Here is a 71,499-nt window from a genome sequence, read left to right on the forward strand (position 1 = left end):
GATATATTAATGCAATTATTTTAACAATTAACCAATAAATAAATAAACCTGTACCTTTGTTTTGCCCTCTTGAATGTCACTTTGAAATAAACACTAGAGATACGCAACTAGGCACGTGGAGTCACACAGTAGCCACAAACTAAAAAAAAATGACCTGAAACCATAAAAACCACATTGCAACATGCTAGCACCCACACGCAAAAACCAAAAACAGCTACATCAGTTTCATCCTAGTTATCAAGGAACAGCCTGACAACACACACACATCTACATAGGCAATGCACATGTTATATGGTTACTTGTTGCATATTTGTGTTCATCTTACCATTTATATATATTTTCTTAAAAATGTAGTGAAATCTTTACTCTTTCTCGTTTCTTTATACAAATTAATTTAATGAATTTATATGCGGCTTGTAATATACTGCTCTGAGTGCAACTTCTCTATTTCACACTGTTAATCCATTGCTTGTCGCTCTCAGGTCATCCAGGAGATGGCATTGTCTAATCTAAAAAGCTGGACCAGTTTTATCTTGCAATAGCCAGTGCGCAATTTTTGCATTCAGCAATAACTTCCATAAGCATACTTTTATCAAAAATTGACTTATTTTTGTCAAGGAAAGAATGGGTTCTCTTGCTGAATTCATTTAAATTCAAGTGTTTCATTGGCATGACACAGGCTACTTTATAGGCCCAAAGCATGGGTTATAGAGTTGAAGAGCTTAAAAAAGAAAACTTTTGAACATATAAGAAAAATGGACATAAGTATTTAAATGTGTATTCAAAATTTTCTAAATATTGCTCATTTTGGCTTTTGACTGCTGCTTTAGTCAAAAGCTTCTTTCACACATGCATGGTAACCCAGAAAGTTCCCTAAGTTTACCCAGAGGAGCTGTGTGAAAGCAAACACCCACAACATTTGTCCAAGAATTTACACTACCTTTATCCCAATAGTATCCTAGTAAAAGCTCTTGGTAAAGTCAGAGAAAGCACACGTGTGAACAAAGCTGCTAATATCCTGGTGAACCCACACCTAAAGCACGCTGAGGATTTCCCACTGCGGTTGTGGGTTCAAGTCCCGCTCCGAGTGACTGTCTGTGAGGAGTGTGGTGTGTTCTCCCTGTGTCTGCGTGGGTTTCCTCCGGGTGACTGTCTGTGAGGAGTGTGGTGTGTTCTCCCTGTGTCTGCGTGGGTTTCCTCCGGGTGACTGTCTGTGAGGAGTGTGGTGTGTTCTCCCTGTGTCTGCGTGGGTTTCCTCCGGGTGACTGTCTGTGAGGAGTGTGGTGTGTTCTCCCTGTGTCTGCGTGGGTTTCCTCCGGGTGACTGTCTGTGAGGAGTGTGGTGTGTTCTCCCTGTGTCTGTGTGGGTTTCCTCCGGGTGACTGTCTGTGAGGAGTGTGGTGTGTTCTCCCTGTGTCTGTGTGGGTTTCCTTCGGGTGACTGTCTGTGAGGAGTGTGGTGTGTTCTCCCTGTGTCTGTGTGGGTTTCCTCCGGGTGACTGTCTGTGAGGAGTGTGGTGTGTTCTCCCTGTGTCTGTGTGGGTTTCCTCCGGGTGACTGTCTGTGAGGAGTGTGGTGTGTTCTCCCTGTGTCTGTGTGGGTTTCCTCCGGGTGACTGTCTGTGAGGAGTGTGGTGTGTTCTCCCTGTGTCTGTGTGGGTTTGCTCCGGGTGACTGTCTGTGAGGAGTGTGGTGTGTTCTCCCTGTGTCTGTGTGGGTTTCCTCCGGGTGACTGTCTGTGAGGAGTGTGGTGTGTTCTCCCTGTGTCTGTGTGGGTTTGCTCCGGGTGACTGTCTGTGAGGAGTGTGGTGTGTTCTCCCTGTGTCTGTGTGGGTTTCCTCCGGGTGACTGTCTGTGAGGAGTGTGGTGTGTTCTCCCTGTGTCTGTGTGGGTTTCCTCCGGGTGACTGTCTGTGAGGAGTGTGGTGTGTTCTCCCTGTGTCTGTGTGGGTTTGCTCCGGGTGACTGTCTGTGAGGAGTGTGGTGTGTTCTCCCTGTGTCTGTGTGGGTTTCCTCCGGGTGACTGTCTGTGAGGGGTGTGGTGTGTTCTCCCTGTGTCTGTGTGGGTTTGCTCCGGGTGACTGTCTGTGAGGAGTGTGGTGTGTTCTCCCTGTGTCTGTGTGGGTTTGCTCCGGGTGACTGTCTGTGAGGAGTGTGGTGTGTTCTCCCTGTGTCTGTGTGGGTTTGCTCCGGGTGACTGTCTGTGAGGAGTGTGGTGTGTTCTCCCTGTGTCTGTGTGGGTTTCCTCCGGGTGCTCCTGTTTCCTCCCACGGTCCAAACACACGTTGGAAGGTGGATTGGCGACTCAAAAATGTCCATAAGCGTCAGTGCGTGAGTAAATGTGAGTGTGTGTCGCCCCCTCCAGGGTGTGTTCCCACATTGCGACCGCGACCATGAACTACCGGTTAGAGACAATGAATATATAAATATATCTTTATGTTCTTAACATTTACTCTTAAAGTTTACTAGTTAGAAAAAATATATATAAATATCTAATCCATCTTTGAACAGTAAGAGTAACTGTTTGTTTTCGTGTTTATTCCACTACAACTGTAACTGTGAGGGTCGGCTTCTAGATAAATAAAGGCGCCAGAATATAACGGCTGTGCCATTTAAGGTGGAAAGGAACATTCGAGTAAGAAGCCAACTTCAGTTTCACAGGTTTTTTCCTCACACAACAATCGCGGCTGAGAAAAGTTAGCTCTCGAATGTCGTCCTTTTTTTTTTGTGGGGGACAGAGGGTGTGTGAGATAATGAGACCTAGGTCTTCGCGTCAGCAGGGGGATGGTCGGCTTTTCTGAAAAACCCTCCAGTCACCCTAAGCACACTCAGACACGTCTCTCCACTTTGAAACCGCGCTTAGTCTGAAGAAGGTAAGACCCACCACGCTTTAAGACTTCATAATAAATCTCCACAGACTGGTACACGGTTTTATAATGTCTCAGAGAGCTCCTTTTCTTTACTCACAGATGTTGCTGACTTTCTCTCTTCTCCTCCTACTCTCTGTCTCCAGCTCTCTGGCTGAGGTAAGTTTCCTTCTGCTTCAGTTCTGTTTTAATCGTTTTCTTCTCAGGAACACACAAAAAAACAAAGAATATCATATGTATGTGAACCATGAGCTACACGCGAACAGACATGCCCGGACAATGCTCCTTAACGAAGCTTTTTAAAAACATTTCTGTAGCCCCATAAAGTACCAAACGTTTCTTTTTAGAACTAACAAAGGCAATAACGGTTAAATATACCGTTACAGTTTCACAGAATTCTTTATACGTTTTCTGCACAATTGAGATATAGTCATAGTCATTCAGATAGTTATGGTATTAAACGGCTAATTGTTTAGACAATTATATACACATTTTTCAGTGCAGTGTTGGTGATAGGAAACAGACGTCACAATGTATACAGTGCCAGTGTAGCCATTGTTTGTACTTTCAGACATATTTACATTCATTGTCTCTCTACCATGAATGGTTTTCAATAAATATGATTTAAGACAAACACTTTAACTTTGGTAAAATGCTGTCACAAGCAATAGGTAACATTTTTCTATTTTTGGATGCCTTTGTAGAGAAATCGTAGAGAAAGCCTAAGAGGAAGACCATAATAAATCCTCACCCAAACAAACCCAGTAAACACTAGGTTTACTGTGTTTCACGAATGTCAAATTTTGACATGTATTTTTACATGTATAAAAGTGTTTTCTTTTTTTAGCTGTTGGTGGTCGTTTACTCGTACTGTGATGTTCTGCAGTTTTCTGGTGGAGATTTACGGTGTTTATTTGCTTAATTAATCTGCTGTGTGGCCACAGGCTTGGTCGGTTTGGTGTGAAGGCACACATCAGAGAGCCGCTAAAGCAACATGGGAAGAGATCTTTAAGGAGACTCATCCACATGCAGCTGGTGTTTGTGTTAGCAGCTGCTGATGGACTTGCAGCTTCATGATATTCTGATGGAAACAAATGCTTAGACTGTGCCCCTTCGGGTTGTTTCAGACGTGTGAAAATACAGTGAGGCTTTTAGAACCGCAGAATAATCTCTCAGATGATTTTTTACACATACACACTCTTTCACTTACTTTACACTTTCTCATTGCCCCTCTATTTCTATCACCGTTTCTTTTTTTTCATTTGCCTTTCTTTGTTTTTTCCTCTCTTCCTCTTTCTCTTTTGCACAGCCCCCCCACTCTTTCTCCCCCTTTCTTGGTTTTTATCTCTCCCCTGCCTTTGAGTCTTCTCTCTATGCTGTCCTTTAATGATGTGTTCCAGGTGTTTCTCTCAGTGTGTGTGTGTGTGTTTAAGGCTGTTGAACAGCTGGTGTTGAGTGAGTCAGCTGGTCCTCTGCCATGTTCAGGTGTTGATAAACACAGGCAAAGGCTGATGTGTTCTTTTCATATGGGTGCCTTCAACTCCTCACACTGTGCACTCTAAAGGTCTTCAAGTAATAGCTCTCCAGTGCCTTGTATGCCGACATTGAGGAATTTTAGCATTCAGCTCACAAAATTAATTTCTCATGAAGCGATCAGTTAAACTCAGAGCCAGCTCCACAGGGTGTTCAAAGATCACTGTTTTTGTCTATAAAACCTAATGCAATACATTTTTATATCTATATGCATTGTTTCTCTATGTATTCATTACGTTCGGTCACAGTAATATTGGCATTGCATGGACAGAGCCTTCAATTACTCTATATTTAATGTATGTAATTACCTATACTGTTACATACGAAATTCCAGTTTAATTTAATTTGTGTGTGTGTCGCCCTGTGAAGGACTGGCGCCTCCTCCAGGGTGTTTTCCCACCTTGCACCCAGTAATTCCATGTGGGCTACGGTAGCCACCGTGACCCTGAATTGGATAAGCGTTTACAGACAATGAATGAATGAATGAATGAAATTACAGCATTGACAGCATGTTGGTACAAATGGTAAAGTCACTGTCCCCCAGCTTGAAGGTTCTGGCACTGTTAGAGAGGAGTTTGGTGTGTTCTCCCTGTGTAGGTGTGGGTTTCCTCCAGGCACTCTGATTTTTCTTCCGCAGTCAAAAAACACATGCTGATACGTGGATTGGCTATTCAAGTGTCCATAGGTGTCAGTGTGTGATGCCCTGTGATGGACTGGCGCCCCATCCAGGATTTGTTCCTTCCTTGTGTCCAGTAATTCCGTGTAGGCTCCTGACCCACCAGGACCCTGAAAATAATGAAACAACTACAGAAAATGAAAAGAGGGAGTGAATGAAATTCAGGCAATTCCTGTGACTTTTAAAAGGTAACTGGTTTATACTGTTATATTATATGCTGTAATAGTCCAACCGCGACCCTGAAATGGAAAAGTGGAAAAGAAGATGAATGAATGAATTAATGAATGTAATAGTCCGGTGCGGAATCTCATCATTTTTCCCTCATTTTACTTTTCCTTCATTTGAGCTGTTGTGCAGTAGTTTAGTCATTGTCATTCCTCATAGCACCCTGTCTTTCAGCACTACCATGTGACCTCTATCAGACTGAAGGCTTAAAGTTATGGGCCTTTAGATGATGGAATGTGTTGGAATGTCACCCACCTTTACCTTGATTGACAGCTCCCTGTCCAACCCCCAGGGCCCATCCATCTCAGGAGATGTCAACAAGTTCCTGAATTATTAAAAGGTGGACACGGGCTAGCTGGCACACTCTTATTAAAAACAAGAGCCAATGTAAAATTCATGAACTAAGAGATGTCGTGTTCGCAGGAAAGACTGACAGTGAGCGTAGAGTGATAGGAAGCTGTCAGCGGGTTTGCATCAACGCTAAAGAAAGAGCAGTTGTGTTTTAATAATGAGATAAAAATAGGCTTAGTATAAAGTGTCTTGGAATTATATTTATAGTTATTTAAATAAGGGTTCGAGTCCCGCTCCGGGTGACTGTGAGGAGTGTGGTGTGTTCTCTCTGTGTCTGCGTGGGTTTCCTCCGGGTGACTGTGAGGAGTGTGGTGTGTTCTCCCTGTGTCTGTGTGGGTTTCCTCCGGGTGACTGTCTATGAGGAGTGTAGTGTGTTCTCTCTGTGTCTGCGTGGGTTTCCTCCGGGTGACTGACTGTGAGGAGTGTGGTGTGTTCTCCCTGTGTCTGTGTGGGTTTCCTCCGGGTGACTGTCTGTGAGGAGTGTGGTGTGTTCTCTCTGTGTCTGCGTGGGTTTCCTCCGGGTGACTGTCTGTGAGGAGTGTGGTGTGTTCTCCCTGTGTATGCGTGGGTTTCCTCCGGATGCTCCGGTTTCCTCCCACGCTCTAAAAACACACGTTGGTAGCTGGATTGGCGACTCAAAAGTGTCCGTAGTGTGAGTGAATGTGTGAGTGTGTGTGTGTTGCCTGAAGGACTGGCGCCCCCTCCAGGGTGTATTCCCGCCTTGCGCCCAATGATTCCAGGTAGGCTCTGGACCCACCGCGACCCTGAACTGGATAAGGGTTATAGATAATAAATGAATGAATGAATTATTTAAATAAATTGTTTAAGATAAAAGAATCAAAAATACAACCAATAAATATGGCTTATATGCATACATACCCTCTGAATTCATTGGTAAAAAGGAAAGCACTGCCAGTAGAATGGGATGCTCTGAAGCATCTGCCCATGAGCCAGGGGTCACAATGCCCAATGTGGATTGGAGGGGTGTAAATCCACCCAGCATTGGGCTGTGAGGCAGTGAATGTATTTTATATTATGTCATTTTATTTTTTTAAAGCAAGTTTTGTTTGAGACTCCAAAAAAAATTGAATGAAATGTGGGGGAAAAAAGGTAAAAGGTTATAAAACTCCTTTAAGGAGAATAACCAACACAGAGTATGGGAGAAGAAATGGGTCCTTTTCAATCGACTGTGCCTTAAATTTGATGCAAGTGCAAATAAAAGGGCTTGTAAAAAAAAAAAGAGAGAGAGAGAGAGAAAGAAAGGAGTTAACTCAAGCAAGGAAAATGTAGGGTAAAATTTGTCAAAAGTAAGAAGCAAACTGTAAGAAATGCAAATGTGAAATATAAACTAGAACTGAACCTGACCTTAGATGTTTAGTTCAGATTTTTTTTTTACAGAACTCTCTCTTTAGGATTTGTTGTTTATTGTGAAATAACCTGAGACTTAGAGGAGGTTTAACCGCAGACTTTTCTGACAGAGATTATTTTGTGTAACTTTGACTGTGCCTTTTTGTATTTCTGACTTTCACAGACATATCCCTTAAGCAGATTACTTTGCACACAGATGCTTTAGGTACACCGTGTTTTGTTTGGTCTCAGTTTGTATCTACCTCCCAAGACTGGTATTGCTCCCAGATTCTGAATTAAGCATCCTCCACCCAAAATGTGCTGCTGCCAGAGTACGAAAATTAAAGAACTGACTGCCAGAACATGTCTGTTTTAGAAAGTAGGTTAATTGCTCGCAGGAGTGAAGGATAAAGTCAGACTCAGAGAACACTGGTACTATGCTGTTCTGTGTAGCCTTGTGTAGTCTGTATTTTTTTTTTTTTTTAGAAAAATGTAGTAAAGCCTGATTTAAAGGTGGGGGATTATGGCAAAAATATCACATATGTCACAATATTTAGGTTTGTGAAGAAGTCCACCAGCAAAACAGAAAGGCGATGTTGAAAACAAGTCAATGGAAAACATGCAGACTACAGCGACTTATGTTCTATGTTTGCAAAAACAAAAAAAAAATAATTGCCCGTCTTAAGTAACATCAAAATGGACCTATGTTAAATACTGTGTATAATTGGGCTACATCTTTGTTATGATGAATACAACTCAGTGTTTTAGAAACACCCATGTGATTTACTATAGATGATGTACATAGTTGTGTAATGATATCCATATATGTCTTTAAAAGTGAGACTGCTGAGTGTGATTGGTGGACCAAGCCCAGCTAATGGAGGTAGTGTTTTCTCTATCTCTTAACATCTGTCAGCTATTACTTCAACCACTCCAACCTTCACTGAGACCAGAGCAAACATAAGAGAGAGAGAGAGAGTGAGAAAGAGAGAGAGAGAGAAACAGAAAATGGTTATGGAGAGTCCGAAGGAGAAAACATTAAGGCAGAGAAGAATGTGAGGTTGGTGAAGCCATTAAAAGTATTAGAAGGTATAAAGGAAAGATGTCTCTCCCTAAATATGCTGGTATTACACTTTGAGGCAAGTTTGAAGTCTCCCAACCTCACATTTCCCTTTCTAGATTACACCACTGATTCATTTTGTATAGACACTGTTGTCTTTTGCCTGTTCTTCCTGCTGTCCTCCATTGTCTCATTCCGTTGGAAAGTTCTTTAGAGATTTCCTCCATTGAGACAGGCTTATAGCGGTCTGGAGTATTAATAATAACCATAATAAGATCTTACGGTAAAGGACATTCCGTTCACACAAACTAAAAAGAAACACTGGACAAGAAGATCGCTTGGGTACCGAACAAACCCTTTGCGCTATTGTGTTTCCAACAATGGATGAATGCGTCTGTTTCTATTGTGGTTGGAACAACGGTTTCGGTGATGATGTGAGACGGAGACTCGTTTTAGATACTTTTAAGACTGAACACTAAATTTTATCGAGTATTATTAAAAATATAATGCACAGTGTGGCATGGTTTTGTTTAAAATGAAAAGATGACAGGTAAAGGTTTAAATGTCAAAATATAACCCTGTTTACACAGTCCATCCCAGGAAACTAACCTGCAGAATATCATGACCTCATCATGGTTATGTCAAAAATATAGTAACATTTCCATACCTTGACTACCTTTTCCTCCTGTAAAACTTGGAAAACTTAACAGGAGTCATTACTCCAGAGAAAATCAGTGGATATTTATTTATTTATTTATTTATTTAACTTAACTGTTAATTTATTCAAACAAGTCATTAAGACCAAGTTTTTATTTACAGTGGCAGCCTAGCAAGCAGCAGATGCCATTTGAGGTCTAAATTGTCGAGAAGAGAACCCTGTGTGTGGTTCCTGGCTGTCTGGAAGCAGATTTATCTTTGCAGTCTTCCACTGTTTGCGGACATTCAAAATACGTGACAGGGGTTTCTTTTTTTAATGCAACCAATTATTTTAGTGCAAATTTAAACTGCATATTTAGTCTGGACTGCATTTTGAATGAGGCACGGTATAAAGTTGTTAAGCAGAACATATACAGGAGGTCCTCGGGTTACGTCAGTCCCGAGTTACGATGTTTTGTGGTTACGATACATCTCCCATTTACTGTATAAAGCCTTGTTTCGACTTAAGTGGTTTTGCGTCATAAACGTCGTAACGCGAACTTCGTGTGTGGTGTGCGCGGCGGAAGAATACACGGTTACGCGGCTCGGGACCGAGGAGGATAGGTGTTAGGATAGGATAAGTGCTTACAGTATGTTATTTACGTACAGTGTGTACGTATGTTCCGACTTACACCGAAAATCGGTTTACGACGTAGGAACGGATCAACGTCATAAGTCGAGGACCCCCTGTATATTTGTCATTTAAAGTCACAGTAACATGCTTAATTTAGATGTTTTTCGTTCTTTTTGTTTGTTTTATTTCGTTTGCTTTAATGTATATGGGGATAATCAAAAAGGTTTAAACATACACATGTCATGAGGGAACCTCAGGGAGAAATAAAATACTACAAAAATGTAGACCATGAGCTTTATATACCCAGTATCATCCCAGAGTGCCTTATTGTAGGATTTGGAGAGTGTTGCAGCAGTTTGTAACTGTGTCAGCGTATGTTTATATATGAGAATGCAGACTGGAGAAATGTTGGGTTCCCACCCTTGTGTTATAGCTAATTTGAAACACGTGTGTGTGCAGCCAAGCTTATCTCCATGAGCAACTAGAGACTTTATGACTGAGGTCTGTGCTGATCTGAAATCAGCCTCCTGAACCTATAACCTGACCTCGGCTGTTAGAGGAAAACAGCACAGCTGGAGTCAGATCTGCGGAATTTCTTTGGAGACATATTAATGAGGAACAACTCTTTTGAGTGTTCTGAGTCGTTTTTTTTTAAACCTTTAAAGGCCCATTTTGGTAATAAAACCCAGGGAGAAGCTGTTCCCGAAAAAAAAGCTCATGTAGTTCTACAGCACTATTCCACATTTGAAAAGTATATAAAATGTATTAGTAGCTCTCTAGACATGTTTGGTATCTGGATTTTCTTTGGTTTTGACTGAAACTAATGTATCACGCAAACTTTAATACTTATTAAAGTAGTCTAAAATAGATTTGCTTTGTGGGTTTTGTGTAATATTTAGTTCAGAAGCCAAGAGCTCGGTGCTCTGTGCTAATCAATGTTTATTAGATGCCATTACTTGTTAGCTACACTAGCTTCTTTGCGCTAGTGAAAAAATAAGCACATTTCAGGCACCAGATATTTTACCTACATTTAGCAACAGGAAGACACCTGTGTAAAATGTTTGTGTGAGTGTGTGTGTGTGTACATTTCCTTTATTTCAGTGTTCAGTTGACTGGGCATAGATTTGAAATAAACCTTAATGCTTTGTTTGGAAATTAAGTAGTTGCTAATGGCATGTATTTCATATTTGTATGTTTCTAAGTCCCAATGGCCCTGAGGCAATGTCTTGCTCACATTCCTCAGAAGTTGCTGGCCTGTGGTCTTCGCTTTTAACTCCTTCTTTAAGGCCAGTGCCAGCTGTCTTAATACAAACTCGTTACATCCCATGTCACTGGGTCTGTGGTCAGTGTGAAATCACCCTGCAAGTGTTGGAAGGGGTGAGGGGGCATTCTACCATCTGCAGCAGCTGATTCAATCAGATGAGTCATTCTGTCACTCACACACACACATACACACACACCTGGTCATTCAGATACAACGTCTTCAGATCAACACACAGATAAACTTGATTTCTTGTATTCACATTCCTCCCTGTCCATTCACCATGAAATGACATGACAGTGATGATATACATAAATCATCAGTGAATATAATAAGCTCAGTCTCATAAGCCAGACCTCACCTCAGTTGTTTTGTGTCCGCTTTGTGGCTACTTTCACTCTACTGAGCTGTTCGAATGATGCTACAGACAGATGTCAAATAGCCTGTAGGTGCATGCTATTTTCAAATCATTGAGACAAAATAAAAAAATGCTTTACTGGGTAGCCAGTTGTGGGTGGAACAATTTTCCAGTTGTAGTAAACTTAATAGGAGCTGCATCAAAGCCAAAGAGGCTAAGGGTTTTACACTAGAATCATTTTCTTACTTTTTTGAGACCTCACTGATTATTTCATGTGTGCTATTTCCTTCTCTCTTGTTCTAAGATGAGATTAAAATTAGGAAAGACAAAAGTTAAAAAAGGTTTTCTGCATCTGGATGTTGTGCTTGCATCACTGTGTCTTAATGTGTAGCTTGTGTGTGTGTGTGTGTGTGTGTGTGTGTGTGTCCCATTTTGACTTTTAATCCTCTCTTAGTCCTTCCACAGCTACTTACACTCAACTGACCTGGCTAGGAATGTGAAGAATGCACTGTCTGCCCTATAATTCTGGGTCAATGTGTGTGTGTGTGTGTAAGAGAGAGAGAGAGAGAGAGAGAGAGAGAGAGAGAGAGTGATACACCCCCCTCAGTTCGGGACACTACAGCCCCACTTTGGTTAGTTTATCATGACAGATGTCTTTTTTGTGTGTTCTGGAAACATTTGCCCATATTTCTCAACCCTCTTGGATTAAAAATACTAATCCTTGATCATATCATTTCTTTGTTGAAACTCTGTCTGTACATGAACTGCTACGACCTGTCCTAGCTGTCTCAGAGTTATTATATAATATATAATAATGTAAATAATTAATAATTGTCATTATTTGTTTGGTTATCCTTTAAAAGGTGTTACCCCTAATTAGGGCTGTGCCATATCATATTGTCCTAATTTAAAAATGACTCGTTTATGTAATGACGTGATGCAGTTACCTGCGATACGGCATACGTTCTTTACATGGGTCGTTTAGCCAACAGTGAAAGGGCGGTGGAATGTGGCTCTGAGGTGGAGGAACTTGCTCCAAAAAAAGAGGAGTGACTTCAGACGTGTGGAGTTGGTTTGTTATAAAATATTAGATGTACAATTGTACAATAAACCATGCTATTATGTTAGAAATGAATATTAATATAGCATTTATTTTGTTGCAATAGTCTGTCCATGAAATTAATACAAGTATTATTCAGTGTTTATTGTCATATCGTCATTGCCCAAATACCCTGAAATATCACACTATTATTTTAGGGCCTTTAATTATCATAGAATATCCAGTGTTACTGTCAAAAGTAATCCACTACAAGCTATAGATGCAATAAACAGAGATTCACTTAACTTTGAAAACATTTATATAAAGTAAAATCTTAAGACTTGGTTTAATCCAGGGATTGAATGTGCATCTTAACTCCTGATATCCGCCCCTGGTCATTAATGATCTTAGCATTGCACTTAGCACTGGTTTGTTTTGGCCTCCTTTTAAAGATATTTACAGTAGAGTTAACCTTATTTCCAGCTGAGGCGAATGAGCTATGGCAATGTGGTTGGGGTCTATGCTTTGTGCAGGTCCTGCATTCCTTCACCTTCTTTTTCTCTCTTCGTTTACCTCGATAGGTTCAGCTTTATGAGGCATTTAATGTAATACGTCATAATATGTCAAGCTCACAAGAGTAAGAGTGATTGGTTTAAGGTCACTGCGCCCCTTGGACATGCTGAGTGTATTTTATTAGGACATAAAGAACATAAAAGTAGGCCTAGAATAAGCACATGTACTCTGAGAAGGTCAGAGCACTGCAGGACATTTCAAATGCCTAGCATCAAAGTGGCATTCTGTTTTGTTTAGAATCTATACAATTCAGTACTTTACACAGTAGAGGCCAAGGTCGGGAAAACTGGGCAATATTAAATGGTAATTCCACCTTTTTTTTTTTTTTTTTTGGAATATAATTCAGTGGTTGAGATGTAAGTCATTTTGAACTGCTTTGAGGTTTGTGAACTGCTACTTTTTAGCAAAACTTTGATTTCTTATTCATGGGCAGAATAGGAACCTGCGGTCCCAATACAGTTTATTATTTAAATACATTTCTTGTGATGTGTATCCTTAAGTAAGCTTTTGCACAGATCAAATTGTCAGACGTCTGCTTTGTATATCAATTCGGACTGGGTGAGTTTCTCTGTCTGTATATTTTCAAATAATTATAAAAAAAAAATCACAGGTTAATTCATTCATTCATTGTCTGTAACCCTTATACAGTTCAGGGTCACGGTGGGTCTAGAGCCTATACCTGGAATCATTGGGCGCAAGGCGGGAATACACCCTGGAGGGGGCGCCAGTCCTTCACAGGGCAACACACACACTCAGACATTCACACCTATGGACACATTTGAGTCACCAATCCACCTACCAACGTATGTTTTTGGACTATGGGAGGAAACCGGAGCACCCGGAGGAAACCCACGCAGACACAGGGAGAACACACCACACTCCTCACAGACAGTCACCCGGAGGAAACCCACGCGGACACAGGGAGAACACACCACACTCCTCACAGACAGTCACCCGGAGGAAACCCACGCAGACGCAGGGAGAACACACCACACTCCTCACAGACAGTCACCCGGAGGAAACCCACGCAGACGCAGGGAGAACACACCACACTCCTCACAGACAGTCACCCGGAGGAAACCCACGCAGACACAGGGAGAACACACCACACTCCTCACAGACAGTCACCCGGAGGAAACCCACGCAGACACAGGGAGAACACACCACACTCCTCACAGACAGTCACCCGGAGGAAACCCACGCAGACGCAGGGAGAACACACCACACTCCTCACAGACAGTTTCCCAGAGGAAACCCACGCAGACGCAGGGAGAACACACCACACTCCTCACAGACAGTCACCCGGAGGAAACCCACGCAGACACAGGGAGAACACACCACACTCCTCACAGACAGTCACCCGGAGGAAACCCACACAGACACAGGGAGAACACACCACACTCCTCACAGACAGTCACCCGGAGGAAACCCACGCAGACGCAGGGAGAACACACCACACTCCTCACAGACAGTCACCTGGAGCAGGAATCGAACCCACAACCTCCAGGTCCCTGGAGCTGTGTGACTGAGACACCTACCTGTTGCGCTCCTGTGCCGCCCAATCACAGGTTAATTTCTTATTAAAATAATATTTAGCGGCAGCCCTGTTTAAAATATGAATCTGGATAAAATAACATTCGAGCCCTAAACCACTGAAAAACATTTGAGTTATTTCACATACTGGACCCAAACTTTAATCAAGGGGAAATTCACACCTTCACATGAAATGTTTGGCACATCTTGAATCTAGGTCATTCATGTTATTCCCCGAAAAGGCTCGCTTTCTTTGAAAACTTTAGCCCTGAGTCACCTGAGGTGGAGCAGACCGAATTAAAGAGGACTGACAGAACGTCTGCTGGAAAGAGCATCGGTGTAATTAGGGCAGTTGGAAGGGCCACAAGTAATGGCTTGTTAAAACTGGTGCTATCACCAATCACCAACAAAACTGGTGTTATCAGACATGTGGTTATTATTGTTATTTAATTTTTATAATAAGATGTACGTTTCAGACATTAAAATATCTTTCCTGAACAACTACAATTGGCATATGTTTGGGTAAATGTGATTTTTATTTCATTTTTAAGCATCTTTTAGGTCCGTGTTTGAACAGGAATGGTTCTAGACAATAGCTGAGCGTGAGAGTCACAGGTTTGGAGCTGCTCCCGCATTCCTCTCTCCCTCTGCTCTGGGGGGAAATGCTTGCTCTTTCATTTCCTCTCTTTGGCTTGCTTCACTTTCACGCTCATGCCATCAGTCTGCAGGTCCAGAGAACACCACGCTGAGTCTGTTCTTCTTTCTGAGACAGAGAGAGGGGAAGGAGAAAGAGAGAAGGGGAGCACCTGCCATTTCATATCAAGTGTCTTTTTGTTGTTTTCATTTTATCCTTTCTTTCTCAGTGCAAAAGGTCAGAGTTTAAAAGTCTTAGGGCACAAGCAGATGTCTCTCTCTCTCTCTCTTTCTCACCCATTTCTTTTTTTCTCTCTCTCTCTTCCTCTCACTCTCTGTTTATCCTTAGGCTTTAAACTCTATCCATGTTTATCCCAAGACTTCAAACCAGATTTCACCTTCATCCTCTGCCTCTTTGTGTGAGACACACTGGAGAGTAGGGGTGTTGGAGTTAATTGTAGTAAATGTAAAGGAAGGTATAAGGCAATGTGTTTGAACAGTTGTCTGTCTGGCCACTGCCATAGATGCCTTTTAAGAGCTTAATGTCTTTCACCTTGTGTGTTGAGTGCGTGTGTCTTAAAGAAACAAACACCTTTGTGTGCCGAAGTGCGGCAGCTGTTCACATACAGAGATCTGTGGTGTTCCTGTGTTTTCAAAGGGATTGTGGGCAGCAGGCAACTCAGCAGCACACTGAAAACTGTTTTTTGCTTAAAAAAAGAAAACAGTAACTAGTAGCCTGTAATGATAGCAATATTGCATTGCAGCCAAGCTATTTCTTATGCGTGTGCTACGAAGCTGTTTTCTTCAATACAGATGAAGTCCTGAGGAGCAAAGAATAAATAAAACTGATTGTTTAACTGGTCCCTTTCTCCTTTATCAGATGTGAGTCGTTCAATTAGAAATATCTTGAATTATTGTTATGTTACAGTGATGAAGAGGTCTCACTTTTATTATATTTATTTTACTTTTGGACTGAAAACGCATATCAATCACAGGCGCTTTTGGTGAAAGTGTGTGTCAGAATGAGAATCAAGTATGTACCAGTGGTCTGGATTAATCGGGCCCTAAATGTGTATTTTCCTGTAGGTTTCTCTTGGTGTGAAATCTTGAAAGGTGGTCAGAGCAGTCTAAGAAAACAAAACTAGGTGGACATTTTATGCGCCATCTGTTCTGCAGACATGTGTACTTTTTGTGTGTGTGCAAGGGCATGTGTTGAGGTATTATTATGGTAAGTTCTAGGCTCCAGACGTACAACCCCCACTCCCCCTTTTTTTCCTTAAAGGTCAGAGGGCTCCAAGGTTCATAGCAGAGTTAAAGATATAGTACAGCTCAGGGAGAACATACGTACAGAGTAGAGGAGCACATGTGTGTGTGTGTGTGTGTGTGTGTGTGTCCGCGTGGATGATGACACAATGTGAACAAGAGGCTCTTCCAAACAAAGTCCAGCAACCAAAAGCAGTTTCTTTGCTTTTTTTTTTGGTGTCACAATCTACTGATTACATGCATGGACTTTAAAGGCTCAGCACCACTTAATGGACCTCCATGAATATTTCACATTACATTAGTTACTGACAGATATAAGTATGAATTAAAATGAAAATAGCTGCTTAATTTGCTTTAAAACTGACAATGTTTTTAAATTGATGGAAAAACCCGAGCTCGCTACGGAAATTCTTGAACGCAACTGTGACGTCACTGGTGGACAACAGCTGAACAACGCCGCGGTAAAACACTGTTATGACTGACTGTTATGACAGTATCTAGCTAAATAACCAACATTATTCATGACAATAGCCTAGCAATAAGCTAAACTCAGATTTAGAGGTATCGTTATTCTTGTAAATGTGATCGAAGTCGAACTCGAATTCCTCCGACACTATAAACCTCCGTAATGCAGCTACGTAGAGAGGCAGTATTAACATGGAAAGGCATCGGCATCTTACGTTCGCGTGACGCTGACACATGCCAGTGACATCGGCACCTTACGTACGGGTGACAGTGGCATCTATTTTTTTTTTTTTTGGTGACAGTGGCATGTGCCAGTGGCAGCGATTTTTTTTCATGTGCCAGTGGCATATGCCTCTGTTTTGCGCAAATGCCGATGACATTGACATCCGTTTTATGACACTGGCATATACTCCACTTCATTGTTGAACATCTGCCAGTAGACTAAGTTTAGCTAGCATTTGGATGTTTAAACTAGCTATATATTTAACTACTCAGTAAACAAGGAACGTCCCTGGACGTTCAAAATAGGTTTAAAAGTAGTCTGTCCGTCAAACACATATTTTAAACTTCAATGGACTTCCAAAATCAAAAGTTAGTTAAGTGGTGACCAATCGATAACGTCAGTGGACGTCCAAAACGCGTTTTATACAAGTAATTTATTTCGGGACCAATTAATAACGTCAATGGACGTCCAAAATACGTCTAATAGTCGTCTTTTCAATGTCTGTGTTTGGTCGTCTTTTCAACTTTCATTTTCAACCTTAAGATAACGTTGATTAGACGGATGTCATTACGTTATTTCAACGTTGAATCAACGGCTAATTGTTTACTGGGTAGCACACGTATGCTACTAGCATGTAAACGGACCAAACAAGTGACATGCTACAAACATAGTCATGTCACTGTGTTCATGGACAAGTGAACTACAAGTTCTTCCCAGTTAGGGGTATACGACGCTCCTCAAACCCACCACTTTCAAGACGTCGACATACCACAATGCTGCCAAGCAACATTACTACTGGACTACTAGATAAATTAAAATGTCTTTATGGCACGTGAAGCTCTAATAGCCTTGTACAACACTGCATGTCAGATTCTTGAAAGCTGACGTTTCAACCAAGACAATGTATGACTTTCTGATGAAGGCTCATAATATGTGCTGACATCCAATTCTACTGACATATAATCCAGATTTCCCCTAAATATTTTTGTCAGTCTTATGCTCTATATATATATATATGGTGTTGTTTTTCATAGTTCTTTTAAATTATCAATACATGGAATTTGTCTGAGGCTATTTAAACATTTGTATAACATTGTACCATTAAGAACTGGAATCTATGAATCGGGAGTGGCATAAAACCCCATAGAAATGATCCTTACAATATGAAATGTGGTATTTTCTGTATAGAAATACTGTCTACTGGCAGATGTTCAACAATGAAGTGAAGTATATGCCGGTGTCATAAAACGGATGTCAATGTCATCGGCATTTGCGCAAAACAGAGGCATATGCCACTGTAAAAAAAAAAAAATAATTCGATGCCATTGGCACATGCCACTGTCACCAAAAAAAAAAACCAGATGCCATTGGCACATGACATTGTCACAAAAAAAAAAAAAATAGATGCCACTGTCACCCGTACGTAAGGTGCCGATGCCTTTCCATGTTAATACCGCTACTGGCTACGTAGCCGAGTATAATCTGAGCCACCGAGTTTAGCGAGTCAAGCTAACGTTAACTAACACCAACTAAAACAGGCGAAGTAAGTGTCCTTACCCTGTTTACCTCCATGTTACAGAGGCTCTTGAACACCTTTCGTTGGTGTCCTTACATGCCCATAGTGTTGGAAAAGCGCCAGTGAAATGAGCTACAGATAACGGAGTGAGCGGATGGTCCTTTCCAAAGTGCCCGTTTAAAGTTGACAAATTTAGTCAATTTTCTGGATATTTTGGGATCTTTGGGCCATTTGTTCACAGATGTCCCACTGTACATTGAATTATTGCAGCCAAAAACAACACACCTTTTCGTCAATTTGCATTAAATTAAGTGCAGCTTCTAGAGTTGTTGTCCACCATCTACGTCACAGGCAAGACGCCTATTAGAGTTTCCGAACACCGCTGGGGGGGGGACCAACGGTCTTTTAAACCTTATTCCTTCAATTAGTAAGAAATAACATGTTTTCTGACTCTCAATAAACACAAGTTAGGAACTCAAATTCCACTGTATTTTTTGTTTGACACTTTCATAGAGCTGGTGCTTAGCCTTTATGGATTCAAAAATAAACAATAAGAAAAGCACCAACAAAATGTGCCAAAAATTCATTTTAATATATACATCTTTTGCATTAACAGAGAGCAGTCCAACAGGCAAATAGCCAAGTTATAAAGGATAGGTGATTGTGGCTAAAACACAGTAGTAGTGTATTTTCTGAAGTTTGTAACAGGATTAAAATGCTTTTATGCAAATTTTCACCTTCTGCAACTAAACATTCTTATGCTGAAAATGCTCATTTATCACACACAGATATAAGGTTAGGTTTGAAAGGGGAAAAAAAAAACACCTCCAGGGCATCCATGTGGCAAAATGATTTTAAAAGCACTAGATGGCAGCAAACACATTCATGTTCACAGTAGGAATTTTGTCATATGCCTAAATATTTCTGTGTTTCTTTGTAGGAAGTGAAGAGTAAGAGTAAGGTGTGCGCAAATGTGTTTTGTGGAGCAGGGCGAGAGTGTGCAGTGACAGAGAAAGGAGATCCCACCTGCTTGTGTATTGAGGTGAGAAAGAAACATGCCAAACTGCACAAGGCCACTGCTGCGCTTCTCTTGTACTGACAAAACTGTGCATAGCAGAATTACCAACCCTAAATTTGGGTTGGTAAAAACCAAATACAAACAAATTAAAATGCAATGTTACAAAAATACAATAAATATGTTCAGTTAGTAATCGTCATATAGTAATATATATATATATATATATATATATATATATATATATATATATATATATATATATGAATGTACACACACTCCTCTTTCTAAAACATGTTGTCTACAACAAGCTTTATGTTCAGTGAGCTGAAGATGTATATATACGTGTGTGTGTGTGTGTGTTCGACCCATACAGCAATGCAAGCCCCATAAGCGTTCAGTATGTGGCAGTAATGGAAAGACTTACCGCAACCACTGTGAGCTTCATCGTGATGCCTGTCTGACTGGACTCAAGATACAGGTGGCCCATGATGGACACTGTAAAGGTGAATGTTTTGTGTGTGATCTAGGAATATTACGCAGTAGAAGTTAGACATTTGAAGTTAGACATTTTGGATCCAACTTTTGTTTTTTCAATGGGAAGAGGGTCATGTGACACATCAAACTTGTTGGGATTTTCACAAGAAAAACAATGGTGTGCTTGGTTTTAAAGTAACTTTATTCTTTCATGAGTTATTTACAAGTTTCTGACCACTTATAAAATGTGTTCAAAGTGCTGCCCATTGTGTTGGATTGTCAATGTAACCCTCTTCTGGTAACACTTTACAATACGGGTGCACAAATAAGCATATATTAATACGTCATGAATGATCTCCTCATAGTATATTAATACATACATTAATGCTTAATATATCAGGAACTAACAAAGGATATACATTAATGACCACATTACTCATACATAAATCGCCATTAGCAAGGGTAAACATTAAGTATCAACATCTTGTTAATTCAATCTCTTAATTAACACTATGACTGTACATTTCAAATAACACAATGTGATGTTTTTCCTATTATTTATTTTGTTCAGCGCAAACTGCAATGTGCATAATTTTGTGATTATACTAAATATAGATATTCAGCCAAGACTTGTTTTGGCATCTTATGTGTCCGTCTGTGCTCTGTTGCACCAAACATGCCTTGACTGATTGTCTACTTTTTGGGACAGAGGGAAATAGAAAAGCTTTTACAGTGAAGCATGTCTAGACTTAATGTTTTATTTAGCCATAACAAGCCATGAAATGCAAAATATTTACATTGTCCTGGTTGAAGTGCTTATTTTTGTTGCTTTGTTTGAAAGAATATTTGTGGCTCTGAGCCATTTAGGCAAAAGGCTGACTAAAAGCTTTATACAAATAAAGTCTACAGCCGTTTGAGACAGGTAAATACAGGATTGGCACTAGAACGCTAACTCTGAACTTACTGTCCTTTTTCAGAGAGAAAGACTGACAAGGTCGTGGCAAGCCCAAGTGAGTACACACACAACTGTTATAGTGCACACTTCTTCTCAGTATTGGAAAACTAGGGGCATGGAAAGTTAATATCCACCAGATTTTTCAATGCCCTTGATTTAGTTCTGGGTATTAGGGACTTTGAACAAGTCCATGAGGTCTTTATTCTTCATGTTTTCTCAGTAAAGGGCAATTTATTGAAAATATTATTGCTTTTAGAGTTAAGATATTTCTATATTAAACAATTGCTCGTCTTTGTAATGGATCAGGGGGAATGGAGATGCCTGAATATTTTCACTGTTTATTTCCTAGATACTATGGCATAACCACAGTATATAAGAAGGTCTTGGTATTATGGGATCTGATGACAAATAGGCCAGGAACAACTTGTGTTTATGAAAGCTTTTTAATGTGCAGTGCCAGTGAAACATTAAATATTACATTTAAAAAGTGTCAGTTCAATTCTCATTAGTGCTTTGTTTTCTTCTGTTTCAATACAAACCTAATTTGTTCATTGTTTGTTTAGTTGTCTGTTACCTGGCGGATCGTAATGAGTTGAGGAGACATGTGATTGAGTGGCTGCAGACTGAGGTGGTTCCTGATGGCTGGTTCAGCAAAGGCTCCAACTTCTCAGATATCCTGCTAAAGTATTTTCAGGTGTGTGTGTGTGTGTCACCTTTTCAGAACCCACGTGTCCCCAGTAGTGGTGCCAATATGCAGATATAAATGATGATGCTCTGAGAGGCTCTTGGAATATTATAAACAGGTTATATTAAGTAACGTGTGTGTTTATTTGTTGGCCAAAATAAAATGACCAAATTGCTTTCAAAATGTAAAGAGCGAGTGCTGATAATTGGAAAAAGGGGCATGTGGATGAATGGTGGCTAAATTCACCCACTGCAGTGACCTCGAGTCTGTTAGCTTTGTGGGGGCTTCATGTTTAGGTCCAACCAAGCAAATAATACAGAGTCACTGTGTGTGTGTTTGTTTGTTTGTGTGTGGAAAGAGGCGCTCAGACATTCAGATTCCACCGCACGCTGTCTGGACACAGCAGGATCATGTCCCAATTCCAGTTAATCATGATGAAATATGGGCTTTTCTTTTATGTCCAGGTCCTTTTAAGCTGTTCATGAAGATTTAAGTACTGTTTATTTGGACGTAACAATTGCTGGTCTACCATGGTTGTTAGGAGCGCAAATCTTAAATCTAAACTCAGATTAAAAAACAAAAAAAAAAAACGATTACTTAATGGGGCGCAGCAGGTAGTGTCGCAGTCACACAGCTCCAGGGGCTCTGTCTACGTGGGTTTCCTCCGGGTGCTTCGGTTTCCTCCCACAGTCCGAAAACACACGTGTTTGTGTGGCGCCAATATGGATTGGCGATTCAAAAGTGTCCGTAGGTGTGAGTGTGTGAGTGTATGTGTCTGTGTTGCCCTGTGAAGGACTGGCGCCCCCTCCAGGGTGTATTCCCGCCTTGCGCCCAATGATTCCAGGTAGGCTCTGGACCCACCGCGACCCTGAACTGGATAAGCGGTTACAGATCATGAATGAATGAATGAATGAATGAATGAATGAATATTACTTAATGGCCACCTTGATTAAAAGTTGAATAAATGAAGTAAGGTCTTTGACTTTTACACAGTGTTCTAAAGGTGCAGGTCACACATTTTGTACTGCGTGGCACCAATATGTTCCATTAGTGCAATCTTTATAACTTGCACCTGACAGTCTATAACTACATGCAATAAAGTTAAAGGCAGTAGCTTTATGGCTTTATTATCAGTTGGGTCATGTAAGTGAGGCCTTGCTGTGGCCCTTTGAACGATACACAGTTCAGTCAGAAAACGTGTTCACTTTTATATACATAAATAGGTTAAATTATCCTGTACAAATTCCCTATATCCAAATTTCTATTGGATATATCAGGGTGTATATATATATATATATATATATATATATATATATATATATATATATATATATATATATATATATATACACAAACACAGGAGGTCCTCAGGTTACGTCAGTCTGGAGTTACGATGTTTCGTGGTTACGACACATCTCCCATTTACTGTATAAAGCCTTGTAAAGCCTGGTTTAACTTCGTGTTTGGTGTACGCGGCGGAAGAAAACACGGTTACGCGGCTCGGGACCGAGGAGGATAGGTGTTAGGATAGGATCAGTGCTTACAGTATGTTATTTACGTACAGTATGTACGTATGTTCCGACGTACACCGAAAATTGGTTTACGACGCGATATAGGAACGGATCAACGTGGAGGACCCCCTGTATGTATATATATACTGATCCATTTGGAGATCAATTTTATAAGCTACAGGACATATATTGCATAGGTTGATTGTCCAAAGGCTGAATTCATGGGTTTCTTGTTCAAGAAGGATCCTAAAACAAAAGTAAAAAAAACAAAAGCTCTCCCCTATTACCAGTGTACAAACTGCTAACCTAAATCATGTTGTGAAGTAAATTTAAATAGACTGTATTATCCTGAAATACGGACAACAGTTTTCAGCACAGGTAAAAACAATAGGAACAGGCACGTAATTTAGCACCATGGAGATTTCTTGTATAAAACCATACAAACACATAGAAGCCACATAAAGAAGCAAAGACTATGAAATATTAAAATGTAAAATAAAATTTAATTTGAGAAAGAATAGCTGTTATTTACTCTGTAAAACGGGTAAGGTACAATTTAAGTAATTTACGGCAGGAGCATAAGGGTGTAATTTCTCCTTCTCTGATGTTCCTGCAGAACTATGCTAATGGAGATGAACAGCTGGACTCCACAGAGTTCCTCAAGTTCATCCAGCACAACGAGACAGCCATCAACATCACCTCATACGTGGACGAAGAAAACAACCGCCTGCTCAGGTAAACTCCCTCTCATACATTTTCTGTTACTGTATAAACATACCCAGCTTGTGTTTCTTCCTCGGGTGCTCAAATAGAGTTTTGGTACCTTCATTGCTACAGTGCCTGTGTGGGTTTCTCATAACATGTGTGAGCTAAGGACTGTGTAAAGCCGCTGTCTAAGTTTCCACTGCAATAAAAATACACAACATGTCCCACTTTTAGCACCTGAAAACTCTTCATTTTAATTTCTCATTTTTTAAACCTGAAAGATTGCTCAAAATCCTTTTGAACTTCATGAACATGTGTAGCAGCCTTAGTTTGAACACAACCTAACTACGGTACCGATTAGATCTACAGTATCAAATTGCTTTATGTGAGAGTTCCTCCAGGGGTGCAATGTTTTATTTAAACAGCCTGGTTCAAATAATGTAACTGAATAAATATAGCTAATTGATACATAAGTTTTATGGTCCATTGACCCAAAGCTTCTGTTCTCTTTGTGTCTGCCAGTCTTTCTAGGTTTAAATGTGTTAAATACATATGAGTATGACTTAAACAGTGTTAATCAAACTCAATCCCCAGCACATATACAACCATCAATATGTGGGAGTGAAAAGAGCAAGTGAATGGGTAGAATGACCCAAATATGGTTGACGTTACAGATTGGGCAATTAGTGTTCTCCTCCAAGCTTGTTGAGCTGCCCAATGACATGGCAATACTGGCAGTTTAAAAAGATGCAGTAGCCGGCTTCACATGTCTTGTGCTAGCCTTCATCCTTACAGCTTTGTGAAAATTCTGGGAATATCTAAAAAATAAACCATGGCCTCATTAGATTAAAAATTGAACCATTCCATCCATCTTTTATGTCTGCTAAATTTAATGGACAACTTTTCCTCCCATTTATAAAAGACTCATTTATATTGTAAATGGAAAACATCATTACTGATCTATTTTTTTTATTTTAATATGTATTTTTTTATTTAAAATTGTGTAGGGTTAGGTCTGCTGTAATTATAATATCAATAATTGAAAAGACTTAGAGAGACTCTATTATAGCAAACATAAGCGATTATATATTGGGGTGTAGAAAGGAAGAGAAATGTAACAATGCTCCTAGTTATTTATAACTCCAATATTAGTAGGTCAGTTCTTGTTATTTTGTCCCTGATTAAACATACCAAAGGAAAAGTTTGTAAGCCTTAATGATCTGAACCAGCTCTTTTCACATAAAGCTGGTTTTAAAAAAAAACTTTTTATATTTAAATTATATTTCATAGTTTTATTATGAGTCTCATGTTTCATATTTTTCATTGCTATTTTTTGATCCACTTTTAACAGGAAGCTTATTAATTCTGACCCTGTGTGTGTGTCTGTGCGGGTGTTCTGATGGGAGAAACATGTGTTTGTCTCTGTGTAAATTAGGAGCATGTGTGTGGATGCCCTAATCGAGCTCTCAGATGATAATGCTGATTGGAAACTGAGCTTTGATGAATTTCTCAACTGTCTCAAGCCTGGCTTCAACCCTCCAGAGAAGAGTAAGCTCTGCTTTACGTACTGTTTGTATTAAAAAATAAGTTTACTATATATCAGCAATAATTAACAATTTCCATGAGTTTTTGGGTCAAACACATTTTTTTGGTTATTTTATTCCTATTGCAACAAAAAACAGTGAGTGTCAATAGACAAATATTTCTCTAGATTTCCTATAGCAAACCATTTGTGAAAACACTGGTGGCTATAATACAAAACAGCTTTAAAACATAAAAACAAACTAAGTACAGTTCCATACAGAGGGACTAGCTTTTACTAATGTTCCAACAAAACTTTGAGCAAATGGATTAGAAAAAATTGCTTGACCTATTAAGAAATTGATAACTTGATAGGTTATTAGGTAATCATAAAAAATATTCAATAAGTAATCACATCTAACACACCTGATAATATATTGTAAACTATATGTCTATTATTTTGATGGCGAAACCAGCTAATATAAGGTGCAATGATGATAATAATATTGGGAGGCACGATGGTGCAGCAGGTAGCGTCACAGTCACACAGCTCCAGGGACCTGGAGGTTGTGGGTTCGGGTCCTGCTCTGGGTAACTGTCTGTGAGGAGTGTGGTGTGTTCTCCCTGTGTCTGCGTGGGTTTCCTCCGGGTGACTGTCTGTGAGGAGTGTGGTGTGTTCTCTCTGTGTCTGCGTGGGTTTCCTCCGGGTGACTGTCTGTGAGGAGTGTGGTGTGTTCTCCCTGTGTCTGCGTGGGTTTCCTCCGGGTGATTGTCTGTAAGAGTGTGGTGTGTTCTCCCTGTGTCTGCGTGGGTTTCCTCCGGGTGACTGTCTGTGAGGAGTGTGGTGTGTTCTCCCTGTGTCTGCTTGGGTTTCCTCCGGGTGATTGTCTGTAAGAGTGTGGTGTGTTCTCCCTGTGTCTGCGTGGGTTTCCTCCGGGTGACTGTGAGGAGTGTGGTGTGTTCTCCCTGTGTCTGCGTGGGTTTCCTCCGGGTGACTGTCTGTGAGGAGTGTGGTGTGTTCTCTCTGTGTCTGTGTGGGTTTCCTCTGGGTGCTCCAGTTTCCTACCACGCTCCAAAAACACACATTGGTAAGTGGATTGGTGACTCAAAAGTGTCCGTGTGTGAGGGAATGTGTGTGTTGCCCTGTGACGGACTGGCGCCCCCTCCAGGGTGTATTCCCAGGGATCTGGACATGCTGCGACCCTGAACTGGATAAGGGTTACAAATAATGAATGAATTATAATTGATATGCTTACAATTCTGTTTAGATAAGGCATCAAAAGTGTACTCAGAACAGTATTCAAAGTGAAACCACAGATGACGATGATGATATTTATTGTTTACTGCGCTGTATTCAGAATGTGCACTCGAGGATGAGACATATGAGGATGGAGCTGAGACACAGGTGGAGTGTAACCGCTGTGTTTGTGCCTGTGGGAACTGGGTGTGCACTGCTGTGACCTGTGATGGTTAGTGGAAACTCCGATCCATCACCATTTTGCATTCTAAAGCTTGACTATAGATGAGTTTCTGAAACACAACATACCTTTCCTTTTAGGCTCAGAAAAGTTGCCTGTGGAGGAAGCGGATGGACTGGATCAGGAGATGACGGAAGAAGAGTGGATCCGCAGAGTGGCGGAGCTAAACAAACATCAGGTCAGAAATGCACCAAAATATCTCTGGCGCAGCAAGTAGGTGTCACAGTCACACAGCTCCAGGGACCTGGAGGTTGTGGGTTCGATTCCCGCTCTGGGTGACTGTCTGTGAGGAGTGTGGTGTGTTCTCCCTGTGTCTGCGTGGGTTTCCTCCAGGCGATTGTCTGTGAGGAGTGTGGTGTGTTCTCCCTGTGTCTGTGTGGGTTTCCTCCAGGCGATTGTCTGTGAGGAGTGTGGTGTGTTCTCCCTGTGTCTGCGTGGGTTTCCTCCGGGTGACTGTCTGTGAGGAGTGTGGTGTGTTCTCCCTGTGTCTGCGTGGGTTTCCTCCGGGTGACTGTCTGTGAGGAGTGTGGTGTGTTCTCCCTGTGTCTGCGTGGGTTTCCTCCGGGTGACTGTCTGTGAGGAGTGTGGTGTGTTCTCCCTGTGTCTGCGTGGGTTTCCTCCGGGTGCTCCGGTTTCCTCCCACAGTCCGAAAACACATGTTGGTAGGTGGATTGGCGACTCAAAAGTGTTCGTGTGTGTGAGTGAATGTATGAGTGTGTGTGTGTTGCCCTGTGTAGGACTGGCGCCCCCTCCAGGGTGTATTCCCATCTTGCGCCCAATGATTCCAGGTAGGCTCTGGACCCACCGCAACCCTGAACTGGATAAGGGCTACAGATAATGAATGAATGAACATCTCTGCTTTGCTGTTCTTGTTTCAGTGAGCTATGAAAAAGACCTGAATTACACTATGTCAATAATAGCTACAGCTTATCTTCAGGGCCCTTCTCTGACATGTTTTTGTATTGTTCCTGTCCTCTTTCCCGAGCAGAGTTTAAAAGAAGCTTTCCAAAAAATTCTCTATGATTTGGGCCCTTTAAATACATTACCGATGACCTGAAAGTTTGTGGAGTGGATGGTAGACTCTTATTGTGCATTAAACCTGTGAGATATAGACAAACATAATGGTAATTTTCCAAAGAAAAACATGTATCTCCATTTTTGGTCTAAGTTTTAGGTTACTACAACTTGACCAATAGAACTGCTCTAAAAATACTTTGAATAAAATATTTAAAAATGGTTTTCCATTGAACATTAAGGAGGTTTTCCTTCTATTCTAAGTTAGTTTTGGAGGTATAGGGTTTTCTTTGGACATTGGCGATATATTGTTTTTAATTGACTTTTTATATACTTTTTCTTTCCTTAGGAAACTGTAGAGAAGCTGAAAGTGACCACTAAAGAGGTTTAAGAATGAGAAATAATCCAGAAGTCGAGGACAAGTGCGAATGCAGCTAGTCCTCCACTCTTCATCAGTCCACTGTAGACTGGATTTGTACTGTCTGCCAACAAAGAACAGTTGTTCTTCTATATATTGTTTTATATTACTGTCTCAATTTTTCAAGTTTTCATTTTGAACTGTTTTAATGTCAATGCTATGAAATTGACGGCGTGTGATAAACCTACTGTCTGTTTACTCAGATTGTTTTTTAAACTGTTTATGTATGACTTTTTAAACTGTGTTTGATGGTTGATCATTAGCATTAATATGTGATTTGAACTTGAACTGAGGGCTGTCAGCCAATGCAGAGTGCTGATGTAGGAGCTATTTGCACTGACAAAACACAGATGACACTATTACACCAAGGCTATTGAGCTTCTCGTCAGAGGGCAGTTTGTTCAGTGTATTTTTAAAATCTGACATGAACATAACATCAAAATCTCATGCCATAGAATACGTCAGATTCATTTGGAAAATGAAGCATCTGCTTTAATGCTCCAGTTGAAGTATCAAGTCTTAAATGTAGTTCACTTGAAATCAAAGTCCCTTGTACGCTAAATGGCCAACAGTATGCAAATATCTGCTTATATACCATTCATTATACATTTTAGGTAACTTGTTCATCTTTGCTGAAATATTTCTGTGAGGGTTTGATAGTATTCAACTAGGAGAGCATTAATGTTGGATGGATTTTGGATCAAAAATACTACTCTTCTGTAACTGAACAGAGCACCATCTCCTGAATTTTCAATAACACTGCTCCAAAGACCAGTGGTTTGAAGCTTTATATCCCTTCAGCCAAGGTTTGGCATTGAGCAATTTAATGGGTGACCTTCAAAAATCCTGAATTCTAAGGGTGTTACCAATTGTTACCTATGTATTAATTAAAAGATGAGCTGCTGAATGATTTATAAGAAAAAGGGTACCCTTTATGAACATTCATTGAATCTTAATAAATTAACAAGACATTCCAGATTAGACCTGGACTATATTTTTAAATCAATAATTGTGGTTCGTTGCCTTACCCACAAATTTTATACATTGTGTTAAGTGCCAATTATTCTGCAAGTATAAAACACTAAAATAAAATATGCTGCATTATTCTGTACCTCAATATATCAATGTAAAATATTCTCATTTTTAAGGCATTTTGGTGAACCGTGAAGCCTGCATTTACTCATTCATTTCCAACCACTGACTGTTTTCCTACAGCACACCTGGCATACTCATGCCAATAAAATGAGTACTGTATCAAAAAGACTTGTATGACTTGTTTGTTTGCGATTTCATTTTGAAAAAAAAAAAAACTTAAATAGTAGTAGCTTAAATACTACTACGCAGGGCAGACTGAGTTTGTTTTACACTTAACAACAAACAACCACACACTCTGACGTCATTCCATACCCTACCCTAAGTTTACACTTGGTTTACCTTGATTAAGCGCACTTCTTAACATTTATCTGCCATTGGTTCACTTTAGCTTTAACTTTCCATTTACAAGTGCCTAGCAATGTTGGTTTACACTGCTTTTAGTTTCATTAATTATTGCTCATAGAAATTGTGAGTGCTATTCGGCACGTCTGTACATGACCTCTTGGTAATGGCCTTAAATCAAAAGTAAATTTCAAGCTGTTGAAAGCGTCAAGCTGTTACAAGCTGCTCTTTCACTTGCTCCTTCTGGTTTTGTTTAAGCAGCTATGGAAGAGAAGTGATATATCCTGGCCAACTTTCTTGCCAATGGGTCATACCCTTTGACTTTTAATAAGTCACAGAAGCAAAACCTTAGAAGACATGCCTTCAAGTATCAAAAAAAAGGTCAGTACAATTTACAGTCGTGTCTTGAAATATTAGTAGTAGGGAGTGAGGCTGCAACAGATGGCGACGCTGTTAACCTGGAGGAATACACAGCACCACTGACTGCCTACATCAGCAAATGCATTGATGATGTGACTGTCTCCAAGACCATCATCTCATGCCCAAACCAGAAGCCATGGATGACTACTGAAGTGCATGCACTACAGAGGACCTACAAGGTGGCCCTGAGGAAAGAGAGAGCCAAATTGTCACAAGCCATCAGAGAAGCCAAGTATACACAAACTCAGAGAATCCACAGCCCCTTCAAGGTCACAGGTGACACGCAATGCATGTGCCAGGGCATCAAGGCCATCTCCAAACACAGGACGACTCCACAGTTCTGTGACAGTGATGCCTTCCTACCTGATGCCCTGAATGACTTCTAGGCACGGTTTGAGGCCCAAGCCGAACGAGCAGGTGGTGCGTCTGACTTTGGTAGACGTGTGGAATCCACAGAAAGCTGCAGGAGTAGACAATATCCCCAGCAGAGTGCTCATGGAACGTGCAGACCAAGTGACGGATGTTCTCACTGGCAACATCTCCCTGAACAGTTCCACTGTCCCAACGTGCCTCCAAACCACCAGCATTGTCCCTGTGCCAAAGAAGTCTACAGTGTCCTGCCTCAATGACTGCGGACTCATTGCATTCACTTCCATCATGCTTCGAGAGGCTAGACATGAGGATAATTAAAATTCACCTCCCGCTCACTGGACCCCCTGCAATTTGCATATCGTCCCAACGGCTCCTTGGACGATGCCTTCACCACTACCCTTCTCTCTCGCTCTCACTCATTTGGAGAAGAAGGTCACGTATATGTCAGAATGCTGTTCCTAGATTTTAGCTCAGCATTCAACATCATTGTCCCACAGAACCTCATCATAAAACTAAGCCTGCTTGGGCCTTAGCACCTCCATCAGCAACTGGATCCTGAACTTCCAGGGCCTCCCAATCAGTCAGGATTGGGAAAAGCATCTCCAGCACCATCACGCTGAACACTGGGGACCCCCATGGCAATGTTCTGAGTCCTCTGCTGTTCACCCTGCTGACTCATGACTGTTCGGCAAAGCACAGTTCGAATCACATTAAATTCACGGATGATACAACCGTGCTGGGTCCTATCTGCAAAGGTGACAGACTGGTGTAAAGTCAACAACCTTCACCTGAATGTGAACAAGACCAAGGAAATGGTTGTTGACTTCAGGAAAGCATGAAACAACCACTCTCAACTCAACATCGATGGGTCCTCTGTGGAGATTAGTTTAGGTCCTCATTAAGAGCACCAAGTTCCTTGTACTCTATTGCAATTGTGTTTCTGTCTGCACTTGTGTTTTGTGTTGCACCATAGTCCTGGAGGGACGTTGTTTCGTCTCACTCTGTATACAGTTGTAATGACAATAAAGCCTCTTGGGTCTTGAATCTTGAAGGTAGAATAATTTTATAGACTGAATTAACTTATCAGAACATGCTTTCTGCATTAATACTGCATATACTGCATAATCGGGCAGAGCCTGATTTCTCTGGTCCTTATGTAATACACTCTGTGTGCGGGAAGCTTGTCAAACTTCTGAAACATGATGGAGTGACCTTAAAAAACAAATACAATCGCAGTCACATCAAACCTTACAGAAGAAGCCAAACTGGAAATGATTTACGGAGTTCAGTGTCCACTCAGCCAGCTGACAACAGCAATCTTCCCCCATGTACTCAACCAGCTTCAACCACCCTCACAGATTCAGCTTATCAGAGACCTTTAGTTATTATCTTTTCCACAAAAACGACTGATCAGATGAATGACAACATAAAAGAGGTCAATTCGGGCATGGTAGCTGAGAATCCTGCATCAACTGATTCCAAAAAGAATCACAAAAGATGAAGGTGTCCTAGTTGCAAAGCTCCAGTTTTGACAGTTGGTGAATTTTTGTCCAGTTTGGCCTAACTCGCCTGTTCATTCTTTGCTTTTATTTCATGCTGGCCTGTTGGACATTCTTGACCTGTTTGTCCTAAGGTATTTGGCCTTTAGGGAGGACAACATAACTTAAATCCAGAATACGTATTTCAAGGGCAACAATTGAAATGATCAGAACATGTTATGCTATGAATTTCAGGATATTTGGCTTGGATAAAGCCAAAGAAACTATCCAAGCCATAGATCTGGATCCATAGTAATATGGACAGCCATCCTGTGGGCCCCTGTGAGTTATATATTTCACTGTGTAATTATTTAATGATTAGGAAATGAGACCATTTTGTACCCACTTGTGTCATTATACCATCATCCAAAATAATGCCCCTATACATGTTAAAGTTTATATGATGGTTTGGATATAATGTCCAGCCTGTAATATCTTCTTTTCTGTGTTTGCATGATGTCTTTTGGGAATGTTGGTTTTACACTTTTAAATTATCATTGTTTATCGAATGAATGAATGTAATGACACCGATGTGATGACACCGGTCTTCGCAGTACTGAAACTCTGGGCTACAAAAGACCTTGGTTGGGTAGAAGCAGTTGTTGGACCATATAAACTTTATGATTCTTCTTTTCTGACACTGCAAGGAAATAAGTGGCTGGCTGACGAGTTAAGGGTCAGAAATGACTTAACTGATTAATTGATGAGTTGCAATGTGTGGCTGAGCAGGTTGTGATGGAGCAGTATCAGTAAATCTTTATTTTGTTTTATATTATTCTCCCCCCAAAGTAGACTGAAAACACTGTGGATTAATTTGCTTTTTTGAAAACTTTGCTGCTGTATTTAGATGGTGGTTATTACATGTTTTATTTTGCTGCACAAAAAGACAGGGAGAACACACCACACTCCTCACAGACAGTCACCCGGAGGAAACCCACGCAGACACAGGGAGAACACACCACACTCCTCACAGACAGTCACCTGGAGCGGGACTCGAACCCACAACCTCCAGGTCCCTGGAGCTGTGTGACTGTGATACCTACCTGCTTCACCACTGCGCCTCCCAAAATTAAAACATTTATCAAGTAATTTTATAAAAATATAGAAAACATTTTAGAATTTCATTTAAAAAATCTTAAAATTCAGTTTACAGAAGTTTTTCCTTTGAAGGGAGAATTCAGCAAAAATCAGACAACACAAACAGCTGTGGGCATGGAGATAACATGCTCTTTGCTTGAATGTCATGTAAGTTTTATAGGAATACTATTTCCATATTGTAATACACTCATCATCAAAAAAGTAGTTGCACCAAGAAGGAGGTATTTAGAAGAAACGGGAAGAAAGGTGAATGCGGTCTACTGTGGGTAACACACTGACTGGGCGTAAGTACCTCCTACATATCCACATCAAAACAACAGAAATATCATTTTAATAATATGATAATAATGTGATGGCAGTTATTTCATTTGTAAAATTATTCCATTAATTAAAAACAACTGGTTTGAAATTTATACCCCATTGTCTTTATTGCACTACTCCCCCACCCCCGTCTCATACACACACACACACACTGTTAAAAAAAAAGTAACTTTTACTCGAGTAAATTTCAAATGCACTACTTTTTACTTTTACTTGAGTACATTTTTTATACGGGTAATTTTACGTGTACTTGAGTAAAATTTCATCAAAATAACAGTACTTTTACTTGAGTACATTAGTTTAGTACTCTTTCCACCTCTGGCCATCTGGAGACCTTTAACTCCTAAGCCTGCATTTTTTTCAATTAGGCCACGGTGGCCCCCACAACACCATTTCTAATAATAATAATAATACTAATAATAATTAATCAATCAATCAATCATTATCTGTAAGCGCTTATCCAGTTCAGGGTCGCGGTGGGGCCAGAGCTTACCTGGAATCATTAGGCGCAAGGCGGGAATACACCCTGGAGGGGGTGCCAGTCCTTCACAGGGCAAACTAATAATAATAATAATAATAATAATTCTATGGACACAAAAGCTGGGGATTTATTAGTCTAAAATCAGGTTTACAGTTTTATTGGACAGTATTATACTCCAGATGGATTGTCAGCAAAGGATTTATGATGTGAAGCATCTCAATGAAGTGGCTTGTAAAATCTATCTCTCTCACAAACACACACACATTTAAGAATTATATCTTATTATTCTTCTTTGACCCTGTCTTAATCTAATTTTAATTCATTTTTTTAATGCTCACATTTTAAGGAACTGGGTTAACCAAAGTGTCTTAACAGAACTGACAGCTCAGAAAACTTCTGGAAAATCAACTCATGATATGATCTTGCAAAAGTCCTACTACCACCTATTGTCCCAGACTGTTTTGCAGCTCCAGCAGAGGGGAGGTAAATAAAGTAGCTGTGACCCTTTGCCCTATAAATTTGCTGTGGCTCCTCCCAGAGCTCTGCTTAACACATAGCTCATATAAAAACTCTCCTACTGCATTCTGCCTTCTTTTTTTATTTTATTTTTTTTACCTAATACGCACAAACCCTTGGAGCAGGCAGGTTTTGTATCTCAGCAGTTGATGTGTATAATGTGATTACTGACTTCACCAGCCACTGTGTGATGTTCCATCTTTACTACACCGGCACTGCCTCCAACTACCTGTAGCAGCTATCTAACAGCTGTCACCATCTGTCTTTCAATCATGGAGTTTTCCCCAAGAATAAGTGCAGACAACCCTGTTTTAAACCTGTCCCGTCTACAGATACAAGACCTGAACCTGGACAATATAGGCGAGGCAGAGAAGAAACAGATTCAGCAGGTTTACCTCACTTACAACAGACTCTCATTGTTCCCCACATCCATCTGCTTGCTCTCCAACCTAGAGCACCTGGACCTGAGTAATAACTCAATCAAAACTGTGCCCGAGGACATCACACAGTTAAATAAGCTTAAGACTCTGGTGGCAAAAAACAATCATCTTGACGAGGCTTCCTTCCCCAAGCGTTTCGGCTCCATGCAGATCGAAAGCCTGAATTTCAGTGGGAACCGTTTCAGAGAGATACCAGGGCAGTTTATGAAGCTCAGCAAGCTGCAATCCCTGTCCCTCGGTGGAAACAGGTTAAAGAGCCTCCCAGCAGAAATTGAAAACCTGGAAAAGTAAGTTCCTATACAACATCAACTTTTTGTTTAACTGAATTTAAAATAGCTAACTAAGCTTGCTGTTTACCCAGTCTGGTTGAACTTGGCCTAGAGCACTAATTATAAAGCTTACCGTAGCAAATTATTATGTAATTATTAAGTGGGGAAAGATGAGACCAAAAGTGTGTGAAGAAGTCACTTAAGTTTGAAATAGGAAATAGGTCATGATTTGGGGGAATATATTCTTTCACATATATCTAAACTATGAAGACGACCAAAACAAGGGTTGAAAAATCATATCAGAGCAGTTTGAGAAATCGGTGATGTCCTGCAGTTGTAGATGTGCTGAAGTCATTCAATTTTTGAAAGCTGTAATCATCAGAAAGTTCACTAGTATGCTTCTTTTCTACTGATTGCACTGATCACTGATTGTGATAAGTAATTCTGATCACAGCTCTTTTTTAAAGTTTACACCTTAATGTAGTTTTTAATTTTGAAACTATGACATATGCTTGACCTACATCCCTCTTGTTCGTGTTAGGGTTACTGTAACCTGGATAATGGGTGTCTCATTCCATTACTTTCTCACATTATACAAGCTGAGTACAACTGACGGTTTCTGAGCTTTTCTCTAATTTAAGTCCTTCGTTTTAGTGAAGAAAGAGACAAAGCACATTTACTACTGTCTGGCCTCACACAGATATCCGTGGTCTTCATGGGTGCTGAATGCCAAAACAGAACACTTCACAGCTGGAATTTAAAATCAATTCCCAGCAACAGTGTATTTGTTTTTCATTGGAAATGTCAGTCAAAGGCTTTGTTTGTGATACAAGATAATGTTGTAAATTTGGGGGTTTCTTTGTTATCTCTGTAATACTGGCTAGTGTTGCTGAACATGTCATACAGTAGTCCTTATCACAGCACTGTCCTCAACAAAATGACATTGCAATACGACTCGGTATTACAGTCTGTATAGAGTTGGGCTGTGACTAGACATCAAAAGAACATAAATCCTACATTGTAAAGAAAGCTGTAAAATTTACAGTAAAACACTGGCAGCTGTGGTTGCCAGAATTTCACTGTAAAATATATGGTCATGTTTTTGGCAATCATAAATTATACATTTAAGGACTATTTTGTTTACAGTACTTTTCTGTTAAAAACAACAGATATACACCATAAAAAAGCCATAGTATTTACATAAAAATAACAAAGAAACATTGTTTTGCCATAAAATTAACATGTAAATTGTGTGGCAAATGAGAGAATGGAGACTGAGATATAGCCGTATTTAGATATTAGCCAAACCACATATTCAGCCTTTAAAAGGAGATATTATTAAAAAGACTAAAGAAATGTGCTGTATCTGTGTGCCACACTCCAGCCCTCATAACACAGGCTGATGAACTTTCCTGACCAACATACACCTCATCATAACATGCACAGAAACACAAACACACACACACCAAATAATCACCCCAGTGTACCCCCCAAAATCAAAAAGACTCTGAAAATCACTGAAAATATGGAGAAGCAAGGTATGCTGTGAGCTCCATAATGAGTCTCAGCTCCTCCCAGTCCTTGGACACTTGTACCGCCCCCGAATGGTGTGTGCGTTTAACAGTGAAATGATGTATTTTTTACAGTAAAAAGGTGTAAAAATTTGTATTTTGGCTGATAAAAGTGTTCACGGTATTTCACTGTCACAGAAACTGTTTTCAACCTTTTTAGAGTTTACAGTCATTTACTGCCATGGTTTTACAGTTTTCCACCGTAAAATTCACAGACATTTTTTACAGTGTACTAATAGGTAATTAGCTAGTACGTGCTGTAACTGGACAGGTTATCACTTTTGTCTTTTGGCAGCTCATGTTGAAATCATGTGTAGTAGTATTCTGGTTGCACAGTAAGATGAGATTGTATTTATTTTTCATGCTTTACCGTCTAGTCTCATTTATTTGGAGATCAAGTAGAATGCAGGTATTACACAAGCTGTGGAAATGTTGACTCATAAGCAGCTGGACCCTTGACTTTATCTTAACCTGTAAGCTATTATTAGATCTCAAGGTGTCAGCACACTTCTGCTGATTTTGACCTGTTTCTTTTTAGGTGCTGAGTTGGCATTTTACATCATTTCATAACCATATGTGGAATTCAGGATGCTGTTTTACTGCAGATGTGAAAGTGCCATCATGAATAGAACACTATGAGAAATACAGTTTCTCTGCCAGTGTTTCAGATGAACTGAGACCACTTCTTTACTGTGTTTCTTTTTAAATGGCTGTAGGTTGGAAATGCTGTACCTTGGTGGGAATATGATCTCTTCTATTCCTCCTGAACTTGCCAACCTGCGCTGCCTCAAATACCTGGTATTGTGTGATAACTGCATCCAGAGCATCCCCCCACAGCTCAACAGGTGACACCTCAGAATTAAACATTACTTCGGTTTATTAATTCATTCAATCACTCATTGTCTGTAACCAAGTAAAATTCACTCCATTTTTCTCCATAGTCCTTTAGTAGGCATAGAACAAGGAAACAAGATGGAGTAATTTAACCAAAAGTTGGATCAATAACTGTGCTTTATTTTATTTCCCCTCCATCAGACTTCACTCCTTACTCTCTCTCAGTCTCCATAACAACCTTCTGACATTCCTGCCCCGGGAGATCCTCAGTTTGATCCATCTACAGGAGTTAAGTCTCCGTGGGAACCCACTGGTTGTACGCTTTATCAAGGATATGACCTACGACCCTCCGTCCCTCCTAGAGCTGGCTGGGCGGACCATTAAATCCCGTAACCTTCCGTATCTCCCAGGTGACCTGCCGGCCAATCTGTGTTGCTACCTTGACATGGCCAGCAAGTGTCCTAACCCTAAATGTGCAGGTATGATACCAGCAGAGGGAAGCCATCCCAAATGGCAAAAACATGTTCTGTACCTTTAAATGGATTGATATGTTTTTATAACTGAGATGTATCTGTGGAAGTTTAAATATATATTTTTTTTTAAATGTAAAAGTTACAGCCCTTATATGGTTATGAAACATTTCCATTATTCAAATGACCTTTAAACTTTTAAATAAGTGGTCTTTTTTTTTGCCATTATTCAAAGAAGCCTTTGGAATCACAAGTATTAAGACAGCAGTGCTGACTCTCCTAAACATTGTCATGCTAAGCTAATGTTGAAGAACTAGCATCAAACTGTATATCTCCTTTGCCTTATCTACATTGTGTAAAAAGTGCAGCCAAAAGATGCTCAGTGATGATCTGAGGTCATCAAGGTGTATCAGAGGTCTCTGATTTTAGAATAGGAGTCAGGCTCTACTAGACCCAGCTTTAACCTCTGTCATCCATTCCCCTTTTCTCCAGGTGTATATTTTGACTCGTGTGTGCGTCACATCAAATTTGTGGACTTCTGCGGCAAGTTCCGCCTGCCCCTCATGCACTACCTCTGCTCCCCGGAATGTAGTTCTCCCTGCGGCTCCAATCCACAAAGTGACACAGAGTCAGAAGACGAGAGCGGTGTGTCTGTGGACAGGCTGCAGAGGGTGCTCCTGGGATAGCCTACTCCTCCAACTGGAGGAGAAGTCTGATGCTACATATCTTGCCCCTGTATGCTGATAATTCATCTGTCTTATAATCATTTGTGGATCATGGACCTGAACAAATGTGTAGCAGAACTTACATGACTGCCAGTGTTGAGAGGTTCAAGGTTCAAGAACATTGGACTCGCTCTGGAAGGACAGTGAGCTGATCACTTCTGCAAGCCAAGAACAGTTTAACACTATTTTGCTTCTGTGGAAATTAGTGATCAGAAAAAAAAAACATTGGATATAAGCTGTCTATTAGATAATTATGTAGTAAGACTTTGACTATAAAAATCTTAGAAAAAAGAACAACTCTGACCTATTAATTCATTAGATAGCTTACTCTGCACTTGTTGTTTCCGGCCGTTACACACTGTACGTGGAAAGAATACTCTGAGGGTTATTCTTTAACTAATCCTTTCGGTTCACACTTTTGGTTGCCCACATAATTTTGTACATGGGTCATGGTCATTGTTGGCACACTAGGCAAGCAGTCTAGCTGTGATGTAAGTATATTTTTGTGCAAAAAGAAAAGAGCACACACAATGGAACGCCAAAGACGAATGGCTACAACAACATAACAAATACCCAGTTCTACCTCCATGTTACTAAGACTATTGGGAGGTGACTGTTGTTGATGCTGTAGTTTTACACCTGCCATATAATCACCTTTACCTGTAAAGCAAAAGATGTTACAAACACCAACGCTAGTTCCTTTAGGCATAATAATGTATATGCTATTACTCACTTAAATCATGAATTGTTTTGTTAATTACATATAAATTCTGTGCTTACGCACAATTTGTCTTAAAACAGGACTGTACGCACAATTTTAACTTTCATAGAGAGTAAAGTTTAACTAGAATAATAGTATAAATGTCCTTTTACATTTACTAGCCCCCTTGTGTTGTCAGTTTTTAAACATCTTAATGTGCAATTCTCATTTTTTTCAATTCCTTTAACAGTCTGCCCCGCCTGGTAAATTACTGTCTCACTGATATATAGAGCATAGCTTGATCACTTCATAGCCTTAGGTGTCACTTATTCAGTAAGTGTGCTCTATGTTCTATAAACCTGTCAGATTGCTAGGTCACGTTGACTCCTGGAAGAATCTGTGAGACAGAGCCCGCTAGGTGTCGTGTAAGATAATAAGACCACCACGTGACCTCATCTCTTGCCAGACTTTATCATATGTTGTAAACTTAATAAAAAAAAGGTTTTATTGTTTCAGGGCTTGATATGATGCCATATAACCATTGAAAGGCTTCGGGGTCAATGAGTTGAAGACTGAGTTGATGGCCTCTGTGCTCCACAGTGCTATTGTATTACTCAGCAAAACCCAGTGAGTAAGCAGAGGTCTGCATAATTTTTCCTAGCAAATATGTCCCGGAAAATTCCAAAGTCATTTTTACGCAATACACTGCCATGAAACTAGATTCCCAGTAAACAAGGAACGTCCCTGGACGTTCAAAATAGGTCTAAAAGTAGTCTGTCCGTCAAAGACATATTTTAAACGTCAATGGACGTCCAAAATCCATCTTAAAAAGTTAGTTAAGTAGTGACCAATCGATAACGTCAGTGGACGTCCAAAATGCGTTTTATACAAGTAATTTATTTCGGGACCAATTAATAACGTCAATGGACGTCCAAAATCCATCTTAATAAGTTAGTTAAGTGGTAACCAATCGATAACGTCAGTGGACGTCCAAAACGCGTTTTATACAAGTAATTTATTTCGGGACCAATTATTAACGTCCATGGACGTCCAAAATACGTCTAATATTCGCCTTTTCAATGTCTGTGTTTGGACGTCTTTTCAACTTTCATTTTCAACCTTAAGAGAACGTTGATTAGACGGCAGTCATTACGATATTTCAACGTTGAATCAACGGCTAAAGGTTTACTGGGTTACAATGCAATGCTCCCTGACAACATGGTACCCACATAATGACATTAAAACAGATTTATTTTCAGTTTTTTTGTAGGCATATATTACAGTTTATGCACCAGTCCACTTTCCATATAGAAGCTATAGAAGCAAAATTTCCCATTTCCAATGTCCAATGCATACATAATGTGGTTTTCTCTAAAAGAAGTTCTCCTGCTACATATCGTCTGCAGTAAACATTTTATTTGCTCAGCTGAAAATATTCATTCATTCATTATCTGTAGCCCTTATCCAGTTCAGGGTCGCAGTGGGTCCAGAGCCTTACCTGGAATCATTGGACGCAAGGCAGGGATACAACCTGGAGGGGGCGCCAGTCCTTCACAGTGCAAAATGCAGCCGTAGACGTCCCTGGGTGGGCTCGAACCACCAACCTTTCGGTTAACAGCCGAACGCGCTAACCGATTGCGCCACAGAGACGTAAAGCTGAAATCATATTCATGTAATTTGTTGATTAAAGAATGTAGCGCAATTTTGCTTTAAAACCAAATGTTACATTTAAAAATATAATGGTGGAAACAATAATCAAGTTTGTTTTTCCGTTATTTATTATTATTATAAATTATATTTGATTATTCCAGCGCCAATATTAAACAAACAATATGTGATACTGACAACACGTGTCAAAAATTGGTATTGCACGCCCTATTTAAAACACTGGAGAACATTTTCTGCCCCCTCCCCTTCCTCTCCATACGCTAAGCTCATGCTAGTTGCCTATGAACGTGCACAAAATTAGTTCAAGAATTTTAAACCATAGAATGTATCATGATCAACATATATACACAGAAATGTGTACATGATGTCACTAAAATATCTATCTACGTGAATAAAAAAACGAAGTGAATGAGCTTCTGCTATTTCTGTATTTATCAGCTTCTTATTTGACTTTCCATGTCCTCTTTAAAGGTTTCACAGGGCAAGGCTGATGTTATCTTCCTTATTGATTTTTCCCTTTCACCATAAATATCTTTTTAGTAGGCCGATGATTGCTTTGTATTCACAATTTTTGTATTCAAACATTAAGTTCCACCATAAATGGGTCAGTTTACAAGGCTAATATTGATGTTATTTGCCATGTACTTATTTGTATTTTCTTTTCCACCTTAAACAGGCAACTATGCAGTTGGCTTTTGAAACACAAACGTATTCCTTAAACTTTATTAGTTTAAGAGACATAAACCAGTGTTTACACTTTTTATACTGAATTTATTTCCTCACTTTATTCTCTTAAATCTCACAAACCACTTTGTTTATACCTTTTAACCTGTCGTTATTCCTCACTTTATTTGTTTAAAGCACACAAACCACAGCATTTACACTTTAATTCTATACAGCCACTATCTTCTAGTCTCTGTCTTTATTGGATATGATCAGCTGCCTAGCAACTTCTTACCAACAGCTTAGCAACTATCTGGGAGACCATGGCAACCACCTTGCATTCATTCTACCAAGAATCCAGTTAGGAACCACCTGGGATACCATAAAAACTGCCTTAGCAACCAGTTTTCAACATCTTAGAAACTACTAGGGATACCATATGATTTGTCTAAGCAATACTATAGCAACCACTTTGGATACCTTAGCAATTGCCTAATAACACCTTAGCTACTGTCTGGAATACCATAGCAAAAGCCTAATAACACAATTGCGGCCATCTAACAACCACTTATCAATCACCTGGTCTACCATAGCAACAGCCTTTACCGCAGTGAAGAATGTGATATAGACAGACTTTCTGTCAACATCTACAGACAACGCGCAGATATCATCTACAACTCACTTATTCTCATATTCACATTATAATAATTCATTCATTTATTTATTGTCTTTAACTGCTTATCCAGTTCAGGGTGTGTCCGGAGCTGGAATCACTGGGCGCAAGGCAGGAACACACCCTGGAGGGGGTGCCTGTCCTTCAAAGGGCGACACACACTCACACATTCACTTGCACACTCACACCTATGGACACATTTGTTTTTGGACTGTGGGAGTAAACCGGAGTAGCCACATCCTAAATTATCATCTCCTACAAGGTTCACTGATTTATTCTGAAATTGGTTCACTAAGTGACTTACGTAACCGATTCACTAATTCACTCATAATTTATAGAAAACGTCAGAGTTCATAACCTGATCTGAACAGGTTGCATCAAAAACTTTATTTTGTTACTAATAGCTACTAATGGTATAGTGGTGAGCATAGCTGCCTTCCAAGCAGTTAACCCGGGTTCGATTCCCGGCCAACGCATTCACTTTATAAAAAAAAATAAATAAAAAAAAAAACACGTTGCTGCCACAGTTTGCGAAGTCCTTGAATTTCCCCTGGGGATCAATAAAGTATCTATCTATCTAAATAGACATTCAGTGTGTACATCTAACCTCACTGTTAGGATACTGCCAGATGAGGTACAACTTCATATTTGTGTATCATTTTGTACCGGTATTCAACTTTGGTACGGGTCTGACTTGAATCAAAGATATCCTCTTAAAAATCATGCCAAAATAGCAGACTTGATTGGTTCTTTGTATGTGATTCCCTAATTGATTCATCTATTGATCCATGAATTGATTCATTAAACGTTTCAACAACGTGATTCACTGATTCCCTAATTAATTCACAAAGTAATTCCCTAAATCAGGGCTGCTCAGTTCTGGTCTTGGATATATACCACACTGTGGATCTCAGATCCAACACACCCAGCCACATAATTCAAAATATTATATTATTCAATGGTGTTTGATTACTGTTGGGGCTAAACTGTGCAGGGCAGGAATGAGTAGCCCTATTCTAAACAATCCCTAAGTGATTCAGTAAGTGATTCACCCTGGGCTTGGTTTTGGTCTTCAGTGCTGCCATCTGGTGAAACAAACCGACCTCCATTTATGTGTGCATTGTGAAATATCTTCACCTTACAACACCACAGTGGGACCCTAATGGTCTCTAAGAATTTTATTACACGTCCTTGTCGTATAGACTGTTTTTTCTTCTTTATTTATCTGTTTATTTATTCGTTTTCGTCTTTGTAAATTTAACCGTCAAAACCCACCCGACACGACAGGTGGCGATATGTCCCCTTCAGTTTGTTGGAAACCGTTTATCTATGGTTTGGTTTTGCTAGCAGCTGTGTGCTGTGAGTTTGCTGTGTATTTAAACAATTAAACTTTTACTAACAACCAATGGCTGATTTTGTTGAATGATTTAGAACGAGTGTGGATTTTCTTCCTATATTTCTCCACGTTATATTTAAAGAGTGGCGAAACCGGTAGCTAACTAACATTAGCTGTTAGCTCATTTTAGATTAGCACAGAGACTGGCCATCTGACCGGAGGGATAAAGGCTGTTAAATTGTTGTAAAAATTGTTTTAAAGCCTGTGATTTAGTAAAGCCAAGGTACGAACGGAAAAGAAAAGGAGGCTTTTTAAAAATTAGAACTATAAGCTATGAATGCTAATTCCAGGTAATGAATATAGTGATATCTAGCCTACAGTTTTAGCATAATCTGGCTTCTTCTCACTTTGACAGTATAACCAGCTTAATAAAGTCTATAATTTCTTTAAAACACGTACGCATGTAACATTAACTTATATAAGATGTTTTAGCTTTGTTGAACGACGTTACCTAGGTGATATTAAATACGTAATGCACCTGGTTATTAGCTCATAATAAATCAGGCTTCATTTTCTCACATTCATCTTAAAGACAACATTTTTTCCTTGAAGTTAAAGTGTGACATATTTCATTTTCTTACTTGTAAAAATATGAAGAATGTGATTATGTATTATTATTTTATCAACAACATCAGCACAAGTGAATTCCTGGGCCAACCTGTTTGAAAAGCTGCTGCTGTTTGAGTGGTGATTTGCCTGATTTGCTTCTGGAGGCTGCAGTACTGCACTGGTCTGGATTCAGGGTGCACAGATTCTTGAGGCTGGGTAGGTGAACTACAATAACATGTGGCTGTCTAGTTATATTTCCACTTACTGTTTCACATAAAATGCTTTGTTTTCTTTTTTAGGATTTACTTTTGGGTACACCCTGACCTTTATGATTCCTAGCTGATCCACTGCTTTACCAGAGATTGAGGCAGAATGTCAAATAGCTCCATACTCCCTATTTACTCCATTGAGTGAATTACACAAATACTTCTTCATATTTCTTTTAGAGAATGTGCACTTGTGGCAGTTTTCTAAATGTCCCTTTGTTACAAATATCAGGATTCTGCCCAGTGTTTTCTACCCCCCCCCCTCCCTATTTTCTTCTTAATCCAAAGGATAAGATAAAAACATTCAGGGTGGTTGTTCAGTTTAGGAAAACTTATACTCGTTTCATAACAGTGGTCGCAGGAAATAAGGGTTACAAAGACTGCATCACAGAAATTTCAAAATGCTGTGAGATTTGTAAGATGCTAGAGAATGTCATGTTGATCAAGCTGTATTTTTGCATTAGATGCAGGACCTTTGCCGTTTCTTGGTTGAGGATCGCGGTGTCCTCGTAGAGTTGATGCACCATGGCCAGTGGCGAAGAAAATACTGAAGATGAACTTTCATCACTTCTGTGGGGACTGGATCCTGTGTTTTCAGCCTATGTCCGGCTTTATGTTAAAGACATACTACAACTGAGAGAATCTCGACAAGTTCCAGGTAAAATAAAGTAAATTATGCAGTGTATGTCATGTGTTGTTTTTTATACTGTGAGGTACTGACTTGCTACAGTTGAAAAATGCTATTGCACCTAATGAAGCATTGCATTACAAGCCTAGGAAGTCTGTACTGTCTATCAATCCCCATTAAAACGTTTTTAAGAGAAACAATAAAATTACATGTACAGTGTCTTGATGAGGTAATTTGTATAGAATTCTTTCATATACTTGCCTATAAATTTTATTGGTCATGAAAATTCCTCATGAATCAATATTTTTGTAACAGGTATCTACTTCTATAAAAATCACCCACTGTTCCAAGTGGATGTGCTGGGCACGGTTGTTTACAGACGGGAGAGGGAAGACTTTTATTGCTATGGAGGTAAATCTAATTGTCACTTTATTTAGGTCTGCTCTAAAATGGAAGACTAAATAAAGTTTATTTTTCTCCCTGGATTAGCAGAGATGATAAATATCATTGACTAAAGCATTAATGCTATCAGTTTTAATTTGTGTTGATTAATATTTGCTGGAAATGTTTAGTGGACGACAGTACTGGTGTCATCAACTGTCTTTGCTGGAAAGATGAAAAATGGAGAGACCATGGAGACTCAGTGAAAGGTAAAAATTAAAAAGCTATAGTGTATTTGGTTGAGTGGCACAGCATGAATAATGTGAAAATAAATGTTTTACAAGACCATTAGCATGTGCAATAGATAACTGTTTAAATTAAACTGTTTCTGTTTTCTGATATTGGGCCGAGCGGTGGTGCAGAACGTAGGTGTCGCAATCACACAGCTCCAGACCTGTAGGTTGTGGGTTCGAGTCCTGCTCTGGGTAACTGTCTGTGAGGAGTGTGGTGTGTTCTCCCTGTGTCTGCATGGGTTTCCTCCGGGTGACTGTCTGTGAGGAGTTGGTGTGTTCTCCCTGTGTCTGCGTTGGTTTCCTCCGGGTGCTCCAGTTTCCTTCCACAGTCCAAAAACACATGCCGGTAGTTGGATTGGCGACTCAAAAGTGTCTGTGTGAGTGAATGTGTGTCTCCCTGTGAAAGACTGGTGCCCCCTGTGATAGGCTCCGAACCCACAGAGACCCTGAACTGGAAAAGCACTTATAGATAATGAATGAATGATGAATGTTTATGAGCTAGAGCTACCAATTGCTTTTTTGAATTAAACTGTTTTTATAATTATTTGAAGTTAATTTGCAGGGAAGGGCTGTGGTGGAGTGTTTAAAGTGGAGGAGCAGCTGAGGAAACTCAGAGAGGCTCAGAGGAGCAGTTGGATCCTGGAGATTGGAGACCTGCTGCGAGTGCGAGGCTCCCTCAAAACCTCCAGAGAACAGAGGGAGATCATGGCCTCCTTCTTCTGTAAGTACCGAAGCTCACAATTAAACATTATATTTAGAGCCAGGTTCATGGATATTGATGTACAGCCCTCTATAAACCCAGGCAGAGATTATTTAAAGCTCAGATATCAGAATTTGAGTCAATATGCATTTGCACAAACCAACCCACAGGTCTGATTTTTAGGACTGAAGAGACATGTATTTGTAGCCTGTTCATAAATGGTTACTGTCTGCGCAGCTTTGAAAAGTCTGACCCATCAAACATCTTTAAAATAGAGCATCTTTTTTTTTTTTTTTAAATCAGTGAATCAATTTGTCTATATCTTAAATTTGAATATCATAGAAAAGTGTTGTGAAACTGGATTTGTTTACAGACATAATGCCCAATACATAAGATAGTGTTAAAGTAATTTAAACCCTGTTGAACGCAAGTGATCTGTAATGTTCTTTTTGTTTTTCCAGATAAAGTGAGTGACCCTGTGATGGATGTGCAGATTGCTCGGATGCTGGAGATACCTCAGCTCTACAGGGACTGTTATGACAAGCCCTTCCAGGTGTCGAGCACTGAGCTTGAAGCAGGCATCACTAAGTGAGTCACACACATTGTTTGAGCTAATACTAACAGGGATGGCTGAGAACGCAAACTTCGTTTCTAATTAATTCGGTGGAAAGTGTATGGGTATTAACATGTAAATATGGGTCAAGAGTGTCATCCACCTGTCTTGAGAACTCTTGATCATGATCATAAAGTGAGCGCACTCATCTTTAGTGTGATAACCCCTGTTCCTGCAAATGACCCACATGTGCACATCAATTTGAAACCAGCCACACTGAATCTTGTCTAAAAGCCACTCAGACAGAATTATAGTACGACTGAATGGGGTTTGGAAGACCGTAAAACTGCTTCATTCTGTATTCACAACCTGATGGATGCTTTTTACTGTTGTCATGAAAGGAAGAGAAGAACTTAACAACCCCACACAGTGACAACAACCATTTATGTCCATGTTTTCTTCATTTACAAGGACAGTACAGCTGCATTATTGAGTAACTATACAGTTACACAGTGTGAGCCAGCCATGGGTTGGCTACACGTCAGGAAGAAGCTCTGTTTGAGATTGGCTACTAGCCAAATCCTCAAGGTTAATTGTATGTGCTCATTTGTTTTGTTTCAGTGCTGGTGGGCCCTCAAATTTCCCGTCTTTGCTTGTTCAGTCAGTTCGCATTCTGAAGGATTTCCTGAAAGAGAAGGAGGTGGCCAAATTCCGACCCTATGACATCGAGTACCTCTTGCATCCACTCATTCAGGGGCCTGCTCCAGGCAAATCAACAGGACAGGTGGAGCACCTCATCCTAACCGGGAGTATATTGTTAATGTTGGACCAAATCCTTGCATCTCCAAAACAAAGCATTTCAAACAATCTTTCTCTTTGCTCATGGTATTTTGAACTATAGCATGCATTATGAATTTGGAGATGCAAAGTTTTGCTCCTGGGGCGATCTATAGTGTAATTCATTGTCACCACACTTTACTGAAATCGAGGGGGTGGTTTTCTACCCTCCTCCAAAAATTACAGAGTGCAGTTTCTATAGTGCAGAGCCTAGAGTAGCAAAGACAGAAACTCTACTCTCCTTATTACAGGGGATTCAACCCAAAAGACTCATAAATATCAAAGCTTAATATTTTTGGAGGTTGGAGTGGGTTATTTTACATTTGGCTATCTTAGGAGGATATCTGTTTGTGCAGGTAACTATTACTGTGCAGAATTATTAGGCAACTTAATAAAAACCAAATTTATACCCATCTCACTTGTTTATTTTCACCAGGTAAACCAATATAACAACACACAATTTAGAAATAAACATTTCTGACATTCAAAAACAAATCAGTGACCACCTTTCTTTACCATGACACTCAAAAGCCTTCTATCCATAGATTCTGTCAGTTGCTTGATATGTTTATGATCAACACTGCGTGCTGCAGCCACCACAGCCTCCCAGACACTGTTCAGAGAGATGTACTGTTTTCCCTCCCTCTAGGTCTCACATTTAATGAGGGACCACAGATTCTCTATGGGGTTCAGATCAGGTGAACAAGGGGGCCATGTCATTATTTTTTCTTCTTTTAGACCTTTACTGGCCAGCCACGCTGTGGAGTATTTGGATGCATGTGATGGAGCATTGTCCTGCATGAAAATCATGTTTTTCTTTAACGATAGCGACTTCTTCCACTGGCAGTAGGTCTGGGAGTTGAGCTTCACTCCATCCTCAACCCGAAAAGGTCCCACAAGTCCATCTTTGATGATACCAGCCCATACCAGTACCCCATCTCCACCTTGCTGGCGTCTGAGTTGGAGTGGAGCTCTCTGCCCTTCACTGATCCAGCCTCTCACCCATCCATCTGGGCCATCAAGAGTCATTCTCAATTCATCAGTCCATAATACCTTAGAAAAGATATTTCTTGGCCCACTCTTGACGTTTTATCTCATGTTTCTTGTTCAAAGGTGGTCATTTTTCAGCCTTCCTTACCTTGGCCATGTCCCTGAGTATCGCACACCTTATACTTCTTGTTACTCCAGTAACGTCGCAGCTCTGAAATATGGCAAAACTGGTGGCAAATGGTATCTTTGCAACTTCACGCTTGATTTTCCTCAATTCAGGGGCAGTTATTTTGCTCCTTTTTTTTTCCAACACATTTCTTGCGACCCTGTTGGCTATTTGCCATGATTGTTCGGTGATCGCGCTTCAAAAGTTTGCCAATTCTAAGACTGCTGCATCCCTCTGCAACATATCTCACAATTTTTGACTTTTCAGAGTCCGTCAAATCTCTCTTCTGACCCATTTTGCCAAAGGAAAGGAAGTTGCCTAATAATTACGCACACCTCATATAGTGTGTTGATGTCATTAGACCACACCCCTTCTCATTACAGAGATGAACATCACCTGATTTACTTAATTAATAGTTGGCTTTCAAGCCTATACAGCTTGGAGTAGGACAACATGTATAAAATAGATGATGTGATCAAAATACTCATTTGCCTAATAATTCTGCACACATTAGGGAAACATTAAAGAAAATTTCACCAGTTATTCAGATATTTTTATTTACTTATATTCTATTTTGTTTCATCTCACTGTAATAAGTGCCTTTTAAACTCTGTTTTAAAGAAATGGCTTATAAATTCCTTATTATTGTTATGATATTATAAGAAAGTAACTCAATAATAAATAGTAATCCCGTTATTCATTATGGGCTGGTAATAGCTGCAGATAATTCCAAGCCTAAACAACTGTAGCTTGCACAGAATCACAGGTCTATAAATAGACAAGAGGCTGATGCACTGTCTGTCTGTCATAATGGCTTTTTTTGTTTTTGGCACTTCCTAGCTAACTGACAAAAGTTCATTAGATACGTTTTCAGAGATCCACATTTTTCTGTGCTAACGATGATGAATGTTTAATGGGCCAAGTTAACACTGTTTACTGCTACAGCCACATGTTGATTCATAAAGAGAAAACAGCTGTATTTTCCTCATGTTTAGGTTTCATTATACACAGGGCTCACATTTGACTGGTAAAGTGAAGTGACACAGCATCTTAGGTGATAGCAAACTTCTATGCACATAAGAAAGTGGGCCATATAAAGACATGTTATTAACTAAGAGAAAATATATATATTTTTGGGGCTCACCATTTCTGTATCTTTTTCTTTGGTCTTGAACTGCTGTTCATGATGCATTGATTCAGACTGAATCATTAGACGGTATGATGACCAGCGAATTCCGATCTGATGAATCATTTGAGCATGTGTTCTTTGTTCTAGGAATCTACTTCTGTTGGGCCGTTTTCCACTCAAGTTAAGAACCTTCTTAAAGAAACACTGAAGCTTCTCCAAACTGAGGGGGAGATATTCCGCAAAGTCCTGTCCCCAGATGAGCTTTACAATGTAGGACCCATAGTCCTCTTATACACAGACAAACAAGCTCTAGATGAAATTTATACTCTTCCCAGTAAACAAGGAACGTCCCTGGACGTTCAAAATAGGTCTAAAAGTATTCTGTCCGTCAAGGACATATTTTAAACGTCAATGGACGTCCAAAATCCATCTTAATAAGTTAGTTAAGTGGTGACCAATCGATAACGTCAGTGGACGTCCAAAATGCGTTTTATACAAGTAAATGGACGTCAATGGACGTCTAATAGTCGTCTTTTCAATGTCTGGTTGGACGTCTTTTCAACTTTCATTTTTAACCTTAAGAGAACGTTGATTAGACGGCAGTCATTACGTTATTTCAACGTTGAATCAATGGCTAAATGTTTACTGGGTTGGAACTCTTTCCAAATCTCTCCTCATGTCCATTATTATTTGATAATATGCTCATGTAAAATCTCAAATCATGTGTTTTTCCTTTGACATACAGTATATTATTTAAGAAGAACACAATTAACCAATACAAAGATGGTTTTACATATACACATTTTAATGGAAATTGTCGTCCCTACTTTTTACTGTACTGTATTGTAATATATTTGAATATTATGCACTGTAATGAAATGTAACGGTGTATTTTCTCATGTCCTTGTGTGCTGCAGGTTACTGAACAGGACAAAGATCTGTTGGCAGCGATTCGAAACGTTATAGGAGAAGACTCCAAAAGAGAGAAATGTCAGTTCCCCCTCTCTGCTTGCTGTACATTTATAAGATATGATAGAATATCATACTACAAATAGTGCTGGGCGATAAAACGATATCGATATGTTTCGTGATTAATTTTCCTCGATAACGATGATAAGCTTTGGGTTGTAGAGCTCGATAAACCTTCATTTCTATTCCCGGTTACTCAGTCAGCTGCACGCTATCCGGCGCGTATACTCATGCTACTACAGTAAATGAACAGGTGAACGCATGAACGTGAGAGTGTAAACAACACTATAATAGGTTTAATTCAAGTGCCTGTGTGTATGTATTAAATATATATACATTAATATTAAATATGGTATAGTCGTCTGTTCACTGTGTTTTGGGGTGTACTGTGTCTGGGATGACGACCCCGTCAGAACACAAGCACAGAAACTTCCGGTGGGTTTTTCTTAACTCAAAGTGTATTTTCCTCCCGGGAAATGTTTTTCTGGTTTGCGAGAGCACTGTTCGTTGTCTGACGTGGTTTTCCTCACACTAAATTATTTTCTGGACCATGTGCATCCAATGGTTCAAACATTGTGTCCTGAAGGCGGTGCCGTGTATCAGGACGACAATGCACCAATACACACAGCAAGACTGGTGAAAGATTGGTTTGATGAACATGAAAGTGAAGTTGAACATCTCCCATGGCCTGCACAGTCACCAGATCTAAATATTATTGAGCCACTTTGGGGTGTTTTGGAGGAGCGAGTCAGGAAACGTTTTCCTCCACCAGCATCACGTAGAGACCTGGCCACTATCCTGCAAGAAGAATGGCTTAAAACCCCTCTGACCACTGTGCAGGACTTGTATATGTCATTCCCAAGACGAATTGACGCTGTATTGGCCGCAAAAGGAGGCCCTACACCATACTAATAAATTACTGTGGTCTAAAACCAGGTGTTTCAGTTTCGTAGTCCAACCCCTGTATATGTTGTATAGTAATGAACAATTGGTGTATTCAGTCTATATTTTTAGAAGGATGTCCTTTGTCACAGTGTGACAAAAATGTTAATATCGCGATAAATATCTTTCGTGAAAACCTTATCGTGAAAATATTTTTGGCCGTATCGCCCAGCTCTAACTACAAACCATGCGTTTCTGTCGCATATTCAGATCTATATCCATCAGTGTCATGTGCCTTACAAAAGACTAACTTTTAAATGATTAAAAATCACTTTTACTTAGATGTACCTCATTGTTTTAAATGTCTCCAGGACTGTGCGATTTTCGAATTGTTTTCAAAGTGACCTGAACAATAGCTAATTTACATTGGAGATCGTAAGCCAAGCCCTTTAAGAGTCGGAGCAGCTGTGTCACCAACAGTCCGGCTGGAGATCTTTTTCACAGTCTTTATTTTCAACATCTAACATGCTGCCTCCTCATCTAACTCTAACAAACCTGATCCAGCCAATCAGGTACTTCTGAAGAAGCTCACTTTGTGAATTTGGTGACTGCTGTTTTATGAGACTGATCCGCTGGAGGACCACAGCTTAGGACTAGTTGCTTTTGGAAGCACTCTAGATGAGTATGCTTCCATATGTGTGATTCAGTATCTCATGTCTTACCTGTCGCATTTTTATGAACTTGATGGTTGCATACTGTCCATTTCCAGATGCTGAAAAGGGTTGCCATGTCCTGCACATCTTGTCCAGTGTGAGGCAGCGCTACAGTCGTAATCTGAGCAGAGAAGCCCTGGAGGTTGCCCTCAAGTTTTTAGAGTGTAACAGTGACATTATCAGCACTATGGACTCTCACTACACTGTTTTGTAGAAATGAATGGATGGAGAAATTACTTGGCCATCTCTTTTTACCTTAAGATTCTAATCAAATCATGGTAAGAAAAAGCAATTTAATCATTGATGCCTATGGAAAGATTGTGATGATTTTATTTTATTTTTTTAAATATGCAGTATTCAGTTTTCACAGCAGTTAATATTTCAAGGGGAGTTTAAAAGCAACATTACAGTCATGTCTCATGTCTCTATTGTGCCATTTTAAACAATATTCTGCTATTTTGCATTTGTTTAAAAATACTAGATAGGTATTCAGCTCTTCCCTTGAATGATATTTGTTTAATAAAAATTATTATTATATTGCATTCTTTTTTTTTAATACTAAATTTCTGTAACAGCTTCATCCGGATTAGCGTCATGGTGTGTTCAAGTTGGATCCAATGCCACTCCAACTCATTCATTCATTATCTGTAACCAGCTTATCTAGTTTAGGCGCCCCCTCCAGAGCCTACCTGGAAGGGGCCCCAGTCCTTCACAGGGCAACACAGGGCACACTCACACCTACGGACACTTTTAAGTCACCAATCCACCTACCAACATGTGTTTTGGACTGTGGGAGGAAACTGGAGCACCCGGAGGAAACCCACACGGACACAGGGAGAACACACCACACTCCTCACAGTCACCCTGAGGAAACCCACCACACAGACAGTCACCCGGAGCAGGAATCAAACCCACAACCTCCAGGCCTCCAGAGCTGTGTGACTGCGACACTACCTGCTGCACCACCGTGCCACTCCAACTTATCCCAAAGGTAGTTAAACCCAATTGGATAGAGGTCCATCACTCCAGAAAAAGCAGTTCAGCTGCTTTATAGCCCAGGGCTTGTGGAGCCTATACCCCTCTAGTCAGCACTTTTTATTTTAGCATGACATAGTGATTGTGTGTAGCTGTTCAGAGCATCCCAGTCTATTACCAGCGCCTTTATATTAAGAATACAAGCTGTGTACACGGCAATAGGTGCAATAAAATCTATCGGAAATTACTAATTAGACTAGTGACTAATTCCTGGACATGTGTAGAATGTGAAAATGTGAGGGCAGATTTGTGCCACAGGGGGGAAGCAGAAGCAAGTCCAAGCACAGTTGTCCGTGAGCACATCTGTATCCATGCAGTTTTCCCGTGCTGCCTCCCTATTGGCAGTAGATAACCTGTCTAATAAATACTGATGAGTCAATCCCACAGCAGCTCGGCAACTTTGTATGGTAATGAGGGACATATAAGCTGTTTATGATGTGGGAATAAGCTTTAAATTAGGGCACGTTTCACTAAACACAAAATTGGCGCTACTTCATAATCCAGCCAGTTTACCTCAGGATCGATTTTTTTTTTCCATCAGAATTACCTTAATTAAACTAACACTGGTGGATTTTAGACGTCTTAAGAAAACAAAGAGGCTGAATGCTTTGCGCTAAGACAAACTCAAACATTATCTTTTCTTTTTAACGAAGGAAGACGGTGTTGTTTCCCAAAAAAGCCAAATGCTTTCCCGAAGAGGAGCTTCCTCTTCATCTGAGCCCGGGCACAAGCCCGGCCCATTATCTCCACACTAGTCAAAGAATCGAGTCTTTGAACTGAGCTTTTTTTGATTGAACATTAAGAACCGATTCCTTCAAACGGCCTTTTTTTTTAAATCCCACCACTACAGAAGCCTTAAATAAACATCACACAAATCCCACCAAATAAAGCGATGTCGAAAGGCTTAATAAGTACTACTAATGATACTACTAGTGGTAATACAATTCATTTGGTGGTTTATCCCTTAATTAAACACTATTTGAAGTTGTATACCACTGCCAGTTTCTTGGGCGATTCCATGATTGTGGTGCCTGTTTTTCCCGCTGATGTTATTGCACACATTTAATTTTGATCTCGATTATAGCATAAACAGTCTTCTTGTCCGTAATTGATTTTGATCTAAATCAAAGTACCTCTATAATCACCATTACTCTCTTTAAAAAGCATCTCTTTAAGATGATTTTTCCTAGAAAAAAAAATTACATAAAATACAGCATCTGTTTCCCTACCACTCGCCTGCAGCTCAATTGCCCAGCCCCATGGTTCTATAGTTTTGTGAAGTAAATAACCCTGCCTGTCTTAATCTGTCCCTTCAACGCAAAAACGCTCAGCCATGGCATTGCTTGGATATATTAATGCAATAAAACTTAATATACATTATTATTTTTTTAAAGCATGGCAATGTATATTATGCTATTAATTAGGGTGACCTTATCTGAGAGTGAAAAAGAGAACACGTCTCCTGGGGAGACTGACGTGCACACTGACCAATTACGACCAATAAGATTTTAGGCTACTTCACCACGCCCCCTTCTCGCTCAAGCGAACCAATCGGAGTAGGGGAGGGCGGGACTAGTTTGTGAACGAAACGCTTCTCGAAGTTCTATGTAAGCTCTAGAAAAACAAAATGTCGGACGTTTGTGAAATTCCGCACGGACATTTTTTTAAGTCTAAAAAAGAGGACATTTCCGGGTAAAAGAGGACGTCTGGTCACCCTACTATTAATAGACAAGGGCACATATTAAAGTTTAGCACTGTGGACAGTCAGAAAATAAATGTTCTTAGGCCACAAACACATTTCTAAAGTTAATTTTATGTTACACATTTAAGTTACATACAAAAAAATAATAAAATACTTTGGTGTATTTTACTAGGATCATTACTGAAAGGATAAAATGAACATTTATGTGAATATCCCAACTGAATTTTACTGAGAATGTGACAATAGCTAACAATGTTCACACGGCTAGTTTAGGAGGGAAATGGGAAGGCCTTACAACGGAATGGAGTTGTTTAGGAGCCGAAAGAGTCGAGTCTTGGTTGAGCTGAATCGATTGGGTTGACTCGGTGAAAAGAGGCGGAATGCCCATCGGTACTCCACAGAAACAGCGAGAGAGTGTCCTTACAACCCTGTGGAGCTTTTAGGACGAGCTACAGAGTCGTGATACGCGGAATTAAAGGAGAACCAGTCTCTCTTTGGTTCTAACGGCTCCGCAGTTCCGTAGTTCGTTGTAGTTCTGTTTAACTTGGGTTTACCGTTATTGTTTTGATGAGGCACGCGTCAGTGACCAGCTCTGAGAAGCTCGACCTGGAGGAGGAAAAGCCCACATTCTGCTCTTCAGATAAATGGATATCGTCTTTATATCTTCGTTTTCCTCTCCTCCTTTCCCCTTAAAAACACGGCTTTAAGTTGCAGCGGCTGAGCTGCTCCCTATTCGCGTCTGTCCATATTCTTCTCTGCGACCTGAAGACATCGGTTTTCCAGAATAAAAAGGACAGCGTAAATAAACAGCTCGTCCATGAAGACAGTGGCGAGACTCTTCTTCAGACACGTTTCTTATTCGTGAGGGTCCCGCACTGGACTGGGGGGGGGGGGGCTTTTTTTAAACCTCAATCCTTTTCTTCCAGCCGCGTTTAAACGTCTCCGTTCAGCAATGCAGCTCCGCACGGTTTTGGACGTGAAAGTCGTGGACGTGGAGAAGAGAAGACACCCGTCTAAACATTACGTGAGTGTGGGCCTCCAATACCGTGGTCAAGACTTTGCTTCTCTCTGTGTGTGTTTTACAGGTTCTGGCCTGGATATTGTTGGTCACGACAGTCGTGGGATAAGACAAAATGAGGGTACATTTAAAGCTGCATAAGAAAACTGAACAACGAGGAGTAGGATGGATGATGTAGATGACGTCATGCACGTTGCTCAAACCCCAGTGATGAAGATTTGTTTTTGGGGAAAGAAGGTTCATGGTTGAACTTTTACTGCCCACATGGGGTTTATCGTGTGTGACATCTCCCTTTTCGGGGGCAATTAGAGGGTGCTTACTGTGTCAGAGAACCCAGCCGCCTGGAGAGAGAGCCCTTATAATTCATGCCTTGAGATGTTCAGTCATACACACGCATATCTGGTACATCGTAATCGCCGTAAAAAGATGTGTACTGAAGTACAGCATTCTGAAGCAGCTGCACATGGCTTTAGGGACACCTTACTCAATGCCAGTTTTGGACGTCTGTGGAGAAATGAAACACCATCCAATGCTTTTAGGAAGAGTCAGAGTGGTTGTACCTCACTAATCTTCACAGAAATATTCCATTTGGTGTGTTGGGGGCAGACAGTGGGTCCCAGGGTCTGAAGCTGAAATTCACTGCTCTAACTCACTGAATAACGTATGTTGCCTGCCTTTCTGTCTACTTTTCCTAGACGCTTAGCCAGAGTAGTTGGACTAGCGTTAATACGTAGACTACATGTAGTCAGTGTCGCTGCACTAGGACCTCGTAATTCAGGGTCATTAATTCTACTCCTGGAGAGTTTGATAATTTCCCTGCTCTGACACACCAGCTTAACCTGATCATTAGCGGATGATATTAGAGGAGGGGAAATTACCCTGCTGCATTCTAGTCTTTCAGGACCTCAGCTGTTGCCCTTTGCTCTGTAGGGTCCGATAAGTGAGGATACATTGGCCAAAAATAGTCAAAATTTGGCTGCACATCAAGGAAGATCCTGAAAGATCAGAAAAACATAGTCGTTCCCATTTTTCATAACGGTATATTACAGCTGTTATACTAAAGCAAAGCATAATACATTGGTGTTGTGTCGAGGTTGTGAGCTGAAGTCTCCAGTCAGAATCCAGTTCAAGTGTTTTTGTGTGGCATTATTTCCACATATAATTATAGAGTTCACGGTTATTTTGTTGAAGGAACGTATTATTGTTGTGGAACGTGTCCAGATTTGCTTGAAGGAAATTGGATGCATCATATTTTGCAATGCGTATCTCTCTTGGTTTCTCCAAAAAAGTTTATATATGTAATTTATTCAAGCATTCTGCTGTATTGAAGTTGCCGTTTTCCTGGAGATTTACAGTGATTTGTAGATTAGCAAACGTACAGACTGTACGACCTGCCTAATTTGATTACTGGAGTTCTCAGTTGCTGGAGAATTTATTGCCGTTTTTGGGATCAAGTGACACCTTCTATCATTTATTTCGATATTCGAAACTGATTTACGATCACTTCAGAAACCAGCGGTTTCTACTAGCTCTACTGTTGCTGGGCACTTTTTTTTTTGCTCTATATACTCCTTCTTCTCTCTAGGGACAGAGGAGTCTGTGAGAAGAATCTAGATGGCTTATTCTTCAGCCTCACATGGACCTCTACGACTGTCTAGAGAGAAGAGGGGGTGAGAGAAAATCAGGCTCACTCACTGTGTTTATAAAACAGCTGGAGATGCTTATCCTGTAAGAACAAGGAATGGACGAGTAGAGTTTGTGAGAGGAGGAGGAAGGGCCTTCATACCCACATCCTTAATGTTTTATTCCCAAACAAGTGATCTGACGAGAGGAAAACCAACTTCCTCCCTTCTCTCTAGAAGCCGGGTTATGTTTAAACCTGTTTGTCCATGTATGTGGTTCAAGGAGGTGTGCATTGCCCTTTGAAACTTGTTAATTGTTATGTAATTGTTGGTACATAAACAACAATAAACAAATGCATGTTCAGTCATAAAAAGTCCAGCATTTTGGTCCAGCATTTTTGATGGCAGTTATTCAACGTGGCACTCCCATTGCATTGGGTCTGTGTGTGAAAATGTCGTGATGTGTGTTGTGAAAATGTCTTTAAATTTCTTAATATGAGAGTTTTGCCACGGTGCCGACTCTTAAGCAAAATCTCTGAATGTGTTGGGGATGATAGATTAGGGAGGGTATGTTTAATGTGGATTTGAGGTCAGCGTTAGGCGCGGCGTACAGGATGATGAAGAACATGCTCATGCTGGCTATGACTGTTCCCTGTTCGTCATTGTTAGTAAGCTGTGCGAGCTGTGATGGTTGAAGAGAGAGGGAGTAGAGGAGTGGAAAGACTGAGTGCGTCAGTTCTGTTGCCAGACAGGAAGCTAGCGTTTCTGTACAGGATTTGCTTCAGAGTCCCATTAAAGCACTGTTTTCAACAGTGTTATACAGTGGATTACCAAACGCGATCACACACACAGAGAGATGTGGATCAGATATCTACATGTGCTTATGCTGCTATTAAAGCTACCACCCAGCTCCTGATGAGTTTTTGGGGTTACCTTGAGTTTATACAGCATGAGTTCTCAGCTGGACATTGTAACGTTCTTGTTACAAAAAAAGCCTATAAAACATCAGCCATAACACCGTCCTCTTATTTATTAAGCCGTGCTCTACGTGTGTGGTGGGAAGTTGAGTCTTTTCAAGCCCCAAGCTCCAACAATGAGCAGCGTGGCTATAAAGGGGTTTAGTCGCTGACTGTCCATTGTTTGGAGGTTTAGCCTGGAGGGAAGGGAAGCAGGATCAGCATTGTATGTGTGTGAGTGAAACTTGGTAATTACTCACTACTATGACATGAGTGTGTTACTCAGGTCATTGTGCTGTGTTCTCAAGGCTCTCTCATTGTCTTTGCCAAGACCCATCAGAGACCCTCATGTCAAAGGTGTGTATATGAGAGAGAGAGAGGATAGGGGGAGAGTACCATTGTGAGCCTCTAAAATGTCTCACAGTTCCTTCCACTTGTTCTGCTCTGGTTCTTCTCAAAGTCTCAGTGGTTGCTTTCCCTCCTGTTTCTTCCCCCTCTCTGCCTATTTAAACCTTATTACAAGAGAAAAGCAGCTTCAGCTCCTATACAAGCAGCGAGATAGTGAATTGGGATCAGGCCCATTTCAGAAATGGATATAATTTATATGGCAGACAATTTCTCAAAACTACACAGGAGGTCCTCAGGTTACGTCAGTCCCGAGTTACGATGTTTTGTGGTTACGACACATCTCCCATTTACTGTATAAAGCCTTGTTTCGACTTCAGTGGTTTTGCATCGTAAACGTCGTAACGTGAACTTCGTGTGTGGTGTGCGCGGCGGAAGAACACGCGGTTACGCAACTCGGGACCGAGGAGGATAGGTGTTAGGATAGGATAAGTGCTTACAGTATGTTATTTACGTACAGTATGTACGTTTGTTCCGACTTACACCGAAAATCAGTTTACGACGCGATATAGGAACGGATCAACGTCGTAAGTCGAGGACCCCCTGTATTTCAGATTGATGTTTGAGGATATACTTTGGGTCATACTATGCTACAAACCTCAGTTTCTTTTGCTATCATTAAGCCACAAATAAATGCTATACATTTCTCTGTAGAGTTTCCAGTTTCCAGTGTTTGGTCACTGTGCTCAATGATTCGTTGTAGGCTCTTGACCCATCAGGACTCTGATTAAGATGATGCAGTTACAGAAGCTGAATGAATGAATTTCTCTCTAAAGTTATTCCAGGTGTAAATAGATAATGTTTCTGAATTTTGTGAATATTATAATTGGAAATTAGTAGCTCCTAAATCAACCCTCATACCATTCTTACATATTTTATGACCTTTTACTTCCCCCTCTAACAAGCCACTCCTGTCGCTTGCTTTGTCTTCTTTTTTATTATCTGGTTTTCATCCCACATCTCTTATATCTCCTTCTTCCCCACTCCCTTCTTTTGGTTTCTTGTCCAAGGAGACATCTTGTGCTGCTAAATTGCCGTTGCCTGTGGGCTTGAGTTGTTTTGAACTTGTCAACAGTAGGTTGTGGATGGGATTGCTTTCAGGGCAGGATGATTACATCATGTGGCCGTAATGCTCTATGGGAGTCAATGAGAATAGTGACATTTGTGGGCAACGTGGGAAGCCCATGCCATAGACGTGGGGTCCAGTGTTTATTACCACAGTCTGCATGTCTGATCTTGGATCAGTTTTTTTTTGCTTGTGTATTTATTTGAACAGGCTAAATCAGTTAATTTAATGTTAGGCCAAGCATCTCATCCTTTTGTGTAAGGGGTACTAGATGGCTGAAACACTCCCAAGATGGCAGCATAGTGAAGGTTCTCCTGAATGTTCCCAACATCATTTTTAACCCTCCGCCCCCTGCAGATTTTATTGTAGTACTTTGTGATTAATTTCAGAGCTGATATAATCATAAAGTGAGCTATAGATATTCAGTTGGATGCTGGACATAGTCTTTATGGACCAGCCAAGATTGGTTTCTGAAATTTGCTTTTTTTTGATTTGCACTGGAGATTTAATGTAGCTGTTCGGTGGAGAGCTAATATAGACTGTCCTCAGTCAACAAATGTCATGGGGGGGGATTAGTAGTGAGTAGCTTGTCTTCACTAGCAGAGGCCTGTTTGTTAACAGCTGTGTAGATGTCTAATTGATATCTAGCTAGCTAGCTGATTGACTGTTAGGACGTACAGATGCCAGATGTGAGCTATAAATGTAGTGTGAACCTACAAAAAACTGGGGCTAGTTTTACCTGTGGGCATAGGGTAATATACTCTTTTCCTGTAGTATCTCAGTAGTTGTGTCCCAATAGACAATTCCATTCATTTCTCCTGAGTACACGCTCCCATTTCAGGAAAGATTCAAACCAGTGTGAATTGCTATGTGGGGGAATATTCCATCATACCTCGTAGTAGAAGAGTTTTTCATAGGTTTTAACAGGAATGCTGGTGCTAGGGGAAGTGTTTATTTATGTGAACAGCACGAATCAGATGAGTCGTTCAAATAAAAGGCGAACCTGAGGTGCTGAATGACACACCACTCTCAAATCCACAAAACAACCTGAAGCGTTCATAAAGAGTGAAACGTTTATCAGCCTACTTACTGTATGTGTGTTGAATGTATATCCAATTCATTAAGATGAAACCATTAACAGTTTATAATATTAGTTTTAAAAATGTGTTTACGAATGAGCAAAGTTTGTTTCCACCTTCTCACTCTTTATCTTATGGAGGACTAGAAGATGCTGGATATTTTTGGTTGAAGGGCTGTTCTCAGAACAGTAGTGACGACGTAAAAACTCCTGTGTCTAATCCACTGTGTGACAGCAATGAATGGACTGAGTAACCACACCTGTCTTTGTTATTTTCATCAAAAGTTCTTATCCAGTGTGAATCCATTATAAATATAACTGACGTGCTGAGGTACAGTGACATTACCCCAGCTCCCCAGGTAAAACTAATCCTGTCTGAATAGGGCTTTAGACTGAGACTGGGTTGGTATTAAAGTAAGTTCAAATAGACTTGGTTATGAATGATATACTGCAGTCTACAATAATGAATAAAGTACATATTGTTAATTCAGATTCTACTTCTTCTAGGTATGTGGCGTTTTGTTTGTGTCTTTAGTTGTTGACACTTTTCTTCTTTTAGATTTTCCGCAGACAGTTTAAGAATGAGATTTTAACAGATCCATGTCTACCTGGAGAGTAAGAATAATGGCAGGGGATGGCTGGAAGGAGGAAGCGTCTGCTGAGTCGACACATATTTGTCTCTACTTCTCCAGGAAATGCTCTGTGCTGTGGCTTCGCTTCCTTTGCCAGGAGTGCGTGTGCATGTGTGTGTGTGTGTCCAGGAGGGAGGTGAAGGGGCAACCAGAGGTTGTTCATAAAGTGGAAATGACCACAAGAAAGGGCGGAGTGTGTGTGTGTGCATGTGACATTGTTGATGTTAAGCGTAAGACAAAGGGCCTTCTGGCCACAGTATTCCCACATGTTTAAAGGGCCTTTGCGTTAAAATGATGTTATCCACTGCCGCTTTTCCCACCACGTTTATCATGGAGACTAATGTGATTCCCTTTCATCCTTTTTCAGCTCCTTCATCTAGATATCGTCAAATTAATGATTAGCAAGATAATGACTTCCTGCAGGAAGTCCCCTTCCCAGAATGCCATTAGCAAAGGGCCTGTCTGTGGCAGTGCAGCTGGAAGCTAATAGTGAAGATTCTTGTGCAGTCTGCTGCCTCAGCATTTAGAGTAGTAGATAGGGGATTGTCTTATACTACTGAGATGGAAATTGGAACAAAACACCAACAGTGTTGCACAGAGCTGGAAGATGTTTCATTTTGATATATATATATATATATATATATATATATATATAATGTGTGTGTGTGTGTATATACAGGGGTTGGACAATGAAACGGAAACACCTGGTTTTAGACCACGATAATTTATTAATATGGTGTAGGGCCTCCTTTTGCGGCCAATACAGCGTCAGTTCGTCTTGGGAATGACATATACAAGTCCTGCACAGTGGTCAGAGGGGTTTTAAGCCATTCTTCTTGCAGGATAGTGGCCAGGTCACTACGTGATGCTGGTGGAGGAAACGTTTCCTGACTCGCTCCTCCAAAACACCCCAAAGTGGCTCAATAATATTTAGATCTGGTGACTGTGCAGGCCATGGGAGATGTTCAACTTCACTTTCATGTTCATCAAACCAATCTTTCACCAGTCTTGCTGTGTGTATTGGTGCGTTGTCGTCCTGATACACGGCACCGCCTTCAGGACACAATGTTTGAACCGTTGGATGCACATGGTCTTACTGGTGCAATGTGCAGTTAATGAAGATTGGCCACCAGGCTGCTCCAATTTAGCCATGAAACCTCCCACACTACAATGACAGGGGTTTCCGTTTCATTGTCCAACCCCTGTATATAATTTATTGATGAGGTTTTTGTCTAAGTTCTCTAGATTTTGTCTCCTCTAAAAAATCTTTACTATTACTACCACACAGTGGAATGACCCAAAATGAAATGTCAAATTCTGTGACAGCATCAGCACATGAGCCTAAATTCACCATGACCAATGCCAAGCAGGGCCTAGAGGGGTATAACACCACCCAGCATTAAGCTGTGGAACAGTGGAACTGCATTCTGTGGTGTGATGTAGCTCCATCCAGTACCATTTGACTAAGTTTCACTGACTTTGTGAGCAAGAAGTAATAAGTCATCACCAGCACCTGGCCTTACTAGTGATCTTGGATCTGAATGCAATCAAATCCTCACACAGAAATGCTCTGTCATCTAGTCTAAAGGAGCCTGTTACTGCAGCTAAAAGGGACAAGCGACGTATTATGGTGCTTGTCCACTGCATCTACTACTTCTACTGGATGGGTGTCAAGGTGGTGCAGCAGGTAGTGTCTCTGTCACAGCTCCAGGCACCTGGAGGTTGTGGGTTTGAGTCACGCTCTGGGTGACTGTGAGGAGTTTGGTGTGTTCTTCCTGTGTCCGTGTGGGTTTCCTCCGGGTGACTGTCTATGAGGAGCGTGGTGTGTCCTTCCTGTGTCTGCGTGGGTTTTCTCCGGGTGACTGTCTATGAGGAGCGTGGTGTGTCCTTCCTGTGTCTGCGTGGGTTTCCTCCGGGTGACTGTCTGTGAGGAGTGTGGTGTGTTCTCCGGGTGCTCTTGTTTCCTCCCACAGTCCAAAAACACACGTTGGTAGGTGGATTGGTGACTCAAAAGTGTGAGTGTGTGTGTGTTGCCCTGTGAAGGACTGGCGCCCCCTCCAGGGTGTATTCCTGCCTTGCACCCAATGATTCCATGTAGGCTCTGGACCCACGTGACCCTGAACTGGATAAGCGCTTACAGATAATGAATGAATGATCTTCTACTGGACTCTGTTCTACTTGCTTTGTGGTGCCTGGTAACTACTTGGTTTTCCACTAGAGTAGCTCCCCACAAAATGTAGCTGGTGACATCGCAAAATACTCTCACTAACAGGAACCCTGGTCTTTGGAAAGTACAACAGTGGCGGTAACATTAAGCATTGCGTATTTGTGTGGTTTTTTTTGGGACTCAACACATGAGCTCAGATCAGTAGAGTTTTTCCATCCCTTGTTGCACCATCCTGGTCTCACTTCTGTAACTGGACCCCAATCCAAGGAACGTTTGAAGCTCTTTAAAAACCACAATGTAGTTTCAACAGCTGTCTTTCATCAGCACTGACAAGTCACTCTGGTCACATCAGTGCTCTGCAAGGTTTACACATCACGTTTAGTCCCTATTCAGCTCACTTGGAACCATGAGTGAGCAGGTGCCACAACAGTATCTGGTTCCAGTTACCAGGTAGAATGTACCAAACTGAGCCCAGTCAAGTAGAGTAGTCTTTTGTAAGTCGCTTTGGATAAAAGCGTCTGCCAAATGCACAAATGTAAATGTAGAGTCAGAAAAGCCGAACACAGAATTTTTGGCCCTTAGATATATATTTATATATACAGTGTTCCCTCGTTTATCGTTGGGTGTTACGTTCCATGACAACCCGCGATTAACGAAATTCTGCGTAGTAGGGACACTATATTTATACACTATTCTAAGGCTTTATAAACCCTCCCCCACACTTTTACGCTACATAAACCTTTCCCATTCCCTTAATAACCATTCGTTTTCAAGAGTAAATATGCACTATTTACTGTAATTCGTTATATTTTATGCACGGTGGCGCAGCAGCTAGTGTCGCAGTCACACAGCTCCAGGGACCTGGACGTTGTGGGTTCGATTCCCGCTCCGGGTGACTGTCTGTGAGGAGTTGGTGTGTTCTCCCCGTGTCCGCGTGGGTTTCCTCCGGGTGCTCCGGTTTCCTCCCACAGTTCAAAAACACACGTTGGTAGGTGGATTGGCGACTCAAAAGTGTCTGTAGGTGTGTGTGTGTGTGTGTCTGTGTTGCCCTGTGAAGGACTGGCGCCCCCTCCAGGGTGCTTTCCGCCTTGCGCCCAATGATTCCAGGTAGGCTCTGGACCCACCGCGACCCTGAATTGGATAAACGGTTACAGATAATGAATGAATATATTTTTATACATTTTGGGATTTTTTTCATGTAAAAATTCATCAAATATATATTATAATGGGAAAAAAATTATTTTTCCCATTAAAATTTTATAAAAACCCACGATGCACTGAAGCCGTGAAAGGTGAAGCGCGAAGTGGCGAGGGACGACTGTGTATATATATATATATTCTGACACATGGATGGCTTCTTCTCAGACTTAAATTTGTACACAATAAAAAAAAAAACAAAAAAAACAATCACCATTTGAATGCAGAACTGATATTGTTAAGACTTACTTTAACACTGTTCCTGCGTCCAGTCCTTGCGCATAAAAGATCTGCCACATGTTTTTGTGTCTGAAGATCATTCTGCTCAAGCCCATCTTCTCTTCTTAGAATGTGTTTGAGTCTTGGAAGAGTTAGGACTTGCCTGTTGACTTTATATCCAGCTGTAGGGGAGGTTTCTTGGTCTCTTCTCATGGCAGATCTCCACGATCATCCTATAATTGTTTGATGGATTGAGGTTTTGTGGGCATGGAAATGTTATGGTAGAGAATGTGGAAGAAGGGTTGTCTTTTTATACGGGTCTTTAAATAGAATCTTTAGGCGGGGTTCCGAGCTCTTAGTGGCGAGGCCTGCTTCTTTCGTGCCCCACCAAGGTCTGCTGCTAAAGTGTGTGCCTCAACTCATTTCTTAAGACAAATCCGAAGGAAAGGGGACTGCTCTTGGGAGTAAGTTTTTTCTGTTTTCTATCTTTTTTTGGAGTAAAGCAAGACTTGACTTTGGAATTAATGTTGTTATTTAACAAAAAAAAAAAAAGAGGAATGAATGAGTGGAACATTTGTGATTTTAGAGAATGGTCAGAGGAAGTCATTGTTGATAATGGAGACTTATCGTATGGTGGATGCTCTAAATAATTAATTTAGTTTTGTATTACTGTGGATGTGTATGGACAGTCCCCACATATACTGGGCACAGATACACAATAACCCGGCTAATCAGTGATCGATTCACAGATTCAGTGAACACTGGAGTGTAATGAAATATTTCTAGTGCCCCACATTCCTTGCTTTAGTGTCCCAGAAATGCTTTGCATGAATAAGACTTTTGTCTCCTGTGTCTGCTCCTAATTGGAAACAAGTTCTGAACAAGGTCTTTCCTCTTTGATCTGGGACTTTGGAGAGAGCGCGAGTGTGTAAGATGTTGAATACCATCCGTTCCCCTGTGTTTTGTTGTGTTCAGTGTCTTCTCTGATAATCCAAGAAAGCAAGCGCTTTTGCCATTGTTGAGCTTTCTTCCGGAAAACATTCCTAACCAGACAGACTTTGTCTTCTTTCACGCACTTCTTTTATCCTTTGTGAGCATTTTCTCCAGCCTTTAAGTTTATTGTTCCCGTGCAACAACTTTACTATTGTTGATTGCTAGAAGCACTTTCGAACAGAATTATAGCGTAAAAGCAGATGGTAGCAGCATATGGTCTGTCTTCCAGTTGACATTGTTTGTTAGGAAATGCAAAGTAGAATTTTTGGGTTTTGAAAGTAAGAACGTTTTCAGAACATATTAAGATTCATGGAGGGAATTAGACGATGACTTTCTTTTTCTTTTTCTTTTTGTTCGTTCTAATGGTGGGGCTTAAACAATCCAATCATGCAGAGAGTTAAACGTTTTAGGAGTCATTTGGCGACTAATCACACACTTCATCTTAATCTTGAAGGTTGTTTGCTGGTTCATGATTAAGCGCATTTATGGGATTTTTCTTGGCATTGTCCTTGGAAACTGACCTAATCTAGGATTTAACATTGGTTTACAAAGGGTTAAGGATGACCAAGGTTGACCAGATGTATGGGTAAAATATGGTTTCTGGATGGCGTGTTGTTTCTGAGGCAGTCAGTGTGCTATGATTGTATTTTGTAATTTTCAAGTTACAAGTTATTTTTGAATTATTACTCTACTATTGAAACTGTATTCACATTGCTATGCATTAAATTACTTGGCATGTTATGTAATGTTTTATATTTCTATTTGATTTAAAGTCTACATGGTGGTTTAGCAGGTAGTGTCGCAGTCACACAGCTCCAGGGACCTGGAGGTCGTGGGTTCGATTCCCGCTCCGGGTGACTGTCTGTGAGGAGTGTGGTGTGTTCTCCCTGTGTCTGCGTGGGTTTCCTCCGGGTGACTGTCTGTGAGGAGTGTGGTGTGTTCTACCTGCGTCTGCGTGGGTTTCCTCCGGGTGACTGTCTGTGAGGAGTGTGGTGTGTTCTTCCTGTGTCTGCGTGGGTTTCCTCCAGGTGCTCCGGTTTGGTCTTCCAGATTGGTGACTCAAAAGTGTCCGTAGGTGTGAGTGAGTTTGTGTGTGATGCCCTGTGAAGGACTGGCGCCCCCTCCAGGGTGTATTCCTGCCTTGTGCCTAATGATTCCAGGTAGGCTCTGGACCCGCCCCAACCCTGAACTGGAAAAAGTGGTTACAGGTAATGAATGAATGAATGAATGAATAACGTATGTATTTGTTTCATACCAGTCTTAAGATGAATGACTTTGACATTTAAAAAATACAGATGCTTTACTTTTGAAGAACCTGGTTCATGACCTCCTAAATCGGACAAAGTTTGCTAATTTCACTTTTACTTTTGAGTCATATATTCATTGATTTTTATATCACATTAGTGCAAGTTTAGCACATGTCATTGGTCACTAATGCTAATGTAGTTAATTCAGTGTATGTGGCGATTAAAACTTTAATGCTCCACTTTACAAACAAGTTGATTTACCACGTGTGCCGTAAAGTCATTTTGTCATTTTATATTATGAAGGGCTACTAAATTGAGTACTAATATTATTTACAACCTAATCGTTATTATTCAGAAAGCCAAGCACCAATATAAGTGAAGCTACGTTAAAATCAGAAAATGAATCTTGATGAGATTCTTTTACAGCCAGAACCAGACTCATTTTATGTCCTGCAGAGTCTGTCTCACGCTGTAAGTGTCGGGACTAACCGCTCCATCTGGAGAATGTGTGTGTGATCTGTGACTCAGAAATGGCCACTGGTTATTTTTGACTGTCCTGTTGGAAGCTTTGACACCCTTTACACAGTGGCATTCACAAGTTTCCGATGACTGTAAAGAGATATAATTTTTAGGGTTTTTTTTTAGTGAAGGTTGGGCACAGGGTAGCTATGTTAGTGCTGTCAAGAAGAGAAAAGCTATTTTATTAGCGTGTGAATCTATGTATGAGAGATATGGCGAGATATATCATGATGCTTCAAGACTTTGTGACAGTACACAACATGTAACACTTACTTTTACCAATGTGGTACCAAACAGAGAAGAGAATGATGGTCCATTTGAAAAAGGGACTGTTTGCAGTGAGCTAAATAATCTGAAACAGGACTGATTTATATTATTTTGAAATGAAACTATGAAGTAGTTCAGTGCTCTTTAAGTATTGATAGTACACTCAGAATGTCATTTTGTGACATTTAACCTGGGGGTTTAGTTTATGTGAAATTAAGATTGTGATAGGTTTTACAGTTGTTTTTCGTTCATTCATTAATGTATTCCTTGTCTGTAACCGTTTATCCAGTTCAGGGTCGCGGTGGCTCCGGATCCCACCCAGAATCACTGGGCGAAACACACACTGGACAGAGCACCAGTCCAACACAGGGCCATTTGTTTTTTGTTGTATATAATTGTATGTCAATCTTTTCTTTTTGTTTACACAAGTCAAAGCCAGAAATGACTGGTTTAAAGCAGGTTTAAATAGGTCCAGCCCCTTCCTTTACACTTTTCCTGGGTGTAGAATGGAGTGTATTTTGAGGTCTACATATTTGTTCAGACTGCTGTAAATGCTATGTATAATAAACTTTAGTGTACTTGTATCTTAGGCTGCCACCTCGACTGTGTCCAGCAGTGTCCAGCCTTGCGGTTCTATTTCTGATCTGTGGGCCAGTTGGGTTGTGGCTGATATTTTCAGCATTTAACTGATGCTGTTTTCCCCTCTGTTTCCATGAGGATGGCCCTGACGGCCAGTGAGAGGGGAAGAGAGTGAGAGAGTGTACAGTATGTAGTCGTACGCAGAAACATATTTTCATATCCTCTCCTTTTCTTTCTCTATTTATGTCTCATTTCTTTCTCTCTCTCTCTCTCTCTCTCTCTCTCTCTCTCTCTCTCTTTCACACACAGAGAGAGAGAGAGAGAGAGTTTCTCTCTCAATGGAATCTCTCATCTGCCACCCCCCCCCCCCCCCATTTTTTTTCTCACACACCCACACACACACACCCTCACTGCTTTAGTTTTTGGAGGTGTATCTCCTGCTGTGAATTCCTTGGTTTGCAATGTGTGATAAGCTTGTATCTGTTTGGAAAGCCACACACACACACACATTCACACAGACACACATTGGAATGAACAGTATGTAGGATTAACAAAGCCCCGTGAAGGTCTTTTCCCACTACATCGTTTACAGAACAAACACAACAGCCTTTCATGGCCACACAGTACACACTCTTTCTGCACCATCTAACACATCTCGCCCCCACCCCCTCACACTGTTCCATATTTCTAGGATATTCAAAGAGTAATGTATGAACTGCATGTTTCATATGGTGCCACTTCCATATCTCAGTGCCCCACACAGTTTAGAAGAGTGTATTTCTTTCCATGCTGTGTAGATTACAACTCTTACTGTGATTGGGATATAGGGGGACATTATAGTGACTGTTGTTAGTAAGGCTTAAAATACCCATACTTAGAGACTAACTGACTGCTTAGTACTACATCGTTAAACAGTCACTAGGGTGAATTCAGCATTTTCCAGAGCAATTGCAATGGTCTTAATTAGCCTTTTCTAAGCAGGTAGCTAGCAGGTAGCACCACACTCCTCACAGACAGTCACCAGGAGGAAACCCACGCAGACACAGGGAGAACACACCACACTCCTCACAGACAGTCACCCGGAGGAAACCCACGCAGACACAGGGAGAACACACCACACTCCTCACAGACAGTCACCTGGAGGAAACTCACGCAGACACAGGGAGAACACACCACACTCCTCACAGACAGTCACCCGGAGGAAACCCACGCAGACACAGGGAGAACACACCACACTCCTCACAGACAGTCACCTGGAGGAAACCCACGCAGACACAGGGAGAACACACCACACTCCTCACAGACAGTCACCTGGAGGAAACTCACGCAGACACAGAGAGAACACACCAACTCCTCACAGACAGTCACCCGGAGCAGGACTCGAACCCACAAACTCCAGGTCCCTGGAGCTGTGACAGAGACACTACCTGCTGCACCACCATGCCGCCCATATATATATATAAAATTTAAAATATAAAATCTGCTCTATTCAGAATTTTATCAATTACCACTACCATTAATAATTTTCAATTTGATGGTGCTTTGAATAATCAAGTTTGAAAAGAAAAGTATTAGTTTAACTTCAGATTGTGTTTTGGTTCAAAATTTCAGGCCTAATATGAGCTGTTCTGAAGCACACAGAGTACTTTTTATATTGGCCCTGAGGAACAGAGATGTTTACATGCGTTGTTTTTGCTCTCATGTATGTAGAGCCTTGAAGAAAATACAATAGCCGTTGCCTCTTTGTGTGGCGAGGCCATAGAGAGTAATGGCAGCTTTGGGGCTTTTAGCAGGCTGGCAGTTCTACAGAAAACTGCTGGTGTCCTTCCAGGACAAACAACTGCATTTACACTCACACATCACGTCACCATCCCTCTCTCACACTTTCTCGGGTCCACACACACACACACACACACACACACACTCTCTCTCTCTCTCTCTCTCTCTCTCTCTGACTCTGTGCTCTTGCTCCTCTTTGTTTTTGTATGCCTTATACGTCATGTTGGCTAATTCTCTGGAGACTGCTGCTACATGGCTCCAGGCTCAGTCTGACAGTCTGTCACTAGGACGCCTGCTTTACATGCTGTGGGATGCTGGTTACAGCCCACTGATCTGGGGTCAGTCTGGACACTGCTCATATTTCATTTTGTTGAAACGTGTTATAGAGAACTGCAAAGGCCG

The 71,499-nt window shown here is 40.6% G+C and overlaps 4 protein-coding genes and 1 non-coding gene across 10 annotated transcripts in view; 4 read left to right on the top strand and 1 right to left on the bottom strand.

Moving 5' to 3' along the window:
* The first annotated feature begins 2,729 nt into the window (after positions 1-2,729).
* fstl1a (follistatin-like 1a) lies at positions 2,730-29,183 on the top strand. Its single transcript, XM_066661339.1, has 11 exons — positions 2,730-2,869; positions 2,966-3,022; positions 19,130-19,231; positions 19,581-19,710; positions 20,659-20,691; positions 21,200-21,330; positions 23,449-23,567; positions 24,973-25,085; positions 26,417-26,527; positions 26,617-26,714; positions 27,900-29,183. Exons 2-11 carry the CDS (start codon positions 2,966-2,968, stop codon positions 27,939-27,941), a joined length of 936 nt encoding a protein of 311 aa, XP_066517436.1. The 5' UTR covers positions 2,730-2,869; the 3' UTR covers positions 27,942-29,183.
* A 5,079-nt stretch (positions 29,184-34,262) lies between these two features.
* On the top strand, positions 34,263-41,517 carry lrrc58a (leucine rich repeat containing 58a). Its single transcript, XM_066661338.1, has 4 exons — positions 34,263-34,878; positions 37,148-37,276; positions 37,467-37,744; positions 38,228-41,517. Exons 1-4 carry the CDS (start codon positions 34,424-34,426, stop codon positions 38,419-38,421), a joined length of 1,056 nt encoding a protein of 351 aa, XP_066517435.1. The 5' UTR covers positions 34,263-34,423; the 3' UTR covers positions 38,422-41,517.
* On the bottom strand, positions 40,737-40,810 carry trnan-guu (transfer RNA asparagine (anticodon GUU)). The gene has a single exon. It is a non-coding gene; the product is annotated as a tRNA-Asn (tRNA).
* Positions 41,518-43,483: 1,966 nt separating the features above from the next.
* Positions 43,484-53,112, top strand: stn1 (STN1 subunit of CST complex). Of its 4 annotated transcripts, none has more exons than XM_066660081.1 (11): positions 43,484-43,523; positions 44,196-44,325; positions 44,840-45,033; positions 45,319-45,414; positions 45,576-45,653; positions 46,240-46,398; positions 46,839-46,965; positions 47,552-47,714; positions 50,200-50,322; positions 50,970-51,042; positions 52,673-53,112. In XM_066660081.1, the coding sequence occupies exons 3-11, from the start codon at positions 44,901-44,903 to the stop codon at positions 52,828-52,830; spliced, it is 1,110 nt and encodes a 369-aa protein (XP_066516178.1). In that variant the 5' UTR covers positions 43,484-43,523; positions 44,196-44,325; positions 44,840-44,900; the 3' UTR covers positions 52,831-53,112. The 4 variants fall into 4 exon arrangements, with proteins under 4 accessions (XP_066516178.1, XP_066516179.1, XP_066516176.1 ...); XM_066660082.1 differs by lacking the exon at positions 43,484-43,523 and adding an exon at positions 43,599-43,850 and having other exon boundaries at positions 44,837-45,033; XM_066660079.1 differs by lacking the exon at positions 43,484-43,523 and adding an exon at positions 43,599-43,850.
* A 2,509-nt stretch (positions 53,113-55,621) lies between these two features.
* Positions 55,622-71,499, top strand: part of sh3pxd2aa (SH3 and PX domains 2Aa) — a 124,910-nt gene continuing 109,032 nt past the window's right edge. For all 3 annotated transcript variants that reach the window (XM_066661357.1, XM_066661359.1, XM_066661358.1), the window contains exon 1: positions 55,622-56,377. In XM_066661357.1, coding sequence (XP_066517454.1) covers positions 56,306-56,377 — 72 coding nt within the window. In that variant the 5' untranslated portion in view covers positions 55,622-56,305. The remainder of the gene's footprint in view (positions 56,378-71,499) is intronic.

Source organism: Hoplias malabaricus, chromosome 2 (genome assembly GCF_029633855.1).
Source record: "Hoplias malabaricus isolate fHopMal1 chromosome 2, fHopMal1.hap1, whole genome shotgun sequence".
Lineage (NCBI taxonomy): Eukaryota > Metazoa > Chordata > Actinopteri > Characiformes > Erythrinidae > Hoplias > Hoplias malabaricus.

What these genes read in the sequence shown, in the direction of transcription:
- fstl1a (XM_066661339.1), top strand. Translation starts at nt 2,966, where the DNA reads ATGTTGCTGACTTTCTCTCTTCTCCTCCTACTCTCTGTCTCCAGCTCT. An exon ending in CACTGCTGTGACCTGTGATG is followed by an intron (nt 26,528 to 26,616) that starts GTTAGTGGAAAC and finishes CTTTCCTTTTAG; the next exon opens with GCTCAGAAAAGTTGCCTGTG. An exon ending in CGGAGCTAAACAAACATCAG is followed by an intron (nt 26,715 to 27,899) that starts GTCAGAAATGCA and finishes TTCTTTCCTTAG; the next exon opens with GAAACTGTAGAGAAGCTGAA.
- stn1 (XM_066660081.1), top strand. Translation starts at nt 44,901, where the DNA reads ATGGCCAGTGGCGAAGAAAATACTGAAGATGAACTTTCATCACTTCTG. An exon ending in CCATGGAGACTCAGTGAAAG is followed by an intron (nt 45,654 to 46,239) that starts GTAAAAATTAAA and finishes GTTAATTTGCAG; the next exon opens with GGAAGGGCTGTGGTGGAGTG. An exon ending in CCCCAGATGAGCTTTACAAT is followed by an intron (nt 50,323 to 50,969) that starts GTAGGACCCATA and finishes TGTGTGCTGCAG; the next exon opens with GTTACTGAACAGGACAAAGA.
- lrrc58a (XM_066661338.1), top strand. Translation starts at nt 34,424, where the DNA reads ATGGAGTTTTCCCCAAGAATAAGTGCAGACAACCCTGTTTTAAACCTG. An exon ending in ATCCCCCCACAGCTCAACAG is followed by an intron (nt 37,277 to 37,466) that starts GTGACACCTCAG and finishes CCCCTCCATCAG; the next exon opens with ACTTCACTCCTTACTCTCTC. An exon ending in TCCTAACCCTAAATGTGCAG is followed by an intron (nt 37,745 to 38,227) that starts GTATGATACCAG and finishes CCTTTTCTCCAG; the next exon opens with GTGTATATTTTGACTCGTGT.